General features: G+C 35.6%; 1 protein-coding gene across 1 annotated transcript; it reads left to right on the top strand.

Moving 5' to 3' along the window:
* Window positions 1-910: 910 nt before the first annotated feature.
* LOC136154535 (sodium/hydrogen exchanger 2-like) lies at window positions 911-51,653 on the top strand. The gene is made up of 8 exons (XM_065916786.1): window positions 911-1,166; window positions 4,295-4,758; window positions 5,283-5,533; window positions 25,845-26,062; window positions 30,619-30,815; window positions 41,474-41,563; window positions 48,583-48,653; window positions 51,485-51,653. The coding sequence occupies exons 1-8, from the start codon at window positions 911-913 to the stop codon at window positions 51,651-51,653; spliced, it is 1,716 nt and encodes a 571-aa protein (XP_065772858.1).
* The last annotated feature ends 20,436 nt before the right edge of the window (window positions 51,654-72,089 follow it).

A 72,089-nucleotide genomic window follows, 5' to 3' on the forward strand; every position in this document is an offset into this window, starting at 1 on the left:
TTGACAAAGGAAAACAACAGAAAGGAAGATATCAGGTTTAAAATCATGCTAAATTGGAGGATAATAAAAATGAAAAGGGCACAATGATACAAAAAGAAATGTAACTATTTGGTAAGTCAGTCTCTCTGGTGAAATCTCACTGAGGTTATAAGGAACCGGTACATGTTTTTCATGGTGAAACCTGAGAAAATTGATTAACAAGTAAAATAGGTATAATTTACATGGAGTATAAGTGGGAGCAGAAAGTTTTTGTCTTTCTTCTAGAAGTTCTATTGAAAGATATCCCATTGAAGATAGGAATTATGGTTAAAAAAATAGTACTTGTATCCTACTCTTAAGTACTAGGGCCCTTATTCACACTAAAGAAAAGGTTTTTCTCCTGGAATTTTTAAGAGCAGATGATTTAAGTTTGTCAACCCCTTCACCTCTCTCTGTGGAAACAAAGAGCTCTAAGTTTAGAATTTTGCCCAAGAGGCAGCTTGAATTTGGCATCCTAGTTAAGGTTCTCTTATGCACAGTCCTTGATAGTCTTTGGAGATTTAGGAATTCTTCTTGAACAGTTTTCCATATCCATTATGAATTGGAGTTATCTTATAGTAAGAAAATAGATTCTTAAGTGGCCAGAATCCAGTTCCAGTAGTTTTCTTCCCCTGGAAGTTAGAATTTTTCTATGTCAATCAATGAATTTGTTCCAGTTTCCTCCCTTTGCTGGCTCAGGCTCTAATTTCATTCCAGGGCATCACAGCCCAGCATTTCTCTTCTGGGACTCCAGGGCGCTGCTGAAATTTTCACTGATCATTAAATACTAGCCAGGGAGACTAAGGGTCAAGGACAGCAAACCACATTTGTGAGCAGCTGCAGTTGGAGAGGAGATTAAATACTTAAGCAAGCACAGCTGGAAGAGCTGGTGATGGCTCACAGGCTGGGGCTCCTGTTGCCTCTGCTGCTGGGTCAGCTCTGCTCCCTGCTTCTGGGAACCTCTGGGAATAGCATGCTGCATTATTGGAACCTGAGAGCAGAAAATGGCAGCTGGGGATCCAAAAGAATTCAGGATAATGCTTCAGTGGTGTCTGCTCACACACTGCTCTTCTCTCTGGATTACCAGCATGTGCAGACTCCTTTTGAGATCACACTCTGGATTATGTTAGCCTCTCTGGCAAAGATAGGTAAGTGAGGAATTTCCCGAGGTTTTCCCAGGGAGTTGCCTAATAGGGACAGTGGGGCAGGGAGTGGGCGGGGGGATCTCAGGGCTTTTCCAGATGTTAAGAAAGGGACCCTTTTCCTAATAGACCAGATAAAGGCAAACTGGAATATCTGCCTCCTGTGTTCTGTCAAAGTGATCTTTATCTTCATAGCTCAAACCTTCTTGCAGTGATCATGTTCAAACGTTGGTGGTCTCCCAGTGGGAGGAGGCAGATATAGGCCCAGCAAAGGGACTTAGACTGCAAAGGATCCCAGTTGTTCAAGGGTTGAGCAGACAAAGCATAATTTTAAAAGGGTGAACAGAGTATAGAATGATTCTAACTGATCTGAGTCTTTAGACAGCCTTTTTTCCTTACAGGATTCTTGCTATCGTTGTCAGGTAGTAACAAAGTGGGACAAGTCCGTTTTCTATTTTTTAAAAGATAAGCCTTTATGCCATTACTCAGAATTTAAGAGAAAACACAAACTAAGACCAAATCCAGCAAGAAAAGAACTGTTATGTTTTAACTACTTCAACTTTATGAACACCCTGAATTTCTAGCATTATGATTTTCTTAAAGGGGTTTATTTCATTTTTCCTTTTATGTTCTTTAATAATTTATCAGACCTTTGCCTTGATGGTGTTAAAAGTATTTATGATCAAGTTATCATTTTCGTAGGTTCAGAACATAAGCAATGTCGGCAAAACATCAAAGTCTATAGAATTTTATTTTAAAATGAATTTCTTCTAAAATAAATCATGTTCAGCATTTCAAAGTTTTATTTAAGTGACTTTATATACTAAAGCTTTACCACTCATGAAATATATTATTTAATGATGACACAAAAAATCCATGATTCATAGCATGATAGGTTGTCAGAGCTGGAAAAACCCTTAGTAATCATTCTTATCCAACTCCTTTATTTTGTAGATAGGAAATCTGAGGTCCAGGAAGAGAAGATGCTTTGTGAAGTTCAACAAATCGAAACTAGAATGCTCATTTCATGCCTCCTTGATTAGAAGTACATACTGTCTTGGGTGATAATAAAGAGCATTTGTGTATTCTTTTAAATTATTAAGGTTAATAATAAAGTTATTAGGGTACAGATTCTTTTAAATTATTTTTGTATTATTAGATATGTTGATTGTATAAAATCGTCTAATTAAATGCTAATTTCAAGATTGTAGGGCAAAGGAACTTCCCAGTAGTCTTCCATTCCCATTTGTTAAAGTAGGAATTTATTGAAACAACACTGGCAGATAATTTTTTTCTGTGACCTTGTAAGAGAATGTAAATTTAAAAAGCTAACCAAAAATAAAAAATATATAAAATCAAATAAAAATTTAAAAAGTCTTACTTGTTAGCAATCATTCAACACATTTTTTAAAACACATTTTATGTGTGAAGAATTATACTGGGGCCAGGGGCTACAGTGATGAATAAGGCCCCATCCTTCCCATGAGAAGTTTAAAAATTATTTCAATAACTAGAGAAAATAAGTGATTCTGTAGAGGATAAAGAAGGACACATCATGGTTTAGTGGAAAGATAAGGTTACTATGAGCTATTTAATATTTGTTCAAATTAGGAGCCAGTGCCTGGCACATAGACAATCAATATATATGTGTAAGATAAGTAAAGTACTTCTTTGTCTCATATTTATCATTTCTGATATGAAAATAACAGCATTTACATTGCTATGATGGTATGATGGGCTTCCCTGGTGGCTCAGATGATAAAGAGTCTGCCTGCAATGCAGGAGATCTGGGTTAGATAGATACCTGGGTCAGGAAGATGCCCTGGAGAAGGGAATGGCAATCCATTCCAATATTCTTGCCTGGAGAATTCCATGGACAGAGGAGCTTGATGGGCTACAGTCCATGAGGTCTAAAAGAGTTGGACACGACTGAGTGACTAACACTTTGCTGTTGCTTTGATGAGAGTATCAAATAAAAGCATTTATGTGAAAACACTTTTGAAAAAGACTTTGAAAAGTCCAGCATAGGAACCAACTGGCTTTCTTTTCTGAAATGTGTTTATTATTTATTTGATAAGTATCTGTTGAGCTATTTCTATGTGCTAACAATGTGCTAGGGGTTTATTGTAAAAACTACCCTCAATCCTTGAGAAAATTGTAGTCAAATTAACTAACAAATATATTAGAAAGGGATCTCAGCAGTGTATTGGTGAGGACTGGATTAGACAGGAAGGAATGGATTAGCTCAGGTGATCATTAAAATTCTTTCTATAATAGACAGGATTGATGATAGAGTCATTTTCTGTAGGCTTCATGTAAGCTTGAGCATGATGATGTAGAATATAATGTGGGCAGAGGAAACAGAATACAGGATAAAACAGAGAACTGCTGCCATGTAGGTGGCTAGAGATGGCTGTATTTCCCTCATGGGAAGAAAGAGTCATATCATTCTATGAGAAACAAACTTTATAATTGGGATTGTATTTTGATAATTCAGTAGTATGCATTAATGTAAGCCCATATCTGTCAATCATACTAAGTAACAGTTTGGGATAATTAAATGAACATTGAGCTAAAAGTCAAGATACCTGTCTGGGTCGCCATCCCAGCTCCACCACATACTTACTGTTCAGCCATGAAAAGTAGCTTCACTTCATTGGCCTCAGTTTCTTTATAAATAATTATGATTCCTTATCAATGAAGAATCAGTTATGATTACTAAAGCCCTTTTCAACTCTTATTATTCAAAGCAGACATTTGAATTATGGTTGTCATTTCTATAGTTTTAAGTTTCTGATGTCTTTTACTATGATCATGAGAAAAGCAGAACATTGCAAGCTGATAAATGTGTTGTTTCTATTTTAAAATACATACTCATATTTGAAAATGATTCAGTGGGCATATGAATAAACTTGCTGTTAATTGTGAATATTTTAATTCTATTAGTAAATATTTTCCATTGTAAAGGAAAATGTCTCCACTAGTGCCTCTGCATCTTTATTAAGTCATTATTAAAATGTAAAATGACTGAGAAACTATCTTCCTGAAATCATGAGACTTGACAAGAAGGCTGACATAAAGAGATGATTGATAATAAAGACATTTATTAGTCTATCTTTTTTTCTCTTTTCTAGGATTTCACCTCTATAATAAGATACCCTCAGTTGTACCTGAAAGCTGCCTTTTGATATTTGTAGGTCTCATCATGGGAGGACTAATTTACAGTTTAAATGACAAATCCCCACCAGTCATGAACAGCGATATATTTTTCTTGTATTTACTTCCACCAATAGTCCTTGATGCAGGATATTTTATGCCCAGTCGGCCATTTTTTGAAAACATAGGAACCATTCTGTTGTATGCTGTAGTTGGAACGATTTGGAATGCATTTGGAATAGGCCTTTCCCTCTATGGCATATGTCAGGTGAAGCTCTTCAACCTTGAAGATGTGTCATTGCTCCATAACCTTTGGTTTGGTAGTTTGATTGCTGCGGTAGATCCTGTGGCTGTACTCTCTGTATTTGAAGAAATTCATGTGAATGAAAAGCTTCACATTTTGGTGTTTGGAGAATCCCTCCTTAATGATGCTGTTACTGTTGTAAGTATCCCAGGAATGACTTTTCATGGTAATTAATTAAGTTCCCTTATGCTCACCCTTGAAATTTAAATAATAATTTAATTCTGGTTTAGACCATGATTGAACAATTTAGTCCAAGGAATAAGGTTATGAATTTAGAGAATATGATTTACTCACCATTAATATATTTTCAAAAATAAAAATGCTAACCTTTATCAGTTTGTTAAGAGAAAATTAGGGTATGCCTTCTAAAGGTCACAGTCTTCCTAGTCATGTTACAAGAATATTTTAGCCATGACGGATATATTCACAGCCCATCAGACAGTTTTCAAACAGAATCATGCATAATTTAATACTGACCTGCAGAAATATCTTTTGATATAAGGAAGCTTTCTAGGAACTCATATTGGGAAGGAAATGGGGAGTTGAAGAACTTCAAAGTTGAGAAACTTCAATTTAGAAGGATATATAGGGTATAAGTTGAGACTTTCCTGATTGGTAAATTCACTCTAATCTTTTTTTTCTTTTCCTTTTTTTAAATACAGGTGCTCTATAAGCTGTTCAAATCTTTCTCTGAAATGCCATCTATCAAACCATTGGACATTTTGGCTGGAATAGGAAAGTTTTTTTTGGTTGGAATAGGAGGCATTTTCATTGGGCTCTTGTTTGGCATGATTGCTGCCTTTACCACACGCTTTACCAAGACCATCCGGGTCATTGAACCTCTCTTTGTCTTCTTATATAGTTATCTCTCCTACCTGACAGCTGAAATGTTCCATCTCTCAGGTATTGTGGCGTAAGTATCTGGACACATCTTTGATTTATTGAATTTCTCTTAGGAATTGATTCTTATTTTCCACTAGAAATCTAGGAAATTGCATTTCCTAAATATGGAAGGTGACCCTCCATTTATGTTCTTAAAGGTTTTCCTGTTACCTCTAATAGTCACTTAGTTTTAGGACTGCAAGTGTTATCATTGTCAAGCTCATGGATTCCCTGTAGGGATTAAATGGCTACATCTCAACTACCTTGCCTGTGTTGGGATTGGGGGTCAGTATGACTCTCATTGCATAACAAAAATGCTGAGAATTTGGCATGAGGCTGCCTAGAGCACTCCTCTTTTTACAGGGGAGAATCATTCTCCTAATGGATTAATGTATCTGGACCCAGTAACATTCCAGTGGTAAGTAATTAGATAGCACACTATATAAATAAGCTTGGCATTAGCTCTTATATAGATGGATTTTCTGCCATAACAAACAACTTTATGGCTTGTTTTGTAAACCATATGGCATATGCTATATTTTTCTCTCTATCACTGACGTTTAACCAATGATGACAGTACTTCATATCTAGCTTATAAGGCTAAATGCCCAAATGATAAGTATTAACACCTAAATGCTTTTGTGCTAGGGTTTAGATAGACCACTCCGTTCTATGTTTTTACAATAAATGGAATGAATTAATTTTTTCAAATGACACATGTTTTCTGAAAGCTCAAAGGGAAAAAAAGAAAAGATTTATTTTTAAACACAGATTATTTATTTATTTTAATTGGAGGCTAATTACTTTACAATATTGTGATGGTTTTTAAAATTAAATTCTGTAGGACTAATGCCATTTGACTTTAGGTTACTCTTGGTTCTCAAAGACTTACTGTACATAAGAAATGTCATAAAATGGTGATTGCAGTTAGTCCGTTTTAAATAAAATGTTCTAGGTCGAAAGTAAGGATTCTATTTAGCATCTGTCTGGGTGATTGCATTTTAATTTGTTGAGAGATGTAGTTTGTTTTAAATTGTCTTTGCTTTTTTTGTAGTTTGTGTTTTAAATTGTCCTTGTTTGTATTACTATTAATGAAAGACATGTAGAAAAAAGTCAAAAAAGAAATTTGGTGGGGCAATTTAAATTCTTTTAATCTAAGACATTTTCCAAAGTTTTAATATAGTATCATTTAAGTGACTTCCTTCTTTTGAGCACCCTGCACTTTTAAAGAACTTGACAATGTGGTGAGTATTGCCATAACTGTGTTGAGTACTGAAAGAAAGAAACAGGGAAAACAGTGTTGTCAGAATTACTTGTTTCTTATAAAACTCTCCTGATTCTTAACTTTCTTATAATGTTAATATATTTTATTTTGGATTAAGAATATGAGAATCTTTCAGGGTTATATCTGAAAATCTTGTTTCTTTTGACTTGTTTCTTTTCTTTTGGAAAAAAGACCTTCCTTTATTTTTACACAGGTAGTTTAGCAAAATAATTAAATGATTAATTCAGACCATCTTAGATTAACACTTGATATGCATTTTTGTTATTTTAAAAGGTACTTGTGTAAATATCCTTTAAATACATATGTCTTTATAAACTTTGTGTTATATGCAAAACTTTGTCTTACTTAAAGTGAAATTGTTTTGAATGTAGTTGGAAAAGAAGAGCACAAGTATGATTTAAAGTATTTGAGAAAATGTTTTCGTAAGATATTGTATTAATTGGAAAATTAATTAGGCTGAAAACACTGGATTAAGAAATGGAACTCCAAAATTTAGGTCACATAAGTGACCAAATAATAATGATATTTGAACTTGTAATAAAATGAACAAACTGATAATTCAGCTGTCAAATCATAGATTTTAAATATTAAATACATTTGAAAAATTATTTTTTGTGATGGAAATAGAAAACCTCCTCCAAAACCTTCTGAGTTTCAGTTTCTTTATCTGTTAAAAGTAGATGATAATATCTACATTACAGAATGATTGTAATAAAATGAAATAGCATATTAACTGAATGACTATTTAAATATATAAAAAACAAATTTTAGACATTATGAGGTTATTTATTGATTGAATCACTGTGTTAAGCATGAAACAAAAGTATAATCATAGTCACAATGTCACTTTGGGAAGATTTTCCATTCCTTTCATTTTGTGGCATTATCCAATATGAAAATATAGCACAAAACACTTAACACTCAGTCAATCATTAGTCATTTTTTTTTCATAAATGAGCTGTGTATAAATCAAGTTCTGCCTGAAGGATTACTGATTCTTAGAATGTTCAATATCATCAATTATTTTTTTGTTGTTGTTGCAATGGAAATGAGGACACAATTTTACTGTGAGAAAAGTATTTAAAATCTATTAGAATTGTAAGGTTGAAGACTATTCTTAGCCTTAAAGCATAAAGCATCCAGTCTTAATGATGGGTGCTTTTAACAGTGGTATATTGCATCCATTATAGGACTCATTTCTGTTCCTTTTCAATAATTCATTGTTTTTGAAGTCAATAAGTACACATTTACTGGTATCTTAAAATAGGTTTTGTTATATTATGTGGCCTCCTACTTTAGAAATTTTTCATAAAAGAAAATCTGCTCAACAGAAGTACCAATTGCTATATAAATTTATTTTATAAATTACCAAATTTATTTATAAAAGTGTCAATTTATTTATAAAATATTAAACTTTATTATATCTGTATATATAAATTTATAGAAAATTAAATATAATTTAATTTTATTAAATATAGAAAATCAAATATATGTATATATATTTGTATTATAAGTTAACAGTTGTTAGTGATTCTTTGAGATGAATATTCAAGTCTAGATTTGTATTAGACACTTGATAATATGTTTTTTTAATCACCATTGTATTTTGTTACATTTTTTAAAAACTTGACAAATGTGAGTTTGCTTCTCTGAGCTTAAATTGTTCTGTATTTCATTCAAAAAATTGTTTGCTATTGTTGCCTATCAGCATAGGTGGAGAACAGTGTTTTTTTTATTTTATTTTTTATTAGTTGGAGGCTAATTACTTCACAACATTTCAGTGGGTTTTGTCATACATTGATATGAATCAACCATAGAGTTACACGTATTCCCCATTCCGATTCCCCCTCCCACCTCCCTCTCCATCCGATTCCTCTGGGTCCTCCCAGTGCACCAGGCCCAAGCACTTTTCTCATGCATCTCACCTGGGCTGGTGATCTGTTTCACCATATAGAACAGTGTTTCTTAATTAACTTTGGTTGGGTGAGAGAGCTATGACTGCCTAATATTGTTTTTGAGAATCTCAGAAAATAGTAGGCATTGTTATTTTTAAATTAATCTACAAACTATATTGACATTATTTTAGATGTCAGATTGACATAACTGTTTCGCAGAGGAGACAAATAATTTCTATATACAATTAACGAAGTGCACCATTTGTTGGCCGTGTATATAGTATTGCTTTCCTGGTGGTTCAGATGGCAAAGAATCCACCTGCAATGTGGGAGACCTTGGTTCAATCCCTGGGTTAGGAAGACCCCCTGGAGAAGGGAATGGCTACCCACTCCAATGTTCTGGCCTGGATAATTCTATGGATTTTATAGTCCATGGGGTCACAAATAATAGATAGTATTATAACAAGGTTATAGTGTAGAAAATAGCAGACCAATTAATTTCTCATCTTTCACCCTTATATTGTATAGCTTCCCTGGTGGCCCAGATGGTAAAGCATATTCAAATACAGATTTATGTTCTCTACACAGAATTATTTGTGCAATTAGCTTGTTTGTGATTTCTATTCAGTAGCTTTTACAAAGTTATTTTGCATTCTAATAAAAATTAGTAATTATAGCTAAAATACTCAAAGGGCGTTCTTTTTTGGGGGGAAGGGGCGTTCTTTTTATATACTGTTTTCTTCACCCTGTCATGAAAAAAACAACTTTCTAAATTTTGTAGAAAGAGACACTATAGAACATGAAGATTTAGAAATAAGTTTTTACATAATGACAAATACTATTTTTATGATAATAAAAATACATTAAATTTATTTTCATGCATTTGATATGAACTATAAAGCTAAGGTGTTAGAACTTAGGAATGTTCTAGCTTAAGGCTCCAGTTCTATAGAGTTTGAGCTGTACCAGTTGGTAATTCCATAACTTATTATTTTCACAATATAATAATGCTCTATCAAAGAAAGTGTAATCAATTCCACACAAAAATGTCCTATATAATGAAGCTTATATATTGTATTATAACTTCCCTTCACTTTCAAAACTGTTGGAATCTAATAGAAATTTCTTTTTGTTTGCTCAAATGCTAAAACTCTATGCCTGTGGAGCATAGTTCTCTTTCACTTTTGGAAAGAGTTTATTTTTTTTTTTTCCTAACAAACTGACAACTGATGGATTTTTTCAACTGTGGTCTTCATTATCTATAGATTCCAGATAAGTACTTTCTAATTACTTTCTAGCCTAGTTGGACACTTTAAATACTAAACCTAGATTTAAAGTGAAGTCCTAGCTCAAAATAGGTATATAAATAAAATAAAATATTATAGCTACAGTCCATGTTATATTTTTGTGGTTGATACTATTAGTCGGAGAATATTCTTTAAAGATATCAAATATTAATAGAACCATAGAATTTCTTTAAAATGTCATTTTCTTTCTATTTCTTTTGAAATGTATCAAGCCTATACACCTTTGTCACTTGGAGTAACAGAGAGGATACTTGTACATTTAACCACTGATATTAGAGCAAACAATTGGATTGGGAATCATGAAAATGTTTCTGCTTACCAGTTCTACTGTTTTAATTCAAAATTTCCAAGACTGAAATAGAATAGGTTCTGTTAGCTGTCTTTAGTAAAACTTCTCTGGCCTATCCAGCTTACTCAGTTTTGAAATTTCAATGCCAACAATGTTCTCAGGAAAGAACCAGTGCTTTTGTGCTGAGAATGATATAAGAAGCAAGATCTGTAGAGAGACTTGCACACAGTAGGGACTCAATTGTTTATTTTTGAATGAATACACACATGAACGCATAAATGACTAGGGAAATTTTAGATGAGACATCATGAGACCACTTCTGTCAAAGAAAGTACTTGTATTGATCATGTTTTTATGATTCATAAACAACCTGACCTATAGAGAAATGGACCAAGGAAGTGAGAAAATGGCTTTGAGTATCTCATACTTAAGGAAGAAGGTAAAATTAACTCCCTAAAGATCTGTAACGAGTCTATGACAGACATGATCTTTTATTCTAGAATTTACCTACTAAGAAACTCTTTTACTCATAAAGCAATCAATAGTCAAACCTTTAAAATTCAGAGTTTAGTCTTAAAGACTGAGAAATTTTATTGAGTTCATCAACAAGGCTAATGCTATTAAGAGAGAAAAGACTTGGAAATAATCTATGATTTTTACTTTTACATCTTATTTAGGTGTTAGATTTTTGCCTGTGCATGAATGCAAGAGTTTATGCATTGCTGTGACTTCTGCACAAAGGGACTAAAATAGCCTAAGAGGATGTGTTTTGACATTGTGAAATGCTTCACAGTGATATGAAGTGAAGAGAGAGTGTTAGTCACTTATTCATGTTCGATTTTTGTGACCACCCAGAGACTGGAGGAAGTAACCATTCCTTTCTTCCCTTGAATGGAAGTAGCCATTCAACCCAGGGGGATTTTTAGGGACCTTCCCAAGCCAAGGGTTGAAACTACATCTCTTATGTCTCCTGCTTTGGTAGGAAGGTTCTTTACCTTCTGAGCAACCAATATAGGCCTAAAATATTCAAAGTGTGGTTCATAGATTCTTGTGTGCTGTGCTGTGTTAAGTTGTTTTAGTTGTTCCCAACTCTGACTCTGGGCTTCCTTGATAGCTCAGTTGGTAAAGAATCCACCTGCAATGCAGAAGACCCCGGCTCAATTCCTGGGTTGGGAGATCCCCTGGAAAATTGATAGGCTACCCACTCCAGTTTTCTTGGCCTTCCCTTATTGCTCAGATGGTAAAGAACCCGCCTGCAATGCAGGAGACCTGAGTTCAATCCCTGGGTTGGGAAGATCCCCTGATGAAAGGAAAGGTTTCCCACTCCAGTATTCTGGCCTAGAGAATTCCACAGACTGTATAGCCCATGGGGTCACAAAGAGTCAGACATGACTGAGCGACTTTCACTTTCCCTTTTCTTTGTGACCCTATGGACTGTATGTGACCTTATGGACTGTAACCTGCCAGATTCCTCTGTCCATGGGCTTCTCCTGACAAAGTCAGCAAAGAACTCTATCTCCTCTAGATGTATCACTTTTTCTCTTTAAATCAAACAAATCTAAGTTGAATTGAGAAATGTAAGATGTCAATTAAATGTTTTCCCTTTGATTACATTTTAATAATGATTCTTTAGCCTTAAAGATACACGTGATTAGTCTAATAGGTTTGATTTTAAAGAATTATAAACCTGCATAGCAATCCAGAAAGTCAAAGCAATTAAAAATAATTATTTTGAAAAATCAAATTTTTTATTCTTTGTGACATTTCAGCAATAAATCTCTAAAAATACTAAAGCGCCAACCATGTAAGTCAAGATAAATGAAAGTTACAAAACTACAAATTCTTTTTGAGTGACGCTTTTTATGGAAAATATTTTTTCAGAAAATAAGTACTCATAAACTAATGAGTTCCTCTAGGGAAAAATAACCAAAAAATGTTTTGTATAATCAAGTAAATGTTCCTACTCAATGTATCCACCTCCAACAAATCTCAAGTTGCTCAAATTATACTAATTCCTCAAAGACCTGAATCACTTCTTCATGAAGACTGTATCACTCACAGAAATTTATTTGCAACTTTGTCTTAACTCTAGTCACATCTGTCTTGTGTCATGGCTACTCATTTATTAGATGTTTCTCCCTCATAAATATTAGCTAATATTCATTGAGCACATCCAGTATATCAGACATTATACTGACTGCTTTACATGCATACATTATGCTTATTGCTTTTCTTGTTTAATTCTCATGGCAATTGGATCAGTTAGGCATTTATTTTGCCCATTTTACAGATCAGACAACTCAAGTTTAGAAGGATTAAATAATTGGCCTAGGGTTATGCCCCCTGGCAACTATAAGAGCAGGGATTCACTTACACATCTGTCTGACTGCAGACTCCAATGTCTTAAAAAGTGAAAGTGTTAGTTGCTCAGTCATGTCTGACTCTGCGACCTCATGGACTGTAGCCTCAAAATGGATTAAAGATCTAAATGTAAGACCAGAAACTATAAAACACCCAGAGGAAAACATAGGCAAAACACTCTCTGACATAAATCACAGTAGGATCCTCTATGACCCACCTCCCAAAGTAATGGAAATAAAAGCAAAAATAAAGAAATGGACATAATTAAACTTAAAAGCACAGTGAATGAAACTGTAAACATGATGAAAAGACAGCCTTCAGAATGGGAGAAAATAATAGCAAATGAAGCAACTGGCAAGCAATTAATCTCAAAAATATACAAGTAGCTCATGCAGTTCAATACCAGAAAAATAAACAACCCAATAAAAAAATGGGCCAAAGAACTAAATAGGCATTTCTCCAAAGAAGACATACAAATGGCTAACAAACATGAAATGGTGTTTAACATCACTCATTATCAGAGAAATGAAAATCAAAAACACAATGAGGTATCATCTCATGCCGGTTAGAATGGCTGCTATCAAAGAGTTTACAAACAATAAATGCTGGAGAGGGTGTGGAGAATAGGGTACATTTTTACACTGTTGGTGGGAATGCAAACTTGTATAGCCACTATGGAGAACAGTGTGGAGATACCTTAAAAAACTTGGAACAGAACTGACATATGACCCAGCAATCCCACTGCTGGGCATACACACTGAGGAAACCAGGATTGAAAGAGACAAATGTATCCCAATGTTCATCACAGCACTGTTTACGATACTAAGACATGGAAGCAACCTAGATGTTCATCGGCAGGTGAATGGATAAGAAAGTTGTGGCACATACACACAATGGAATATTACTCAGCTATTAAAAACAACAACAATAACAACAGATTTGAATCAGTTCTAATGATGTGGATGACACTGGGGTCTATTATACAGAGTGAGGTATGTCAGAAAGAAAAACATCAATACAATATATTAGCACATATATATGGGATTTAGAAAGATGGTAATGATGACCCTAAATGTGAGACAGCAAAAGAGACACATATAAAGAACAGACTTTGGAACTCTGTGGGAGAAGGCAAGAGTGGGATGATTTGAGAGAATAGCATTGAAACGTGTATATTGCCATATGTGAAACAGATGACCAGTCCAAGTTTGATGCATGAAACAGGGTACTCAAATCCAGTGCAATGGGACAACCCATAGGAATGTGATGCGGAGGGAGGTGGGAGGGGTTTCAGGATGGGGAACACATGTACACCCAAGACTGATTCACGTCGTTGTATGGCAAAAGTCACTAAAATATTGTAAAATAATTAGCCTCCAATTAAAACAAATAAATTAACAATTTAAAAAATTGTTCTAAATTCCGTATACACATATATACGGAATTTAGATAGATGGTGGCGATAACCCTATATGCAAAACAGAAAAAGAGACACAGAAATACAGAACAGACTTTTGAACTCTGGGGGAGAACGTGAGGGTGGGATGTTTTGAAAGAACAGCATGTATATTATCTATGGTGAAACGGACCACCAGCCCAGGTGGGATACATGAGTCAGGTGCTCGGGCCTGGTGCACTGGGAGGACCCTGAGGAGTCGGGTGGGGAGGGAGGTGGGAGGGGGGATCGGGATGGGGAATACATGTAACTATATGGCTGATTCATGTCAATGTATGACAAAACCCACTGAAATGTTGTAAAGTGATTGGCCTCCAACTAATAAAATAATATTAAAAAAAAAAAAAAAAAAAAAAATTGTTCTATCCAATAAAATCAAAGGAAAAACTTATACCCTCAGCACTACAGGACCTCCAGTTCACAGGAAGTGTAAGTCAGTTTGCTACCACTTATTATTAATAGCTATGTTCTGGATTAAATAGATTTTATGTGATGGTCTGTGAATACAACTGTAATTCATAACATTGATGCTTTCAAATTCTAAATATAGACTTTCAAAATGCATTTCATTCATAAATGAATGTTTGTAGACAGTTTGTATCCTGCTCATATCTAATTCTTTGGAAATGCAAAGTACAACAGAGACCTGTGCATGGTTTTGTGTGACAGATAATCATTATTTACTATTTGTGCTTCTATTCTTTTAGTTTGTGTTTTATTTGTTTTTTGCTTTTTTTTTTTTTTTTTTTAAATTCTTGAGATCAAGTCCCAGAAACAGCAACTATTATTTGATAGATAAATTCTGGAGATTTTGGAATGAAGGGTTTCCAGAATATATTTTAATACATGAAATAGTTATTGTAGAATTAACACATTCATGTTTTTGTGTTTGAAAATATAGCTCACTATTCATTATAATTAAATTACTTTTAGTATGATGAGGGTCATTTGTTTTTTTAAACTGAGGTAAATTTGGAGGTCAGTAGGTAGCATAGGATAGTGATTAAGACCATAGGGTTTGAAATTAAACAGATCTGGGTGAAGTCTCAGCTCTACTATTAATACTTAATAGCTCCGTGAGTGTGTTTTATTAAAAATTAGATGTAAAGGGCTTAACACAGTACCTGGCCCATGACAAGAACTCAGTAAATGGTATATTATATGGTTGTATTCTATTTTCTCTTCATCCTTGAGAATATGTGAGCCTTATACTCTATTAACTGTAATGAGAAGAAATCTTACTCATTTCTGCCTACCGGATTTTCTCTTTATGCCAGGCACACATGGAACTAGTAACTTATAGTGCTGTTGCTAGCTGTGTATGAGTCACACTATGTAACTTTGAAAAGTGGTTTCATTTTTTCTTATAAATTATTCATATTCATTGCAAAATATTCACAAAATTGGCAGAATTAAAAAAAAACTAACCAAATATGTAAAGATAACCATAAGCAATATTTTGGTGGACATTTTCCAGGTTTTTTGTTTTTTTCTTCTTCTATGTATTATGGCATTTAAAAAGCATGGTAGGAAATCCACTATAAAGAAGGGAAAGGGTTAGTTTTAATTATGGAACAGGCTGGTTCTATTTCTTTCAGGGCAATGGGGCCACAACTGTATTCAGGTTGAGTACAACATAATGGTGGTCTTTCACCAGTATAGAGTGGCTTCTCTCTGCAAAGACATATAAAGATCATTTCTTTCTAAGCCATGACAGCTTTCTTTTCTCCATACACTGAAAAACACTGGACTTATTATAACCTGTTATACTAGGCAAATTTTATACTTCACTAGTATGTTTTCTTTTAATTTTACTTAAATTGAATTATTTATGAATTATCTAAGAATTACAACCCAATGCAACTGCTGACATTTGCGGGGGGCATGGTGAAGCAATGGGCTTAAACCCATTGTTATAATATTTTTTTCTCTTCTCAAGTTAAGACGTAACAGCAACCTGACTAAAATTAGATTTGAACAGGACAAAATAATATACATTTTACATTGATTCAAAGTCTAAATCCATTCAAAGATTAAAACTTCACTCGTATAAAGGCACAAAAATTCTCACTTTCGCATTCTTCTCAAGCTTAATGAAATTATTTACATGTAAATCATTAATTGCTACATTTATTGCTTTAATGTATCAGTATAGCAACGATACATTCAGAGATTTATCTGATTTTAGTTATCTACTGATAATACTTGATGCTTGTTTTGTCCACTTTTCAGAGTGAAATGCACTTCTTATTTATTCTTCTTCAAAATTAAAAAACAAAAGAAGTATAACATTAAAACAAACTTTACAGCTAGAAGGAAACTTAAAGATAATTTCATATAACCCCCTCATTTTTCAGCTGAGGAAACTGTTGTCCAGAAAGACCAAGAGATGTGTGTATGATTACATATTTGAATTTTTCACACAGGAGTATAAATAAGTTATCTCAACAAATCAGAGTCTCGTCTACTTTTAAAGAGTTCCTAGAGAAAATGATTCTACACAAAGTTCGGCCAATTTAAAAAAGTTAATTGTGGCAAAAATTACATAACATAAAATTTATCATCTTAACTATTTTAAGTGTACAGTTCAGCAATATTAAATATATTCGCATTCAGCCAGTTTTTCTTTTGCTTTCTTTCTTTCTTTCTTTTTATTTTTTGCTTCAACTTATTTTGTAATCACCTTGAGACCAAAAGCCATACTATTCTATTAAAAGTTTCAGTTGTCATTTTTGTGCTCTTGGAGTGACAACTCTAAGATGTGAAACAATAAATAGTGGATGAAGGCTGGTAATTTTGTAACTGTTACCTAAATATCAAACCATATCAAATAGCATATGAAATTAGTTAAAAGGCAAAAGAGAGATTGCTGTAGGAATAATAGCCGGATCGTTAAAGATCGTTATTTCTTTTGCTTTTTATATACTGGGATGAGACTAAAGAGAAACATAATTTTCACAAGCCATTTGAATTATTTTTTTGTGTGATAAAGTACAATTTTTGCATTTCGTCCTTTCAAAGGAAGATTTAACTTCTAAATATTTTATAAATTTTAACATTATTATGAAACCATCATGAAGATATTCCCCCAAACGTTTTATTATAGAAGCTTATGGAAACAAAGAATTCTTGGTTTTGATTGGTTCTTGATACATGGAGATGCTTTTAGATATAGTTGAATCAGTTAGTATCTCAAACATTTTTCATAAAGGCATACTATAATTTTCTCACTTAGCTTCATTACTGACTACTGCATTGGGGCTGGAGTGGAAACAGTCACATCGAGTGAGGGCTCTCTCAGGTTAAAATGAATTTCAGTCAAACTTTTTTCATTGTCCCTGAGATACACTTAAAAAAAAAAAAAAAAAAAAAAGACGAGTACTTATGAGCTCCTATATTCTCAGTGCTGGAGGGTAGAAAAGGTAGAAGAGGAGGTTGGCTTCATGACTTTATCAGCACTGAAGACCTAGAACCTGTAGCATTCCCTGCCAGCTTCCTTGTTTTGTTTTCCATAATAATTTCTTTTAATCTTTAATGCCATTAGATATTGCAGTTTCTTTTTTTAACCTTTGTATTGTGGTATAGCCAATTAGCAATGTTGTGATAGTTTTAGGTGAACAGTGAAGGGACCTAGCCATGCATCCACATGTATATATTCTCCCCCAAATTCCCCTCCCATCCAAGCTGCCACATAACACTGAGCAGAGTTCCATGTAGATATTGCATAGTTTCTGATTCATATTAACTACTTAAATAGTGAAGACAATTTTTAACCAGTTACTCATTAAATCTTTTGTTATCAAACTGAGGTTCAGCTGCTTGCATCTTGAAAGCCAGTACTGGGGACAAAAGTGTTGGATGGAAAAAGAAAGTTCACTTTATTCAGGAGGCTGGCAACCTGGGGAGAAGGCAGACTTTTCTCCCAGAACCAATTCCAAAGATTCTGTTCTAGTCATCAAAGTTTTTAAAGGGGAAGCTAATCACAGTTAATCATTTCAGGATGGGATGAGAACCTTCATCATCTTTCACTGTGTACAGACTTGCTGACTCTGTGTGATCTTTCTTTAGATGCTATCTCATTCATACAGTAACTGGGGAAAAGATCTACTAATCAGTTAATCATTCTTCATTTTATTTTTCCAGTCTAAGTAAAGAATCAACAAATAAATCAAGGCATTATGTGATCAAAAGATTTGAGAGATATGCTTGGGCCAGAGATTAATGAAGTAGGGGGGCACCTGGTATAAAAGCTAAGTTAAAATATAGCTGCTAAAGTGATGAAACAAAGGAACTCTTTCAAGGAGCTACTTCCTGCAAAAATCTGTTTTTTGCAAAGAGCTGCTTACAATTTGACAGTTAAATTAAGTGCCTAATAACCCAAGTTACAGTGCTAGGTGCTAAATACAAAATTTGTGTACAGAGATAGAACTCCCTTTTAATTATTAGGGCTTGCCAATACTTCAATACTGTATATTATAAGGGTGAAAGCAGATAAGTGATTGAAATTAATAGTTTAATAAGTGATCTATAAATAAAACTGTTCTTTCTTTAAAATCCTTGTCATAGTATTTTTTTGAAGAAAAACTATTGTTAGAAATTTATAAATAAGTGACTGTACTTCAAAAAATACTATTCCTCTCTCTTTTTAAAATATTTTGCTGAAAGAAAATTTTGGAGTTTTAAAATGAAAATAGAAAGAAGTAAAGAGTAAAAAAGGCTGACCAAAAGTCTGTTGGGTGACAGCTGATAGTGAAGGGAAAATAAATCAAAGAAATAGGGATAGGGAACCTTATAAAGTAGATGCAAATTATTGCCAAATTAGCTTTTGAGGAGTAACAAACTACAAGAACACAAATGTAGTTTATGTAGGCAGGCTTCATTTGTTTTGCGTGGAGAACTACAGGAACCGTATCTGATTATTACCGGTAAAGATTTGGCATGGTTCTTTTCTTTTCTTTTCTTTTTATTTTTTCCCAATTATTTTTATTAGTTGGAGGCTAATTACTTTACAATATTGTAGTGGTTTTTGCCATACATTGACATGAATCAGCCATGGATTTACATGGTTCTTTTCTGATACAAGTTTTAGATTGTAGATTCTAGTCCTAGCCATTACATAGAGAGGTGAATAGTTATAACAATTTTATAGCAATTTACTATTGCCCCATATATAGTTTGTTATGTAAAGGGAAATCATAAGGTATGCAGAGTGTAAGAAGTAAAACATACCTGAAATTGTTTGAGTCTAGTGAAGGCATATCTCATTTTATTGTGCTTCACTGTATTGCAGTTTGCAGTTATTGCATATTTTACAAATTGAAGGTTTGTGACAATCCTGCATTGGGCAAGTCTATCGGCACCATTGATCTAATAACATTTGCTCACTTCATGTTTCTGTGTCACATTTTGGTAATTCTTGCAATATTTTGAACTCTCCACTAACAGAAAGATTACAACTCACTGAAGGCTCAGTTGACGGCTAGTAGTTTTAGCAATAACAGCTTTTAAAATTAAGACATGTACAACTGATTTTCAGAAATAATACTGTTGCATATGTACATATGCATATTATAGTACAAAGTAAATATAACTTTTTTTGTGCAGTGGCAAACTACAGTCTGTTGGGTTGCAAAGAGTCAGACATGACTGAGCAACTAACACTTGACTATATGGACATTTGTAGGCAAAGTGATGTCTCTGTTTTTTAACACACTGTCGGTGTGCATAGCTTTTTCCCCAAGCAATAAGTGACTTTTAATTTCATGGCTTCAGTCACTGTCCACAGTGATTTTGGAGCCCAAGAAAATAAAGTATGCCACTGTTTCCATTGTTTCCTCGTCTATTTGTTATGAAGTGATGGGACTGGATGCCATGATCTTTGGTTTTTGAATGTTGAATTTTAAGCCAACTTTTTCAGTCTTTACTATTCTTCAACAGGCTTTTTAATTCCCCTCCATTTTCTGCCATTAGGAAGGTGTCATCTGCATATCTGAGGTTATTTATATTTCTCCTGTAAATCTTGATTCCAACTTGTGCTTCATCCACCTCGGCATTTCTCATGATGTACTCTGCGTATAAGTTAAACAAGCAGGGTGATGATATACAGTCTTGATGTACTCTTCACAATTTAGAACCAGTCTGACATTTGATGTCTTATTCTCACTTTTGCTTCTTGACCTGCATACAGGTTTTGAAGGAGGCAGGTAAGGTGGTCTTGTATTCCCATCTCTTTAAGAATTTCCCACAGTTTGTTGTGATTCACCTAGTCAAAGGCTTTAGTGTACTCAATGAAGCAGAAGTAGATTTTTTTTCTGGAATTATCTTGCTTTATCTATGATCCAATGAATGTTGGCAATTTGATCTCTGGTTCTTCTGTCTTTTCTAAATCCAGCTTGTATATCTGTACATTCTTGGTCCATGTGCTATTGAAGCTTAGCTTGAAGTATTTTGAGCATGGCCTTGCTAGCATATGAAATGAGAGAAATTGTGCAGTAATTTGAATATTCTTTGACATTGATCTTCTATGGGATTGACCATTCCCAATCCTGTGGCCTCTGCTGAGTTTCCCAAATTTTCTGGCATATTGAGTGAAACACTTTCACAGCATCATCTTTTAGGATTTGAAATAGCCCAGCTGAAATTTCATCATTTTCACTAGTTTTGCTCATAGTGATGCTTCCTAAGGCCCACTTGACTTTATACTCCAAGATGTCTGGCACTAGGTGAGTGACCACACCATTGTGGGTTTTCTGAGTCATTAAGATATTTTTTGAGAATTTTTCCTTGTATTCTTGCCCACTCTTCTTAATATCTTCTGCTTCTGTTATGTCTTTACTGTTTCTGTCCTTTATTGTGCCCATTTTTGCATGAAATGTTCCCTTGGTACCTCCAATTTTCTTGAAGAGATCTCTACTTTTCTTCCCTCTATTTATTTGCATTGCTCACTTAAAAAGGCTTTCTTGTCTCTCTTTGCTTTCCTTTGGAAGTCTGCATTCAGATGGGTATATCTTTCCTTTTCTCCTTTGCCTTTCACTTCTCTTCTTTACTCAGCTTTTTGTAAGGCCTCTTCAGACAACCATTTTGCCTTTTTGCATTTATTTTTTTGGGGTATGGTCTTGATCACCACATCCTGTACAATGTCATGGACCTCTGTCCATAGTTCTTCAGGCATTCTGTCTGTCAGATCTAATTCCTTGAATCTGTTTGTCACTTCCACTGTATAACCAGAAGGAATTTTATTTAGTTCATACCTCAATGGCCTAGTCATTTCCTGTACTTTCTTCAATTTTAGTCTGAATTTTGCAATAAAGAGTTCATGCTCTGAGCCGTAGTGAGCTCCCTGTCTTTTTTGGCTGACAGTTTAGAGCTTCTCCATTTTCAGCTGCAAAGAATATAAACAATCTGATTTCAGTATTGACTTTCTGCTGATGTCCATGTGTAGAGTCTTCTCTTGTGTTGTTGGAAGAGAGTGTTTGCTATGACCAGTTCACTTTCTTGTCAAAACTCTGTTAGCCTTTGCCCCGCTTTATTTTGTACTCCAAGGTCAAACTTGCCTGCTACTCCAAGTACCTCTTGACATCCTACTGCTACCTTCCAGTCCCCTATGAAGAAAAGGACATTTTTGTTGTTGTTGTTAGTTCTAGAAAGTCTCCTAGATTTTCATAGAGCCATTCAACTTCAGCTTCTTTGGCATTAGTGGTTGGAGCATAGACTTGGATTACTGTGATACTGAATGGTTTGCCTTTGAAACGAACGGATATCATTCTGTCATTTTTGAGATTGGACCCAAGTACTGCATTTCTGACTCTTTTGTTGACTATGAGAGATACTCCATTTCTTCTAAGGGATTCCTGCCCACAGTAATAGGTATAATGTCATCAGATAAATTCACCCATTCTGGTTCATTTTAATTCACTGAATCCTAAAATGTTGATGTTCACTTTTGCCATCTCCTGTTTGACCACTTCCAATTTACTGTACTTCATGCACCTAAGATCCCAGGTTCCTACGCAATATTGCTCTTTACAGAATTGAACTTTATTTCTATCATCAGTCACATCCACAACTGGGTGTGGTTTTTGCTTTCCTCCATCCCTTCATTCTTTCTGGAGTCATTTTTCCACTCTGCTCCGGTAGCATAGTGAGCACCTACCGACCTAGGGAGTTCATCTCTCAGTGTCATATCTTTTTGCCTTTTCATCCTGTTCATGGGGTCCTCAAGGCAAGAATACTGAAGTGGTTTGCCATTCCCTTCTCCAGGCCATGTTTTGTAAGAACTCTCCACCATGACCTGCCTATCTTGGGTGGCCCTACATGGCATGGCTCATAGTTTCACTGAGTTAGACAAAGCTATAATCAAAGCAATCAGTTTAGTTAGTTTTCTTTGATTGTTTCCATTTTGTCTGTCTTCTGATGGATAAGGATTAAAGACTTGTGGAAGCTTCCTGATGGCAGGGACTAGCTGTGGGGGAATCTGTGTCTGGCTCTGATGGTCAGGGCCATGATTAGTAAATCTTTAATCCAATTTTCTGTTGATGGGTGGGGCTGTGTTCCCTTCCTGTAGTTTGGTCTGAGGCCAAACTATGGTAGGGACAATGGCAGTAATGGTGACATCATTCAAAAGGTATTATGCCAGGACTGTTGTATTCAGTGCCCCTGACCCCATGGCAGGCCTCTGTCGACCCATGCCACTTCTGGAGATTCCTGGACACTCATAAGCAAGCCAAGCTCAGTCTCTTGTGGGGTCACTGCTCCTTTCTCCTGGGTCCTGGTGTGCACAAGGTTTTGTTTGTGCCTTCAAAGGGTCTATTTCCCCAGTCCTCTGGAAGTTTTATAATCAAATCCCACTGGCCTTCAAAGTCAAATTCCCTGGAGCTTCTCAGTCCCTTTGCCAGATCCTCAGGTTGTGAAATCTGTTGTGGGCCCTAGAAATTTCACAGCAGAACTTAACTGGTATGATTGTTTTCCAGTGTGTGGGTTTTCTGCTTGGGAGCTCTATGGCGGGGCTCACACACCATGCCTTTCAGGTCTGCTGTAGCCAGTGTCCCTGTCCCTGTGGCAGGCTACTCATGACCCATGCCTCTGCAAGAGACACTTAAACACTCAAGGGCATGTCTGGATCAGTCTCTTGTGGGGTCCCTGCATCCTGGTGTCCATAAGGTTTTATTTGAGCCTTCTGAGCATCTCTGGTGGGTATGGAGTTTGATTCTAAATGCTATGTCACCCCTCTTACCATCTTGTTGGGGCTTCTTTGCCCTTGGACGTGGAGTATCTTTTTTTTTTTTTTTTTTTGTGGAACCCAACATTTTGTAAATGGTTATTCAGCAGTGAGTTGCAATTTTGGAGTCCTCAATGGAGAAGATTAGCACACATCTTTCTACTCTGTTATTTTGTTTAGCATATTAGAAAGCAAAGATATTGCTTTGCTGACAAAGGTCCATATAGTCAAACTTATGATTTGTCCAGTAGTCAAGTACGAATGTGAGAGTTGGACCATAAAGAAGGTTGAGCACCGAAGAATTGATGCTTTTGAACTGTGGTGTTGGAGAAGACTCTTGAGAGTCCCTTGGACAGCAAGGGGATCAAACCAATCAATCCTAAAGAAAATAAACCCTAAGTATTTATTGGAGGTACTGATGCTGAATCTGAAGCTCCATGACTTTAGCCACCTGATGCAAAGAACTGACTCTTTGGAAAAGACCCTGATGCTGGGAAAGATTAAAGGAAGGAGGATACAGGATGACAGAGGCCGAGAGGGTTGGATGGCATCACTGACTCAATGGGCATGAGCTTGAGCAAACTCCAGGAGATGATGAAGGACAGGGAAGGCTGCTGTGCTGTGGCCCATGGGGTCGCAAAGTCGGACATGACTGAGTGATTGAACAACATGTTAGAAAACAGACTAGAAAGAAAAATACAATTTATCTTTGAAAATAGCTTATATGCAAATTGTATTTCTAACTTAATATATGTACTGTCAGAGTGACATTTTGTTTAAGATCATAAAGTGATTTAGAATAACGACTTGTTTGGGGGGGGATCACACAATTCACCATACCTTTCAGCAAATATTAAGCATTTTATCAACTGTGAATTGCTTTAGATGTGGTCATAGTGCATGTAAGTTGGCAATAATATATTCTGGGTAATATTTTAATTAGTTACCAACCCTAAGATACTCAAAGATGCAAATGAAGAACTCTCTTGTACTGAAAGACACCAGACAGCATGTAGTATTTCAGAAATTTCAGCTCATCCTCTATGTAAATCTTACTCTTTGAGGTTTTCATTATTCCATTTCTCTCAAAGAATCACAAATTGACCCACAAGAATGGATATTTGTCGCTACTGAGCTGCTTCCTTTTCTTTTTTCTTTTTTTTTTTTTTAACAGAATAGGTTGTGAGAATAAAACCTGCATGTAACAAGTTGGAAAACAAGGAATTTATGATACTTATCAAGTAACCAAATGCTATTTTTAGAAAAAAAAATTATTAAACATAGTGAAAGTATTAAGGGAATACATTCTCTTGAGATTAATTAGCACTTGACAGTTCACTTAAAGCTTTTGATTCCCAATTATTTTAGATATTTCAAATATTATCCAGGAATTGCTTTAAAATATAAAAAAATAATTTTTCACTAGCCAAATAAAACTGGTCACTCATGAGACACCTACACATATAGGAACTCAGTTTTTGCCTTCAAAATTTGCACAAAGAAATATAACTGAAAGCAAAATTCTACAAAAGATTGACAGCATATAGTTGTCTATTACATTTTAAAAGGCTGGTAATTTACTAGTTAACCAAGCCTATCTACCTAAAGTAGTTGAGAGTAAAATGAAAATAGAGCAATTAAAAATATATACAATGTTTTTTTCCCCTTCTCTGCTCCCCAGTTGTTAAGAAAATATCTAAATATCTGACCCTTAAATGAATAAGAGTGAGAAGGCAGTCTTGCAGGCAATAAATCATTTTGGAGGATTGAAAGGTGCAATGAAATACTCTAGAGTAAGTCTTGGAAAAGATTATTCAACAGGAATATAACAACATAATCTTAAAAGCATAGTGAATAGAATAAAACAGTAAAACACTCCCTGACTACCAAAAATTGCTTTATTTATAACAGTAGAGCTTTAGAGGCTACAAGTAGGTATTATTTCTCATATTAGCCCTTGCCTCTTAACGTATTTACTGCCAAATAATTATTAGAACCTGTCAGTGAAACCTTATTTAAAGAGGACTGATTAGGCAATCGGCTTCCCTGGTGGCTCAGACTGTTAAGAATTTGCCAGCAATGAGGGAGGCCTGGGTCTGAGCCCTGGGTCAGGAAGATCCCCTGGAGAAGGGAATGGTTACCCACTCCAGTATTCCTGCCTGGAGAATCCCACAGACAGAGGAATCTTGCAGGCTAGGGTCCACGGCGTTGCAAAGAGTTGGACAAAACTGAGTGATTAAACACTGAATGACTGACTGATTAGACAATGCTAAAGATGATAAAGCAGACACATTATTCTCAGCACACAAAAGGACACAGAAGCTGTCATTTATTTTGAAAATTAAGCATTTGATTGTCTTATAAATGTTATTGTATAAATTCTTGGGAAATGGCATGTTTTTTATGTTCTGGAATTAAGTAAAGCATGTAGAGTAACAAAGATCCTAATTTAGTCTTCAACATTTGTGTGATCACTTTCCCTTAAAGTTAAATGCAAATATTTACTCTTACACATTTTTTCCTCTTCTTTAGAGTTATTGCCTGTGCTATGAGCATGAAACGTTATGTGGAAGCTAACATTTCTCAGAAATCCCATACAACTATCAAGTACTTCATGAAGATGTGGAGCAGTGTTAGTGATACTCTTATCTTCATCTTCCTTGGTGTTTCTACCATTGGAAATAACCACGAATGGAATTGGCCTTACATTTGTTTCACTGTCATTTTCTGTCTTACTTGGAGAGCATTAGGTATGGTGAATATTGATTTTTTATATAAAATGTGTCAGCTTGTTTTGAGATTACATTAGAAACAAGAAATTTAAAATTCCAATATGCTTTATTTGCTTTACTTCTCATAAGTAGACTGTTTTCTATTCCTCACTTATGCAGGGATTCCATAATAGCAAGGTTAATAAGCTGGCTCTAAAATCAGATTGAGTTCAAATTCTAGCTTCACTACATAGCCTTTTGACTTTGAAAAAATCATATAATCATGCTAGGAGTAACAGTCCTTAACTGTAAAATGAGAATGGTTAACACTATAAACTTTTGCCAACTATTGTGAGAATTAAATGATATAATGTAATCAAAGAGTTTAGCATACAACCTGGTACATTCATAAATTCTCACTAAACATTAGCCTTTAGTACTATTATTATTGGGCTTCCCAGGTGGCACCAGTGGTAAAGGATCTGCCTTCAATGCAGGAGATGCAAAAGACCTGGGTTTGATCCTTAGGTAGGGAAGATCCCTGGAGTAGGAAATGGCAACCCACTCCAGTGTTCCTGTATGGAAAATTCCATGGATGGAGGAGCCTGGCTGCCTGTAGTCCATGGGGTCACAAGGAATTGGAAGTATCCACACAGGCATAAAAACCCTCTTCTAATCCAGTGTTTACATTAAAAAAAATATATACTCTACTGGTACTGAAGTGAAATACACATGTAACCGTATTTTTCATCCTGAAAACATCACAGCTTCATTGTTACTTAAACTAAGCTGTCTCTTTAATCTTACACGTTGTAGTGTACATAAGAATGCAGTTTATAGTTTATCATATTTTTTGACATTTCTATCTCTATTTTCCACCTCCTCAACACATGAACAGAATCATTGTAGACCTTTCTTTGGAGACTATGAAAATCACCCTAGCAACACTTAGGGACACATTAGGGAATTTGTTTATAATTTTAAGAATGAATAATAAAACTGACTAGGGTATGCTTTATTATCTGCTGAAATATATTTAGGTTGGCATGAACAGTGAAACTATAAGCTAAATGTCATGCAAGTTCACAGAAGGCAATTTCTAATTTATTCTGATCCCACTGGAAAATCTCACTAGAGTTATAAAATATGTTTAATCTAAGTGTTTTTTTAAATAAAATTGAACAAAACATCTACTTTGTGCTCATGTGCTATAAAAAATAGCTGATGGAAACAAAAATTCCAAGAATAACTGAAAATATTTTCCTATAAACTGTTAAGACCTACAGTCTCCCAAAGCAATATAAATAAAAGCAGAAATAAATGAATGGGACTGAATCAAATTTAGAGGCTTTTGCACAGCAAAAGAAACCATGAATAAAAAGACAATCTATGGAATAGGAAAAAATGTTTGCAAACAGTGTGACTGACAAGGGACTAATTTCCAAAATATGCAAATGGTTTATATAACTGAATGACAAAAAACAACTCAATCAAAAAATGGGGAGAAAACCTAAATAGACATTTCTCCAAAGAAGACATACAGATGGACAATAGGCACATGAAAAGATGCTCAACATTGCTAATTATTTTTGTTCAGTCGCTGAGTCGTGTCCAACTCTTTGCCACCCCATGGACTGCAGCACACCAGGTTCCTCTGTTCTCCACCATCTCCCCAAGTTTGCTCAAATTCATGTCCATTGAGTCAGTGGATGCTAATTATTAGAGAAATGCAAATTAAAACTACAATGAGATAGCATTTCACGTTGGTCAAAATGACCATCATTAAAAATCTACAGATAACAAACACTGGAGAGGGGATTGAGAAAAGGGAGCTCTCAATCACTGTTGGTGGGAATGTAAATTGGTACAGTTACAATGGAGAATTATACGGAGTTTCCTCAGAAATCTAAAAACAGAGCTATCATATGATCCAGCAATTCCACTCCTAGGCATATATCTGGAGAAAACCATAATTCAAAAAGGTACATGCACCCCAATGTTCATTGCAACACTATTTATAATAGCCAAGACATAGTAGCAACATAAATATCTCTTGACAGATGGATGGATAAAGAAGATTTGGTACATGTATAAAATGGAATACTGCTCAGCCATTAAAAAAATGAATGCTATTTGCAGTAACATGGATGAACTTAGAGGTTATCATATTGTTTAGTATGTTTATATCATACTAGATTTGTATCATATGATATCACTTATATGTAGAATTTAAAATGTGATACAAATGAACTGATTTATGAAACAGACTCACAGGCATAAAAAAAGATCTATGGTTACCAAAGGGGAAAAGGGAGGGAAGAATAATAAATCATGAGTTTGGGATTAACAGATACAAACTACTAAATATAAAATAGATAAACAACAGCATCCTACTGTATAGTACAGATAATTATATTCAATATCCTATAATAAACCACAATGGAAAAGGATATGAAAAAGAATATATATATGTATATGTGAATCACTTTACTGTCTACTAGAAAATAACACAACACTATAAATCAACTATATTTCAAATGAAAAAAAGAGTAGTAAAATTTTAAGGCCTAATAAGAGCAAACATTAAAGATGAATACCAGGATTTCTATAGATTTGTATATGTGGCTTTTTAAATTAATTTTTTATTGAAGGATAATTGCTTTAAAGAATTTTGCTGTTTTCTGTAATACCTCAACATGAATCAACAGTAGGTATACATATATCCCCTCCCTTTTGAAACTTCGTGTGAAAATTCATGAGATGAAACAAATCCTCTGTGCAATAACACTTTATTTAGAAATTATAATGTGTAGATAATTGCTACATCTGGTATGAGAAGAGAAAAGGAAAAGATCTTTATCATAAATCAATGAAGTATCTGCACTTTTTTAAGCTTGACATCACGATTTAGGTTAATTTTGTGCCTAAATAGACAGGGGAAAGATGAACTGAATTCAGGCCATAGGAGGCCATTCTTTTTTCCCCCTTTGGATTTTAGCTATATTAAATGATGTGTATTTTTTGTAGTTCTGTTAAATTAGAAGATTTTCATTAGAATATTCTCATTCCTTTGGTTTGGGAATGCACATAGGATGAATAATAAAATTATAAAGTTAGCATTCTGACAATGTCAATATGACTGAAGCAATTCACTTCAGTTGTCCAAAATGCAATTTGACTCAAAATATGCTGGATGAATTTCTATTTAATCAAAATGATAACTTGGCCTCAAATATAATGTCACTAGCCTTGAGTTCTGGTAATTATGCAGAGTAAGAGTGATTAGAAATTTTATTACATATATTTAGGCAGCATTGGAACATCTTAAATGTTCAAGTGTAGATAAAGCAGTCATTATTAGAAAAATAATAATATAAGCAGTCATGTGTGGCTTTGGAAGATTTTATCCAAAGTGTTAGGAATTCTTTTCTCTGAATGGGTGGGAATATAGGTGCTATATGCTTCCTTTGCATATTCGTATTTTTCTCTAAAAGCTACCTTTGCTTTTGCAGTAATATGAAAGAAAATTAAAAGAGCTAAAGAGACAGTTTTTAAAAGATAATTAAAAGATCTTAAACTTTCAGTGGATTTAGTTCTCATTCATTTTAATTTAATTATGACTGATCTAATAGTTTTACTATGCTTTCATTTTCTGGCACTGTTTAAAATATATCAATTGAATTAAAATGTTTTTAAAAACAGAAAAATGAACCAAGATTCCTAGTCATATAAAGAGGCTGCAAGGCTACTGCTATGGCTCTCTAAATTGCCAATACCATACTACAATGAAGAGGATATGATATTTTTTCCAAACAAATCAATTTTGGGTAAATTGTCTGCTGGCCAACTTATTTCAGCTCAAATTTTAGTAAGAATCTCCACTTTCAATCCTCTTGGCAAGAATTTTTGCCTTTCTGGTCTTGAAGTAAATTATGTGCTAAGCCCATTCACAATAAGATACTCAAAACATAATCACTAGGAGTAAGATCTGTGGGATAAAGTTTTAACTGGTGCCCTTCAAAATAGTACTGGTACATGAGAAAATATTTCTTTTGTGGTTAAGGCTATTTTTGAGATTACCAATAAATGTGAGAAGTAAAAATCTTTGGTTGAGACTTGAGTCTCAGAACTCTATTCTGGGTGACAGGGGGAAAAATAAAAACAAAAACAGAGGAATATGGAATCCTGGCTCATTAAAGATTAAAACCAACACTTAACATTTAGTTCACTAGTTGGGTCTGCTCACTAGCATTTATAAGACTGAAGAGAAATATTATATATTATATGTTTGTAGAGACTACTTTTGCAGAATGCCCCGGATTAGTCCACATAGACCTAAAGAAGAGAAATGCACTGCTTTCATTCTAAAAAACTGAGAAGAATCAAAGGAAAAACCAAAACACAAACAAAATAAAATGTATCTGTTTAAAGAAAGCTCTCTGAGGAAGTGAACCTTTTAATAGTTTGGTTTGTTTAGGCTTTTAAATTTTTCATCACAAATCCTTAGAATTTCAATCTAGTTTAACACGATTATATTTGTAACATTTCCTTCTGTTGATTAATTACTCAAGCATTTTTCTTATTGAAAAATTTAGGAGTTCTTGTGCTGACTTTCTTCGTGAACAAATGTCATGTGAATACAGTCACCAGAAAGGACCAATTTATTATAGCCTATGGAGGACTGAGGGGAGCGATCTGTTTCTCCCTTGTTTTTCTGCTCCCAGAGTTTTCCAGAAAGAAGCTCTTCATTGCAACCACCACAGTTGTTATCCTCTTTACTGTTATTGTTCAGGTAAACAAAACAAAATATTACAATTTGAAATCTTCCACTTAGATGGATATGAATGGGCCAACATTCTCTTTCTAGGTTTTGAACTGAGTTATATTTAGGAGAGACAATTATAGCGTGTGAAATAGTCTTTACCATAACTTAAACAGAACATTTGCCAAAGCTGAGATATTTCTTTTTAAAGCAATAGGAGAATGGATGAAGGTGTCATTTATTTAAGTAGCTGACACCAATAGTTTTACAACAAGTACTGCATTTTAGCTACTTAAAAAGATAAGGTTGGGGTTGAGTGCAAAGGAGAAAATAAATGAAATACTTTAAGAATTTAATTCTAAAGAAGCTTTTCCCTTGAATTTTCTCTTTATCTTGTCCATATCATTATTTTTCTTTAATCCATAATTTACTGCAGTTTGATTTTATACAGCTGGCCAAAAGAATATTGGAAAAAAGTATCTAAAAACCTATTCAGTAACTTAATGAGATAATATTTCAAATTTTGGCTAAAATGTTCTAACTAGAGTAATGATGGTGGATATGTGTGTGTGTGTGTGTAGTGGGAGAAGACAAGTCAGAAGATGTGAATTTAGCAGGTTTCTCTTTAAAATAATTATTTCTCTAGAATGGGTGAGATAATTCCTTAGGCTTTGAATGTTTTATTTTGTTTGTAAATGACTGACTAAGATTGAACACTTATAAATTTTATTTAAAACTTAATGAATTTTATTAAACCTGTCCCAAGTCAAATTATACTTTTATCTGATTAACTGATTTTCACTTTAATATGTGTCAGGTAGCACAGTGTTACTTCAAAATACAAAGTCATTTTAAAGAATAAACTTACAATTCCTATATGTTTTAGAATTCTTACCTAATATCTCTGATAATTTATCAATAATAGTCATGAAATGAAATGAAATGTTAGTTATTTTGTCATGTTTGGCTCTTTGCAACCCCATGGCCTCGGGCTCACTGGGCTCCTCTGTCTGTGGAAATCTCCAGGCAAGAATACTGGAGTGGGTTTCCATTCCCTTCTCCAGGAGATCTTTCCAACCTAGGGTTTGAACCCCAGTCTCCTGCATTGCAGGCAGACTCTTGACTGTCTGAGTCACCAGGGAAGCTCTCTAATATTCTCCTTTGATTTTACATTTCCTCCAAGTATTCAAATGCATCTTACTCCTAGAGACTTCATCATTTGACATTTACATTTTCCCATCGATTAGTACTATAATCTATTTAAGACCCTAATTGGGGAGTTCAGGTGTTTTGGAGGGATGTTGTTGGATGATTGCAGTTGTAGACAAATTGTACAATGGAGAACTTGTCATGTTATTCTAGTACCATCTAGTGGTGAAAATATTTGCAGAGATTTAATTTTGTTTGAGAATGAAGACCCACTGGGGAGAAAAGAGCAAAACTTCAATATATTTTGCTTCTTAGACATTGACAAAATTGCCATGATACGCTTCAGGTAAATGAGTGCCTGGCCCACCATCAGTATAACATGTCTTTGTATTTTTTCTTCTGTGATATACTGGAGATATTCTGGAGATATTCTGATTTGGCCATTTTGCCCCATTATTCTTGAGGGGAAATGAGTACTAAAGTTGATATCAGAAGACCTGATTGCTAACCACAACTTCATTCCAGATGAGCTTTCTAATCTCAGACATTTAAATGATTACTCAGTTGTTTTTTTTTTTTTTTTTTGTAGGAAGAGGATACATGACTTATCTTTTAGGGTTGTTTTGTTTTAAAGATTAAATAACAATTAAGTTTAAAAGGCTTTGTATTTATAAGATTATATTGTTATTATCACTATGAACACACAAGTTATCTTTACATATTGTGTCAGTTTTTCAGTTCCACTTAACTACAATTTGGATTCTGCCCTCACTGTTCCACCAAAATTATTCTTGCCAAAAGGTCTCTGCTGTCTTCCGAAAGGGTTTCCCTGGTAATTCAGATAATGAAGAATCTGCCTGTAATGCAAGAGACCTCCAAAATCCCAAGTTAGGACAATTCTTTTGTCCTAACATTATAAAACTTGTCAGCAGAGTTTCAAACAGTTTACTACTTCTTTCTTGAAATGCTTTCATTTTTGCTTTTCTTAGCGTCATACCCTCCTAGTGTTTCTGTCTTTCTGGGAATTTGCTGGATGATCCTTTTCTGTTGGATCTCTAAATATGAGAGTTCTTCAGTATTAGGTCATGGACATTCAATTCTCACTATACTTTTTCATTAGATGTTTATATCCATTTTCATGGCTTAAAGTACAATATAAACTCTGATGACTTATAAGTGTTTGTCTCCAGCTCAGCTATCTACTCTGAGGTCTAGATACTTGCATTCAACTATTACATCATACTTCCACTTGGATGTCTCACAAGAAGATCACAGTTGTGAACTTAAAAATAAAAAAGCCTAAAAATTGTGAGTTATGTTTTATTCAGAGAGCTCACTGAGGACTATAGCCTGGGAAACAACCTCTCAGATACCCATGAGAAAGTGTTAAAAAATGGTAAGAGAAGAGCCAAGATATATAGGAGTTTTTGTTGGGAAAAAAAAATGTTTGATGTTGTCAAACATCAAAACATTGCTAATTACAAAAACCAAACATCTCAAGATAATGATTTCAGTGTTTTTCTATAAATGGGAAGATGCAAGAGAATGAGTGCGTTGAAATTATTCCTTAGATATGCATCTTAACTTTCCAGGGGCAGTGTCCTGTTTTTCTCCATTCTGAATTCCTCTAAGGGTATAACTTTGAGGATGGTTGCAATGATTGATGGCAGGAAACATTCATTTTTTAAGGGAATGACAGGTAGTATTTATTTTTTGTCCACACAGCCAATATGTCTACAGAGGATAAATCTGATCCTTATCTGTTTTTCTTCTATCTTAGTAAATGACACTGACATCTACCCATTTACAAAGACATTCTACAGAAATATAGAATACATATTTGATTATTTCCTTTTACTTGTCCCTCACATCCAGCCCTGTGGTTTCTAATTCCAAAATATATCTTTAATACATGTACTTGATTTTAAAATATGTCTAGATATAGAAAGTTGTATTAATAATATATTTTGATTCATGACACCAACACCAATTTGAATCATTGACCCAATGAAGGAAAGAGAAAGTGTTAGTTGCTCAGTCATATCTGACTCTTTGTGACCCCGTGGACTGTAGCCTGCCAGACTCCTATGTCCATGGAATTCTTCAGGCAAGAATACTGGAGTGGGTTGCCATTTCCTTCTTCAGGGGAACTTCCCAATCCACAGATTGAATCAGGGTCTCCTGCATTGCAGGCAGATTCTTTATGGTCTGAGCCACCTGGGAAGCCTGTTGAAAGAGAGTGAATGTGTTAGTCACTCAGTTGTGTCCAACTCTTAGCATTCATTTATTCGTTCATTCAATCACTGAATACTTCTAACAGCTGTGAGACCACTAACCTGATATAGTTAATAATAATCCATGCAATACACTATCCTATTTTCTTTCATCTCTCTCTCTCTCTCTCTCTTTACAGGTGGCTGATATCCTGAATAAATCATTTATTATTCTTTTGTTTTTTAAAAAAATGCTTTTTGAAATCACATATTATACACATAGGCACACACACAAATAATATAATGATCATTTCAAATTATTTTTTAACTTTATAAAAAGTCTCTATATGGGGGTGTGTATATGTATGTTTTGCATGTTCAGTTCAGTTCAGCTTAGTCATGTATGACTCTTTGAAAGCCCACGGACTGTGGCATGCCAGACTTCCCTGTCCATCACCAGCTCCCAGAGCCTATTCAAACTCATGTCCATCATGTTGGTGATGCCATCCAATCATCTCATCCTCTCTCCATCTCATCCAACCATGTTATGCATATAACCTTCTAGAATTTTTTTGTCTATTAACATTTTATTACTAATATTCATTTATATAGTTGTGAGTAGCTGTAGCTCATTAATTTTCAGTGCTCTATAATACTACATTTTATAAATATATACAAATTTATTTATTAAGTGTCCTTTCAGTTGATAAATGTTTTCTTTTTTAATTTTAAAAATGATATTTTCATGAGTATTCTCATATCTATCTTTTTGTGGAATCTCTGTGCTATTCTCTATTACCATTGCGATCATCTTAGTCCAAGTTGCCATCACGTTTCCAGAATTGCCTTAAAATTTTCCATTTTCCTTTCCTCTTTCAATCTATTATCCCCACAGAATCAAAAGCAATGTTTTTAAAACACAAATTGTATTACATACCTTCCAAAATTACTTTATTGGTTCTTTTTAAACTTTTAATAAATTCCAAAACACTTAGCATGACTATAAGCTCTCTCTAACAAATATGGCACATGTCTACCTTTGAGGCCCCATGTTTTGTGGCCATTCTCCATCTTGTTCCCTGTATTTTAAGCCCCCTGAACTGCATAAAACTTGACAAACTTTTTCTCAACTTGAGCTTTTTCCAACATGTCATTCACTCTCCCCAAAACACTATCTCCTAAGTTCCTTGCATGTCCATCTTCCTTTTATCCTTTAATCTTCAACTATGTACAGCCTCCTCAGAGAAGAATTCACAGGCCACTCTATGTAAGTGTGTTTGATTTCATTTCTGGGAGAGAAGAAACTAATTAAATTAAGCCTTGGTTTGATGGTGTGGGGCTTAGTATAAATGTCTCCATTTTGGGCTTATTGTTTTGAACACTTTCATAGAATTTCTAAGGTAAGAGAAACCCAAGTAAGATGGTAGGTGTTGTGAGAGGGCATCAGGGCAGACATGCTAAAACCATAATCACAGAAAACTAGCCAATCTGATCACACGGACCACAGTCTTGTCTAACTCAGTGAAACTAACCCATGCCCTGTGGGGCCACCCAAGATGGACAGGTCATGGTGAAGAGATCTGAAAGAATGTGGTCCACTGGAGAAGGGAATGGCAAACCACTTCAGTATTGTTGCCTTGAGAACCCCATGAATAGTAGGAAAAGGCAAAATGATAGGATACTGAAAAAGGAACTCCCCAGGTCAGTAGGTGACCAACATGCTACTGGAGATCAGTGGAGAAATAACTCCAGAAAGAATGAAAGGATAGAGTCAAAGCAAAAAGAGTACTCAGCTGTGGATGTGACTGGTGATAGAAGCAAGGTCCAATGCTGTAAAGAGGAATATTGTATAGGAACCTGGAATGTCAGGTCCATGAATCAAGGTAAATTGGAAATGGTCAAACAGGAGATGGAAAGAGTGAATGTCAATATTCTAGGAATCAGCGAACTAAAATGGACTGGAATGGGTGAATTTAACTCAGATGACCATTATATCTACTACTGTGGACAGGAATTCCTTAGAAGAAGTGGAGTAGCCATCTTGGTCAACAAAAGAGCCCAAAATGCAGTACTTGGTTGCAATCTCAAATATGACAGAATGATCTTTGTTCATTTCCAAGGCAAACCATTCAATATCAGGGTAATCCAAGCCTATGCCCCAACCAGTAATACTAAAGAAGCTGAAGTTGAACGGTTCTATGAAGGCCTACAAGACCTTTGAGAACTAACACCCCAAAAATATGTCCTTTTCATTACAGGGGACTGGAATGCAAAAGTAGGAAGTCAAAACACCTGGAGTAACAGGCAAATTTGGCCTTGGAGTACGGAATGAAGCAGGACAAAGGGTAATAGAGTTTTGCCAAGAGAATCCACTGGTCATAGCAAACACCCTCTTCCAACAACACAAGAGAACACTCTAGACATGGACATCACCAAATGGTTAACACCAAAATCAGATTGATTATGTTCTTTGCAGCCAAAGATGGAGAAGCTCTATAGAGTCAGCAAAAACAAGACCAGGACCTGACTGTAGCTCTAATCATGAACTCCTTATTGCTAAATTCAGACTGAAATTGAAGAAAGTAGGGAAAACTACTAGACCATTCAGGTATGACCTAAATCAAATCCCTTATGACTACATATGGAAGTGAGAAATAGATTTAAGGGACTAGATCTGATAGACAGAGTGCCTGATGAACTATGGATGGAGGTTCGTGACATTGTACGGGAGACAGGGATCAAGGCCATCCCCACGGAAAAGAAATGCAAAAAGACAAAATGGTTGTCTGAGGAGGCCTTACAAATAGCTGTGAAAAGAGAAGTGAAAAGAAAAGGAGAAAGGGAAATATATTCTCATTTGAATGCAGAGTTCCAAAGAATAGCCAGGAGAGATAAGAAAGCCTTCCTCAGTGATCAATGCAAAGAAATAGAGGAAAGCAACAGAATGGAAAGACTAGAGATCTCTTCAAGAAAACTAAAGATACCAAGGGAACATTTCATGCAAATATGGATTCGATAAAGGACAAAAAAGTTATGGACCTAACAGAAGCAGAAGATTTTAAGAAGAGGTGGCAAGAATACACAGAAGAGCTATACAGAAAATATCTTCATGACCCAGATAATCACAATGGTGTGATCACTCACCTAGAGCCAGACATCCTGGAATGTGAAGTCAAGTGGGCCTCAGGAAGCCTCACTACAAACAAAGCTAGTGGATATGATGAAATTCCAGTTGAGCTATTTCAAATCCTGAAAGATGATGCTGTGAAAGTGCCGTACTCAATATGCCTGCAAATTTGGAAAACTCAGCAGTGGCCACAGGACTGGAAAAGGTCAGTTTTCATTCTGACCAAAAAGAAAGACAATGCCAACTAATGCTCAAACAACTACACAATTGCTCGCATCTCACATGCCAGTAAAGTAATGCTCAAAATTCCCCAAGCCAGGCTTCAGCAATACGTGAACTGTGAACATCCAGATATTCAAACTGGTTTTAGAAAAGGTAGAAGAACCAGAGATCAAATTGCCAACATCCACTGGATCATTGAAAAAGCAAGAGAGTTCCAGAAATACATCTATTTCTGCCTTATTGACTATGCCAAAACCTTTGACTGTGTGGATCACAATAAACTGTGGAAAATTCTTTAAGAGATGGAAATACCAGACCACCTGACCTGCCTCTTGAGAAACCTATATGCAGGTAAAGAAGGAAGAGTTAAAACTGGACATGGAACAACACACTGGTTCCAAATATGAAAAGGAGTACATCAAGGCTGTATATTGTCACCCTAATTGTTTAACTTATATGCAGAGTACATCATGAGAAACACTGGGATGTAAGAAGCATAAGCTGGAATCAAGATTGCCAGGAGAAATATCAATAACCTCATATATGCAGATGACACCACCCTTGTGGCAGAAAGTGAAGAGGAACTAAAAAGCCTCTTGATGATAGTGAAGGAGGAGAGTGAAAAAGTTGGCTTAAAGTTCAACATTCAGAAAACTAAGATCATTGAATCTGGTCCCATCACTTCATGGGAAATAGATGAGGAAACAGTGAAAACAGTGTCAGACTTCATTTTTTTGGGCTCAAAAATCACTGCAGATGGTGATTGTAGTCATGAAATTAAAAGACAGTTACTCCTTGGGAGGAAAGTTATGACTAATCTAGATAGCATATTAAAAAAGCAGAGACATTGCTTTGCTAACAAAGATTCATCTAGTCAAGGGTGTGATTTTTCGAGTGGTCATGTGTAGATGTGAGAGTCGGACTGTGAAGAAAACTGAGCGCTGAAAAATTGATTCTTTTGAACTGTGGTGTTGAAGAAGACTCTTGAGAGTCCCTTGGACTGCAAGGAGATCCAACCAGTCCATCCTAAATGAAATAAGTCCTGGGTGTTCATTAGAAGGACTGATGCTGAAGCTGAAACTCCAATACTTTGGCCACCTCATGCGAAGAGTTGACTCATTGGAAAAAACCCTGATGCTGGGAGGGATTGGGGGCAGGAGGAGAAGGGGATGACAGAGGATGAGATGACTAGATGGCATCACCGATTCGATGGACATGAGTTTGAGTAAACTCCGGGAGTTTGTGATGGACAGGGAGGCCTGGCGTGCTGCGATTCATGGGGTCACAAAGAGTTGGACATGACTGAGCGACTGAGCTGAACTGAACTGATAATACATATCAGTATATCTGTCTTCTTCTTCTTCTTCTTTTTTTTTTTTTTGGTCACTGAGTTATATTCAACTCTTTCCACTCCATGGACTGTAGCTTGCCAGGCTCCTCTGTCAGTGGAATTTCCCAGGCAAGAATACTGGAGTGGGTTGCCATTTCCTTCTCCAAGGGGCTCAGTGGTAAAGAATCCATCAGCCAATGAAGGAGATGTGAGTTTGATTTCTGGGTTGGGAAGATCCTCTGGGGAAGGAAATGGCAACCCTTTCAGCAGTCTTGCCTGCGAAATCCAATGAGCAGAGAAATTTGGTTGGATACTGTCTATGGGGTCACAAAAGAGTTGGACACAACTTAGCAACCAAAATACAACAACTGTAATCTATCTTTTATTCATTCTCTTCTCCACTTGGGTGATGTCTGTCTCCTTGCTAAAGTGAATTCCATGAATGAAGGAAATAAATATGAATTATTCACCCTTATATACTCAGTCTACTAGTGTGGCTCCAATGAAATGAGCAATAAATATCTGAAGTAAGGAAATCAATGAATAAATAGTAAAGAAAAATTAATTTGACATATGAATATACATTATGAACATTTGCAGTAGAGGTTTGAAATCAAGACCATTTTTTAAACCATGATTTTTATTGATTTACTCAAGCTTCATTTGACCATATATTATTTACTACATAGATTTAAACATAAAGAATAAAATTTTGTCTCTCAACTATTCTACATCTTTAAAAGACCAGAGTGTAATAGTACAAAATACATAAAATGGGTTATAAGAGGAGATGTCACCGTGTCAGGTTGGTTTGACACCTTTATTTTAAAAGCATTAATTTTGACCTATTCATGGTAGACTGAAAAGAATGAATTAAGTTAAATTAAGATGGAGAGTCATGTAAAAGGGTTTAAAAATGCAAACATGGAGTCAACCTTTCAAAGACAGGTCATGAGACAGATCATGGTAGGAGGCTTTTTGCCTGTGATAAATACTGTTAATGGATGTAGTTATATCCCATGAAAGCACTGTATGGTGATTTTTTAAATGTCAGAATGAATTTAGTGGAATTGCACAACTGAAATATCATCTAAAAAGCAGGAATTACATACAATTATTTATGAAAACCGTGTGAATACGATGATCATCTGACTTTGGGCAATTCAGATGCATTTATAAAAAATTGCATAGCTCCAAATTGAAGAGGAAGCTTTTGGGGTGGCATGCTCATTTGGCGTGTTAAAGCAGTCAGGGCCACGGTAAGGCATTTTTGTCATTCAGAAGTGCTGAGGAGTTGATAAAGAACTAGGACACCCCTGAGATTCTTTTAAGCTTCAACCTTAACATTAATGAAAATTATTACCTGCTTCTTTCCACATTTTTGAAATAAGGTAAAAATAGAAACCTCATGGGAATGCTTTTACAAAGTATTTGAAAGTGACTAACTAGTGCGGAAGTTCATTTGAAGGCAGTAGATTTTGTTGTTTATTTCAAGCCAGGTTTTTCCATATTCCACTTCATATTTCTTACTTCAGTTCATAACTCTTTCTTAAAGTCTTTGTTTCCAAATGTAGATGCCAGGGAAAATCTCATCTTCTTTTCTTACTTTGCATTCAACCATACTTGGTTTAAAAAGACAAAACAAAACTAAGTAAAGAGAACTCTGAAAAAAGCAACTTGGCTTACAGTAGTCATCCACAGAAGTGCCCTTAACTTCACAGCATAACTGTATCTGTTCCTAACCTCTTCTTTCTTTTTCTTATAACAGAGCTGGGGGTCTCCTATTTCAAGCTATCCTCTGTAATCTATTCCTTTCTTGCCTTGTGTTTTCAATCATTTATTTTCTCTGATATATATTTACACTGTTCTCAACTAGATTCTTCCCATCAACTTTAAACAGGCTCAAGCAATTCCTATTTAAAACACACTACAACTACACTAAAGTAATGTTCTCTCTTGACCACATACAACTTTGTTTCTCCCATCTTTTTTATTAAGGTTATTAATGGTCATTTGTCATTCTCATTTCACTTGAGCTTTCCCAGGGAATCCACGAGTCAAACTCCCACATTCTTGAAATATTCTTTTTTGTGTTTTGTGACAACTGATTTTCTGATTTTCCTCTTACTTCTCTGGTTTCTCTTTCTCTGTTTTTTTTGCAAGCTTATTCTCATTGTATGTTTATTTACTCAGTTATGTCCAACTCTTTGTGACTCCATGGACTATAGCCCACTGGGCTCCTTTGCAATTCTCTTATCCAGGGATGATGAATAATAAAGACAGAAGTATATATATGAGGTATTTGTCAATAATTGAAATGAAAATCTCTTGCAGCATTTTGGCTCTGTGATTTAAGTACTTTCTGATTTTGAAATATAGTGATAGATTTTTTTCAGTATTTTTTTTAATGACCCACATTTTTGTCCACAATATATATTCCTGATTGATCTTTATGAGGGAAAATCACAGCACTTCCCTCTAGTGTTAGACCAATGATCCATCTGAATTTTAAGAAAATGTTCTAAATTTTTTTCATAGGCAGATTAAGACACCTGTGCATATGTACCCACACATAGACACACCAGTGAAATATTCAAGCACTAATTTCATATGAAAGAAATTCAGTTTTTTGTTTTTCATTTTGTAGGGAATGACTATTCGTCCTCTTGTTGACTTATTAGATGTGACAAAAAGAGGAGAGACCTCTCCAACTGTGAGTGAACAAATTCTCATTCGGGTAAGATGTCTATATATCATGTATGCCATCTTGTTGACTGGAACTAACCCTTGCATATTAGATCTTTATCTGTTAGATCTTCTTATACTTGAATTTCTCTAATAAAAGGAGTTGTGATTTTCTGAATAGGTATTTGTTATATTGGGCTTCCTAGGTGGCTCAATGGGTAAAGAATCTGCAATGCAGGAGATGCAGAAGATGTGTGTTCAATCCCTGGGTTTGGAAATTCCCTTGGAGGAGGGCATGACAACCTACTCCAGTATTCTTGCCTGGAGAATTCCATGGAATGAGAAGCCTGGTGGACTGCAGTCCATAGGGTTGCAAGGAGTCAGACACGACTGAGGCGACTGAGCACACATGCATGCAATCATTTGCTATATTGTAACAATCTGTAATTTGAAAATCAATCAATCAGTTCTTTTGGTAAGTGATAAGAACAATGAAAGTCTGAATGTTAGCATTTGCTCTTGAGAGGGTAACAGGTAGGATAGCTACAGATCCCCAAGTAGCAGGAGGAAATAAACTGCAAGTGAAAGTGAAAGTCACTCAGTCATGTCCAATTCTTTGTGACCCCATAACCTATACAGTTCATGAAATTCTCCAGGCCAGAATACTGGAGTGGGTAGCCTGTTCCCTTCTCCAGGAGATCCTCCCAACCAAGGTTTCCCGCATTGCAGGGGGGATTCTTTACCAGCTGAGCCACCAGGGAAGCCCAGTGGCAGATATTTTTTTCCCCTTCTATACACAAAATTAAAAGATGCTTCTTTTAATTCTGTGTTGAAGACACCCGGTTCTGCCTTGAACTAACCAATGTATTTTTCTTATGGAAATGTTTTTCTTAAGCTATGTTAATGAAACTAAGCATCAGCTTTGGAATCTGCCTTTCTTCAAAATGGTTCCGCCTAAGACCTTTTCTTTTCTCAAACCTTGGGCTGATAATGGCTCAACAAACCAGTATTCATGTCACTTGTTTTATGGCCAGGGGATGACATGGTACCATCCTATCTAAACAATGCATATTGTGGGAAAGGGGCCTGGTGAAACTCCCTCAGCCTTGAGGCATCTCTCTTATCTGATTAATAGCTTTCTAACAGCCATAAAACACCTTGCTAAAAACTAGCAATAGGGCACTCTTTCTGTTCCTTTCTGATCTCTATGTCAGAAGCTTTCCCTATCTCTGTTATGCTTTAATAAAACTTTGCTGCACAAATAGCTCCAAGTAGTCAAGCCTCATCTCTGACCTCCAGTAGAAATCCTCTCTTCTGGAGGTCATGAATCCTGATGTAACACAAGGCTTGCAGCAGCAACCTTTCACTTTGTTACTATCCGGTTTCCCACATTATCTTAGGAAAGTCTTTTAACATTTTTGTGCACTTGGTTTCCTAATCAGTAAATTTGAATAGCTGCTTACATGATCTCTGAAGGCCTATCCAGGTTGAATAACCTATGAATTATGATTTTTTTTTGCTGTAAATTATGATTATAAGTGTTTTGGGTTTAACATATTAATTCTTAATACTAGACTAAATTATCCAGTAGCTGGATTGATTTTTTGTTTGGTATTATAAAGCAATTGCTTACAAACTGACCTTGTAATTTTTACGTAGTTGGGAAATTTTTCTTGGACTATTTAAGCCTTTGGTGGAGTTTTTAATATACAACCAAGGATTGAGAAAGTTAAAAATTTCCATATGCAAATTGCAAAATATACTCTTTGACATAGAGTTTCAAAATTACCCAGAGTTTAAACAAAAATGCCTTATTTCTACATTAGAAGTAAGGAGAAGATCAGAGAAATTTAAAGATGTGAACTCTATCACTTGGTTTTGTCTTCCTATAGAAATAGAATTGTTTTTTGCTTATCTTTGGTGGGCTTTTATATAATGTAGCAATAGGAATATTGAAATATAGAGAATGTTAAGAATGCTATCAAGATATTCTTATTTTTAATAATATGGAGACATTTTGGGAATTTTCGTCAAAGGGAAGGGCTGGTTTGTCCACCTTACCTCTAACTTCAATATGGAACAGACCATATTTTTCTGGAATACATTTTCTGCACGTATAATGACTTTTATATGTAAAATACTTGTTTTATTAATAATTATGTGCCTAAGAGGGCTTCCCAGTGGCCCTAGTGGTAAAGAACCCACCTGCCAGTGCAGAAGACATAAGAGATATGGGTTCAATCCCTGGGGTGGAAGATTCCCTGGAGAAGGGAATGACAAGCCACTATAGTATTCTTGCCTGGAGAATCCAATGGACAGAGGAGCCTGATGGGCTATGGTCTATAAGGTTGCAAAGAGTTGGACAAGAATGAAGCGACTTAGCACGCATGCATGTGCCTAAGAACGTGTACAGATAAACATGATTAGCTCAACTGATTACATTCTTCCTTCAAATTTTAATAGCTAATTGCCTAATTTGTAAAATAAGCATATGTTGATAATTTTATTATACTTGAAAGACATTTTTAGGTTATTTTTAGGGAAAATCATATTTTTCCTCTGTTATTCCTACCATATGGATGAGTTTTAATGATTGCATAATATATATTATATTGATAAAGCATAATATAGCCAATTTATAGGACCAAGTCAAATTCTATTTCCTTTTCCAACTTTTTATTTTAAAGATGTCAAGTGTACAGATTTCAAACATAATTCAATGAATACATATATACCCTTTACTTGACTCTCTTGTTACATTTTCCACACGTGTTTTACCATTCTCTATCTATATTGATATATATTATTACTGTCATTTGCTAAATGATTTGAAACTAGGTTGCAGACATCCTGACTATTCACTTCTAAATGCTTCAGTATGTATTAATATTTTTAAGTAAAAGGACATTCTAGTACATAATCACAACTGTTTATCAAATTCAGAAAGTTTAACAATAGTGTTATCTAATTTAGTTATGTATTCAAATTTTTTCCAGATGTCCCAATATTTTATAGTATTTTTCTCCTCATCTAGGATCATGCATTGCATTTATTTATTTTTTTTCATTTATTTTTATTAGTTGGAGGCTAATTACTTTACAATATTGTAGTGGGTTTTGTCATGCATTGACATGAATCAGCCATGGATCTACGTGTATTCCCCATCCCGATCCCCCCTCCCACCTCCCTCTCCAGCCGATCCCTCTGGGTCTTCCCAGTGCACCAGGCCCGAGGACTTGTCTCATGCATCCAACCTGGGCTGGTGATCTGTTTTACCCTTAAGAGTATACTTGTTTCAATGCTATTCTCTCAGAACATCCCACTCTTGCCTTCTCCCACAGAGTCCAAAAGTCTGTTCTGTATGTCTGTGTCTCTTTTTCTGTTTTGCATATAGGGTTATCATTACCATCTTTCTAAGTTCCATATATATGTGTTAGTATGCTGTAATGTTCTTTATCTTTCTGGCTTACTTCACTCTGTACAATGGGTTCCAGTTTCATCCATCTCATTACAACTGATTCAAATGAATTCTTTTTAATGGCTGAGTAATATTCCATGGTGTATATGTACCACAGCTTCCTTATCCATTCGTCTGCTGATGGGCATCTAGGCTGCTTCCATGTCCTGGCTATTATAAACAGTGCTGCGATGAACATTGGGGTGCCCGTGTCTCTTTCAGATCTGGTTTCCTCAGTGTGTATGCCCAGAAGTGGTATTGCTGGGTCATATGGCAGTTCTATTTCCAGTTTTTTAAGAAATCTCCACACTGTTCTCCATAGCGGCTGTACTAGTTTGCATTCCCACCAACAGTGTAAGAGGCTTCCCTTTTCTCTACACCCTCTCCAGCATTTATTGCTTGTAGACTTTTGGATAGCAGCCATTCTGACTGGCGTGTAATGGTACCTCCTTGTGGTTTTGATTTGCATTTCTCTGATAATGAGTGATGTTGAGCATCTTTGCATGTGATTGTTAGGCATCTGTATGTCTTCTTTGGAGAAATGTCTGTTTAGTTCTTTGGCCCATTTTTTGATTGGGTCATTTATTTTTCTGGAATTGAGCTGCAGGAGTTCCTTGTATATTTTTGAGATTAATCATTTGTCTGTTGCTTCATTTGCTATTGTTTTCTCCCAATATGAGGGTTGTCTTTTCAACTTGCTTATAGTTTTCTTTGTTGTGCAAAAGCTTTTAAGTTTCATTAGGTCCCATTTGTTTATTTTTGCTTTTATTTCCAATATTCTGGGAGGTGGGTCATAGAGGATCCTGCTGTGATTTATGTCAGAGAGTGTTTTGCCTATGTTCTCCTTTAGGAGTTTTATAGTTTCTAGTCTTACATTTAGATCTTTAATCCATTTTGAGTTTATTTTTGTGTATGGTGTTAGAAAGTGTTCTAGTTTCATTCTTTTACAAGTGGTTGACCAGTTTTCCCAGCACCACTTGTTAAAGAGGTTGTCTTTTTTCTCTTGTATATCCTTGCCTCCTTTGTTGAAGATAAGGTGACCATAGGTATGTGGATTTATTTCTGGGCTTTCTATTCTGTTCCATTGATCTGTATTTCTGTCTTTGTGCCAGGACCATACTGTCTTGATGAATACGGCTTTGTAGTGTAGTCTGAAGTCAGGCAGGTTGATTCCTTTAGTTCCATTCTTTTTCAAGATTACTTTGGCTATTCGAGGTTTTTTGTTCCATACAAATTGTGAAATTATTTGTTCTAGTTCTGTGAAAAATACCATTGGTAGCTTTATAGGGATTGCATTGAATCTATAGATTGCTTTAGGTAGTATAACCATTTTGACAATAGTGATTCTTCCAATCCATGAACACGGCATGTTTCTCCATCTGTTTGTGTCCTCTTTGATTTCTTTCATCAGTGTTTTATAGTTTTCTATGTATAGGTCTTTTGTTTCTTTAGGTAGATATACTCCTAAGTATTTTATTCTTTTTGTTGCAATGGTGAATGGTATTGTTTCCTTAGTTTCTCTTTCTGTTTTCTCATTGTTAGTGTATAGGAATGCAAGGGATTTATGTGTGTTAATTTTATATCCTGTGAATTTACTATACCCGTTGATTAGCTCTAGTAATTTTCTGGTAGAGTCTTTAGGGTTTTCTATGTAGAGGATCATGTCATCTGCAAACAGCGAGAGTTTCACTTCTTTTCCTATCTGGATTCCTTTTACTTCTTTTTCTGCTCTGATTGCTGTGGTCAACACTTCCAAAACTATGTTGAATAGTAGTGCTGAGAGTGGGCACCCTTGTCTTGTTCCTGATTTTAGGGGAAATGCTTTCAATTTTTCACCATTTAGGGTAATGCTTGCTGTGGGTCTGTCATATATAGCTTTTATTGTGTTGAGGTATGTTCCTTCTATTCCTGCTTTCTGGAGAGTTTTAATCATAATTGGGTGTTGAATTTTGTCAAAGGTTTCTCTACATCTGTTGATATAATCATATGGTTTTTATCTTTCAATTTTTTTAAATGATTAGCAGATTTTTAAAAAATTTTTATTAGTTGGAGGCTAATTACTTCACAACATTGCAGTGGGTTTTGTCATACATTGACTTGAATCAGCCATGAATTTACATGTATTCCCCATCCCGATCCCCCCTCCCACCTCCCTCTCCACCCGATTCCTCTGGGTATTCCCAGTGCACCAGGCCTGAGCACTTGTCTCATGCATCCAACCTGGGCTGGTGATCTGTTTCACTATAGATAATATACATGCTGTTCTTTGGAAACATCCCACCCTCGCCTTCTCCCTCAGAGTCCAAAAGTCTGTTCTGTACATCTGTGTCTCTTTTTCTGTTTTGCATATAGGGTTATCATTACCATCTTTCAATTTTTTAATGTGGTGTATTACATTGATTGTTTTGCACATATTAAAGAATCCTTGCATTCCTGGGGTAAAGCCCACTTGGTCATGATGTATAATTTTTTTTTAATATGTTGTTGGATTCTGTTTGCTAGAATTTTGTTAAGCATTTTTGCATCTATGTTCATCAGTGATATTGGCCTGTAGTTTTCTTTTTTTGTGGCATCTTTGTCTGGTTTTGGAATTAAGGTGATGGTGGCCTCATAGAATGAGTTTGGAAGTTTACCTTCTTCTGCAATTTTCTGTAAGAGTTTGAGTAAGATAGGTTTTAACTCTTCTCTAAATTTTTGGTCACGCATTGCTTTTATTTGTCATATCCTTTCAGTTACTTTTAATCTAACACTGTTTTTCAACTTTTTGTTACTTTTCATGGCACTGCCATTTTTGAAAAGTTCATAAATATATTTTGTATCAGTATAATATTACTCAAATTGGGTTTATTATTTCTTTTTAAATCTATTCAGTTTATTTTTTGTGATGTTATGTCCAATTAAACTTTTAATCTTAGCATTTAAAATCCTTTGTTAACTGCTTTCTTTTCCCACCCTTGATCTACATCTATCCAACCTTCTTTTTTCATAAATCTCTTATAAAGTTCCTTATTTTCTCCCATATATGTTACTCATGATGTTCCTATTACAAGAATGATTTATTTTTTCTTTATATAACCCAATTTTTTCTAGGGCAAGCTCACATTGCACATTTTCATATAAGCCTTCTCTAAATACACCTTTTTCTATTTTTTTTTCCTAAATATTCCTTTTCTTGCTGCATTTATACATGTACACATGCCAAGTTTAAACTGAATTATCATGGTATGTGCTTTGATCTTGTCTCTCCAGTTCGGTTCTATATCTTTCAGAAGCAAGAATTATGCTTTTTGCATCTTTTATTTCTTTCACTTTACCAGGCCTAGACTTTGGTAATTGAATGAATTTATCATATGATACTGATTAATATGTGCATTTTCAATTTTAAATGGAGACTCTGTAATGCTTATGCTAGAATTATTACAAACCTTCTCATTTATAAATATAGATGCTCCTTTTCATGCTTACCCTGAAAAGAGTTTAGGATTAAAAAAAAAAACAAGCGACTCAGATGAAATCAACAATTTTGAAGATGGTTTTAGGAGATCCTTAAGCATTAACTAATCAAGTTCCTCATGTATACTATATATTTAGACATATGTTTTGTTTTATTTCAGTTCTTTGATCATTTGCTGGCTGGCATAGAAGATATATCAGGACACTGGGGACAATATTACTGGAAAGACAAGTGAGGATTTGCCAAAAATATGCTTATATACATGCATAGAAAAATGGAAATGAGCCTGTGTATCTTTCCGTATGTTTCTGTTAGGAATAGTTGAGATTTACTCATTCACATGTTTAAAAAATGATGACAGCTAAAGAAACAAAGATCTTTCTTTCTCTTATCATGAAGGATATGACCAACCCTAAGTACGGACCTTAAAACTAAATAGTGTGTCATAAAATTCTCAGACCTTCCTGGGGTGGGGGTGGGGAGCTATTATGCACAGTTCCAGAGAAAGTGATTTTACTTCAAATCATGTTACTATCCTAAACAAAGCTCTAATATTTAGTCACTTAAAACGTATCCAAACTTTTTTATATCTCAGTTTACAATTCTAACTACTCAGCTTCCTTCCACATGTCTTTCTGTTCTCTCTGCCATATACCATACTGTAGTCATGTCTTTACTAACACATTAAGTTCATCACATTGTTACCTTAAAGCCTTTGTGTAATGTTCCTGTTGCCTGAAATTCCCTTTTACTTGATTTTTGCATGCCTAGTACCTTCATGTCATTTAAGCCTTGGCTAAAATTTCATTTCCTCAAAGAGTTATTCCTTTAATATTCATTCTGTATTATATCAGTGTACTGTAATTATCTGATATTTTAATGTTTTATTTATTAAATGATATTTTATTTAATTTAAAAAATATAATTCATATAAAATATATCATTCTTAAAAGTTTCTCTCCAACTAAAATATAAGTGGCAAAAGGACAGAGACCTTGTTTGCATTGTTAAGTTATGTAACTATAGCACTTAAAAAAATTCCTTCTACATAATAGGTGTGCATGTGTGCATGCTAAGTCACTTTATTCCTATCCAACTCTTTGCGACCCTATGGACTGTAGCCCGACAGGCTCCTCTGTCCACGGGATTCTTCAGGAAAGAATACTGGAGTGGGTTGCTGTGCCCTCCTCCAGGGTATCTTACTGACCCACCGGTTGAGCCCATGTCTTTTATGTCTCCTTCATGGCAGGCGGGTTCTTTACTTCTAGCGCCACCTGGGAAACCCTACATAATAGGTACCTGATAAATATTTTTAAATAAAGAAGTGAATGACTGAGTGAATTATAAAAGGGATATTTTAATGCTGATATTAAATCTAGTCTGAGATTTTAAATCCAAATATTTAAACTATTCTAAATTAAGACCTATTCATAAGTACCCTGGTAGCAACACATATTAAAATTTGCTGCTTCAGCCTAGATTCCTTGCAGGAGCTGTGTAAAAAAAACAAATACTGCTTTAACAGCAAACACTTGGCACAAGCAGTAGGGTCGATACTTTATCAATATCCTTTTATGCCACATTACAGGAGAGATGGCTTCTATGGTGAAGTTAAGATCAGAGAACCAAGAGAAATTTTACTAGTGTTCATCCTCAAAGAAAGTTAATTTTAAACTCTGATAAGGAAATATTCATTTATCCTTCTTGTAAATGCAAAGGATCTAACAAAAATCATTTTTTTCCATGTTTGATTTGGATGCATGCTTTTGATCATAGAGAAGGGATGTAAACCATGATAAACCATGATTGGGACATGTTTGTGTGTGTTAGTCCCTCAGTCGTGTCTGACTCCTTGTGACCCAATGGACTGTAGCCCACCAGGCTCCTCTGTTCATGGGAATTCTCCAGGCAAGAATACTAGAGTGGATTGCCATTCCCTTTTCCAGGGTATCTTCCTGACCCAGGGATCAAATATGGATCTCCTGCACTGGAGGTAGATTCTTTACCATATGAGCCACCAGGAAAGCCCCTACACTTACTGTCTTGCCCTTTCTAATAATGCAAACAGCCTAGCACAATTTTTTTTTTACAATAAACAATTTGAGCTAATTACCTGGCTCTCTGTTTAAGTATGTTCCATGTGGTTTTATGTAGTGACTTTTGTTGGTAGAAGAGCTACACACACACTTCGAAGACTTTATACTTACACAGATTTAGGTCATCTCCTTTCCTTCTCCCTTTGCTCTCACCTGTTGTATACAAATAACTTCTTCCTCTAAAGTAGAATCTCTACCATGCCCCATAAATTTCTGGGTCCAATTTTTTCATTGGCAAAAATTGCTATTTAACATTGTAAAGTTTTGTTTTTCTGATATTGACTCTCTTTCTGAGCAAATTTCATGTTGACGGCTTGAGCCTAGAGTCAAGGTGGCTTTAAACTCCTGGAGCATCAGAAAGTGACTTTAAAGTATGTAAACATTTAAAAAAGAAATAGACCTCAGGGAACTATTCAAGATTGTGGTGAACTTTTTTTAATGTGAACTTATTGCCTATAAATCTATATTTAACTGGTATTTTCACTCAAGTGTTGTGAAACTGTAGTTTCACATGGTTTATTTTTCATTTTGTGAGTTTTACTGTGTGAGTTTAAATTCAGGTTCCTTAAGCAAATAATTAACAATGGTGTTCCAGTCCTTTTCCCATTCATTGAAATAAACTATTTCAGTGGCCTTCTCTGAAATATAGACCCTGTATAGCCAGTATTTCTGTCTTTGGTGTAAATATTTTTTCTTTATAAGTCTGTATTTCCCTTGGCTTGATTGATGATAGTGGGATAACCCTAAAGCTGCAATTTCCTAATAAAGACATTTGAAATTAAAATTTCTTATGTTTTTTTTTTTTCTTCTCTTTACACATTAGAATAAATTTTCCATTTAAACAAGTTACATATGAAATAGGCAGTGGGTGAACCAGTTCTGGGACCTTCTAACTATAGCATAAAAATTCCTGAAATAAATGGCACTAATTTCCTGGAATTTTTATTTTATTTACTTCTTGAACAGATTGGAGTATTTGAACAGCAAGTATCTGCAGAAGATTTTGCTCAGAGAATATGATCAGTCCAGATCAAGCATTGTGCTTCTTTATGAAAAGCTTGAAAGAAAACATGCCATTGAGCTAGCAGAAGCAGGCCAGTTAATACACACACCATCTAGTACATCTTTGCTGTAAGTGTGTGCATGTGTGTGTTTATGCATGTATGCAGTGTATGCATGTATTTATGCATGTGTGTGTCTATGTTTTCATTGGTTTAGTGAAATATCACACAAAAATTGCAGAATTATTTAAAGTTCTATCCCTTTAAAGTGCAATCATCTTTCCTTGAATCCCTTCCTGGGAAAATATGAAGAACTCAGTAAAACTGAGGATGTTTGAGTAACACAGGCTGCATTGTTTAGCAAACAGTGGTGAACAAATCTTAATGGAATAAATTGTCTATGAAACTTCAGCTTCTAAGAGTTTAGAAATGTTGTCTCTTTTTAAGAAATATATGTTTGCATTTTTATTTCATTTAAAGACTCATGTTGGATTTGCATATAGGGTTATCATTACCATCTTTCTAAATTCCATATATATGTGTTAGTATACTGTAATGGTCTTTATCTTTCTGGCTTACTTCACTCTGTATAATGGGCTCCAGTTTCATCCATCTCATTCACCAGCCCAGGTTGGGTGCATGAGACAAATGCTCAGGTCTGGTGCACTGGGAAGACCCAGAGGGATCAGGTAGAGAGGGAGGTGGGAAGGGGGATCGGGATGGGGAATACATGTAAATCCATGGCTGATTCATGTCAGTGTATGACAAAAACCACTACAATATTGTAAAGTAATTAACCTCCAACTAATAAAAATAAATGAAAAAAAAATAAACACTCATGTTGGGTAAAATAATTTACCATTAGCTTTTGTTGATTAAGGACTGAACTGAGTGTTAAAAGGTATTTAGTTTTTCTTTTTTATTTTGCTGAAGAGAACAAATGGAGAGAAATATAATTTGGAGATTTCTTTGCTGTAGGTCTTTAGGTAATTGTTTAGAGAGAATAGATAGATCTTGAAAAGGGAAAATAAAACAAAGGGAAAGAAATAAGGAAAGAAAATTATGTTACTATGAATAATTATTAACTGTATTTGGTGCTGAGTAGGAATTGATGCTTTCCTGCATCACGAAATTTTGAGGAGGGGGGAGGTTCTTTTATTAATTCTTTATAGATTGTTAAGACCTTTCAAGAATAATTTGTTTTAACAGGTATGAGGCAACTGTAGTTGTATATTTAGTCTAGGACAAAATAATTAACTACCTTACCCTAAGGCCCATCATTCTTAATCAGCAAGTGCAGATTTGACAGGAATGCACTTCACCAGTGGATAGATCATTTCTCTGTTTTACATTCGGAAGTTGAGGCCTTGATGTTTAGCCATTGTTTAATAGTAATTGGCTAGAACATTATTATAGCCCTTAGATATAAATGGTGTGTACTGACATGGAACTATATCCAGGACATAATATTGATTAGAATCAGAATACTGAAAAATGAAAGTGTAGCATGATCATTTTAATAGAAAATATAATTTATTTACCTGTATCTGTATGTGTGCATAAAAATTCTGAAAATGTGTACACCAAGAGTTAATTGTCATTTTCTCTAGGTAATGAGATTGCTTGATTTTTGTGTTATTCTTTATATTGTTGTATATTTTTGGTTATGTATACATTAATTTTAGGGAAAAACCTTAAATCCATTGAGAAAAGGAAATCGTCAAAATCAAAAGCAAAACAAAACTTAAGAAAAAAAAAAAAAAAAGATCCTAAACTCCACAGTGTAAGAATGGGAGTCCTCTGGGTTCCAAACAGTTGACCAAAAGTAAGCGATGTTTTTCTTAACAATAAGTTAGGAAATAAACACTGGAATACTATTTTTTGATATAGTACAAAAATAACTTTTGTTTTCAGAGATTATTAATTAGAATACAACATTTTTTTTTCATTGTTGAGTTTATGACTTGCCTTTTTAAAGTAAACTGCACCAGATGGCCTACTGAAGTATTTTCTGCTATAAAGTATTGCCGCTATTGTCTCAGTTGAATCTTCTGTATTAAGTAGAGGTGGCTGGCTATGGGGAGGGGAAGGTAGATGGGTAACAATTTTTACGCCATAGACTCTTGAATAGATCAGGCTTTGGACATATTTAGGAATATTAATATTTTTCTTTTAAGCCAGGTACAAATAACCAAAACACAATTAAGAGCTAAATAAATTTGATGTATTTGAATAGTATGCATAGCAATTCTGATTAATTCAGGACTCTAAGTGTAAATTCTATTTTATGTAAATCACACAAATAGGCTCACATCATTGTCTGAAATGACCTCAGAAATACTGACATTTCCCTTTGAAATATTAATATAAATCTGGCATTAATATTAGGATAAGATGTATGCAAACCTTTTAGTAATTTATAAGCCTTTACTAAAGATAATATTTTCCTGAATTTGAATGGAGACTAAAGCTTCAATTGCACAATTGTTATAAAAATATTGTAAGTTTGTTTATATAGGAGAAGGCAATTCTTGTTAGATGGTTCAGTTCAGTTCAGTTCAGTCGCTCAGTTGTGTCTGACTCTTTGTGACCCCATGAATCGCAGCGTGCCAGGCCTCCCTGTCCATCACAAACTCCCAGACTTTACTCAAAGTCATGTCCATCAAGTCGGTGATGCCATCCAGCCATCTCATCCTCTGTCATCCCCTTCTCCTACCCCTAATCCGTCCCAGCATCAGGGTCTTTTCCAATGAGTCAGCTCTTCTCATGAGGTCGCCAAAGTATTGGCATTTCAGCTTTAGCATCAGTCCTTCCAATGAACACCCAGGACTGATCTCCTTTAGGATGGACTGGTTGGATCTCCTTGCAGTCCAAGGGACTCTTAAGAGTCTCCTCCAACACCACAGTTCAAAAGCATCAATTTTTCCACGCTCAGCTTTCTTCACAGTCCAACTCTCACATCCATATATGACTACTGGAAAAACAACAGCTTTGACTAGACAAACCTCTGTCAGCAAAGTAACATCTCTGACATTTAATACACTAAGTTTGTCATAGATTTTCTTCCAAGGAACAATCTTCTTTTAATTTCATGACTGCAGTCACAATGTGCAGTAATTATGGAGCCCAAGAAAATAAAGTCTGTCACTGTTTCCATTGTTTCCCCATCTATTTGCCAGGAAGTGATGGGATTAATTGCCATGATTTTAGTTTTTTGAATGTTGAGTTTTACACCAGCATTTTAACTCTCCTCTTTCACCTTCATCAAGAGTCTCTTAAGCTTAAGAATGGTGTCATCTGCATATCTGAGGCTATTTATATTCCTCCCAGTGATCTTGATTCTAGCTTGTGCTTCATCCAAGCCTGGCATTTCACATGATATATTCTTCATGTAAGTTAAATAAGCAAGGTGACAATAGACATCTTGGTGTACTCCTTTCCCAATTTGGAACCAGTCTGGTGCCCCATGTCCGGTTCTAACCATTGATCCTTGACCTCCATATAGATTTCCCATGAGACAGGTAAAGTGGTCTGCTATTTCCATCTCTTTAAAAATTTTCCACAGTTTGTGTCGATCCATACAATGAAAAGATTTGGCATAGTCAATAAAGCAGAAATATATGTTTTTCTGGAATTTTCTTGCTTTTTCTATGATTCATTGAATGTTGGCACTTTGGTCTCTGATTCCTCTGCCTTTCCTAAATCCAGCTTGAACATCTGGAAGTTTTTGATTCATGTACTGTTGAAGACTAACTTGGAGAATTTTGAGTATTGTTTTGCTAACTTGTGAGATGAGCACAATTGTGTGGTACCTTGAACAATCTTTGCCATTGCCTTTCTTTGGGATTGGAATGAAAACTGACGTTTTCCAGTCCTGTGGCCACTGCTGGGTTTTCCAAATGTGCTGGCATATTGAGTGCAGCAGTATAACGGCATCATCTTTTAGTATTTGAAATAGTTCAACTGGAATTCCATCACCTCCACTAGTTTTGTTCATAGTGATGCTTCCTGAGGCCCACTTGACTTCGCACTCCAGGATGCCTGGCTCTAGGTGAGTGATTGCACCATTGTGGTTATCTGTGTCATTAAGAACTTTTTTGTGTAGCTTTTTTCTGTGTATTCTTGCCATCTGTTCTTAATATCTCTTCATTTCTGCCATAAAGTTGGTGTCATCTGCATATCTGAGGTTAGAATATAATCAATAAGAATTCGGTATTAGCCATCTGGTGATGTCCAGGTCTTCTCGTGTGTTGTTAGAAGAGAGTATTTGCTATGACCAGTGTGTTCTCTTGGCAAAACCCTGTTAGCCTTTGATCTGCTTCACTTTGTATTCCAGGCCAAACTTTCCTGTTACTCCAGGTATCTCTTGACGTCCTACTTTTGCATTCCAGTCCACTATGATGAAAAGGACACTTTTTTTTTTTTTTTTTTTGGTGGTAGTTCTAGAAGATCTTAAAGGTCATCATAGGACTGTTCAGCTTTTTTGGCATTAGTGGCTGGGGCATAGTCTTGAGTTATGGTGATATTGAATGGTTTGCCTGGAAATTAACAAAGATCATTCTGTCGTTCTTCTTCTTCCTTTTTTTTTTTTTTTTTTTTTTTTAACTTTACAACATGGTATTGGTTTTGCCATACTTTGACTTGAGATTGCACCCAAGTACTACATCTCAGAATCTTTTGTTGACTATGAAGGCTACTCCATTTCCTCTAAGAAATTCTTGCCCATAGTAGTAGGTATAATGGTCATCTGAATTAAATTTGCCCATTCTGGATCATTTTAGTTCATTGATTCCTAAAATATCAATGTTCACTCTTGCCATCTCTTGTTTGACCACTTCCAATTTATCTTTATTCATGAGCTAACATTCCAGGTTCCTATGCAATATTGTTCTTTAAACATAGAACTTTACTTCCATCACCAGTCACCTCCACAACTGGGATGGCTTTTGTTTTGGCTCCATCTTTTCATTCTTTCTGGAGTTATTTCCACTCTTCAGTTCAGTTCAGTCACTCAGTAGTGTCTGACTCTTTGCAACCCCAAGGACTGCATCATGCCAGGCTTTCTTGTCGATTGCCAACTCCCAGAGCTTGCTCAAACTCATGTCCATTGAGTCGGTGATACCATCCAACCATTTCATCCTCTGTTGTCCCCTTCACCCCACCTTCAATCTTTCCCAGCATCAGGGTCTTTTCCAACGAGTCAGTTCTTCATATCAGGTGGCCAAAGTACTGAAGTTTCAGCTTCAACATCAGTCCTTCCAATGAATATTCAGGATTGATTTCCTTTAAGATTGACTGGTTTGATCTCCTTGTAGTTCAAGGAACTCTCAAGAGTCTTCTCCAACACCACAGTTCAAAAGCATCAATTTTTCATTGTTTAGCTTTCTTTATAGTCCTGCTCTCCTTTCCATACATGCCTACTTGAAAAACCAAAGCTTTCCAGTAGTAAATCGGTCACCTACCCACTAGTGCCATATCTTTTTGACTTTTCATACTGTTCATGGGGTTCCCAAGGCAAGAATATTGAAGTGGTTTGCCATTCCCTTCTCCAGTGGACCACATTTTGTCAGAATTATCCACCATGACCTGTGCGTCTTGGGTGGGTCTACATGACATGGCTCATATTTCATTGAGTTAGACAAGGCTGTGATCCATATGATCACTTTGGTTATTTTTCTGTGATTGTGATTTTCATTCTATCTGCCCTCTGATGGATAAAGATAAGAGGCTTGTAGAAGCTTCCTGATGGGATGGACTGATGTGGGGAAATCTGGGTCTTGTTCTGATGGGCGAGGCCATGCTCAGTAAATCTTTAATCCAATTTTCTGTTGATGGACAGGTCTGTGTTCCCTCCTATTCTTTGGCCTGAGGCCAAACTATGGTAGGGGTAATAGTGACCTCCTTCAAAGAACTTATGCCAGCACTGTTGTATTCAGTGCCCCTGACCCCACAGCAGGCCTCTGTTGACCCATGCCACTGCTGGAGACTCCTGCACACTCACAGGCAAGCCACGCTCAGTCTCTGAGGTCACTGCTCCTTTCTCCTGGGCCCTGGTGTGAGCAAGGTTTTGTTTGTGTCCTCCAAGAGTCTGTTTTCCCAGTTCTGTAGAAGTTCTGTAATCAGATTCCACTGGCCTCCAAAGACAAATTCCCTGGGACTTCTCACCACTTTGTCAGATCCCCAGGTTGGGAAATCTGTCGTGGGTCCTGGTACTTTTATAACAGTGAGAGAACTTCTTTAGTATAATTGTTTCCAGTTTGTGGACCATCTGCTCAATGGCTGTATGGTGAGGCTAATGGTGACCTTGTCCAGAGGACTTATGCTATATACCATGCCTCCCAGGCCTGATGCAGCCAGAGACACTGTCCCTGTGACAGGACACTGCTGACCCATGCCCCTGCGGGAGACACTGAAACACTCAAAGGCAGGTCTGGCTCAGTCTCTGTGGGGTCTCTAGTTCCTGGTGTACACAAGGTTTTGTTTGTGCCCTCCAAGTGTTTCTGACAAATATGGGGTTCTATTCTAAATGCAATTCTGCCCCTTCTACAGTCTTGATAGGGCTTCTCCTTTGCTCTTGGACATGGGGGTACCTTTTTTTGGTGCGGTCCAACAATCTCCTGTCCATAATTGTTCAGCAGTGATTCTGGAGTTCTCACAGGAGAAGATGAGTGCATGTCCCTCTACACCATCATGGGTACCTAAAATAGACAAATTCATAAACAGAAAGTAGAATGGTGGTTTTCAGAGCTAGAGAAAGGTGAGAATCAGGAGTTATTGTTTAATGGGTACAGAATGTCAGCTGGGAAAGATGAAAAAGTTCTAATGATAAATGGTGGTGATTGTTGTAAGAGCTGTGAATATATATAATGCTACTGAACTACTTAAAATGGAAATAAAAGAAAAGCCTCAAAAGCCATTTGAAATGCTACCATGAAACAGCATAATTCTGATAGCTAGCCTCAGTTATCATAATTAAATTGATCTGCAGTTTTCCTTGAATAATGAGTGAATAAGTACTTTAACTTAAGGTTCAGCAGATATTCAATCTATATCTTTATTAAAGCCGTTTTGAAGAAACATTGTCAATGATTTATACATACTTTTTTGGTTGTGTATAGAGTGAACACGGGTACAGATTATAAAAAATTTAGTACTCACAAACAGAACTGTCCTTTGAAATATTTTTAGCCTGATATTAAGATAAACTGACTTAGAAGTATGAAATCCCTGAATGTCTGAATTAGCTACCCTTAAGGTTCATATTTCTTCTTTTCATTGAGTCTCACTCTCCATCCCAGCCTCATTAGTCTTTCAAACAATCTTTATAATGCATATATTGATATTTTAGCTTTGATGAATGCATTTATGAAAATAGTATATTTATGTGGTGAATGCCTGTAATGAATCCAGGTACATTTTTTTTCAGCCGCCATCATGGAACAGCCAAGTCAGTCCCATTCCCAGCACATCAGGATCAAGACACTATGGATAATATTCAAGACCTATTGGCTACAAACCTTTATAGGATCAGGAGAGTGGTAAGATTATTATTCATTACATACTACTTTATTCATCAAACAAATGGAATAAATCTATATACACTTCTTTTTATAATTCCAAATGAACTTTTCCCCCATATATGTCACAGAAATATTAGTAGGGTAAATGAAATGACAAATCAGTGTTTAAGTCACTCAAACTTGTTACTCATAGGAAAGTCTTATAACATTTTCTATTTAATTGTCAGTTTTTTTAAGGAAACTCCATACTGCTTCCATAGTGGCTGTATCAACTTACAGTACCATCAGCAGTGCAAGAGGTTTCCTTTTCTCCACACCGACTCCATCACTTGTTGTTTGTGGATTTTTTTGAGGATGGCCATTCAGACCAGTGTGAAGTGATACTTCTTTGTAATTTTGACTTGTATTTCTCTAATAATGAGTGATATTGAGCATCTCTTCATGTGTTTGTTAGCCATCTGTATGTCTTCTTTGGAGAAATCTGTTTAAGACTTTTGCCCACTTTTTGATTGAGTTGTTTGTTTTTCTGGTATTCAGTTGTATGAGCTGCTCGTATATTTTGTAAACTAATCTTTCATCAGTTGTTTCATTTGCTATTATTTTCTCCCATTCTGAGGGCTGTCATTTCACCTTGTTTATAGTTTCCTTTACTGTGCAAAGCTTTTAAATTTAATTAGGCCCCACTTATTTATTTTTGTTTTTATTTCCATTTCTATAGGAGTTGGGTCATAAAAGATCTTGCTATGATTTACGTCATACAGTGTTCTGCCTATATTTTCTTTTAAGAGTTTATAGTTTCTGGTCTTATATTTAGATATTTAATTCACTTTGAGTTTATCCTTGAGTATGGTGTAAGAAAGTGTTCTAATTTCATTCTTTTACACATAGTTATCCAGTTCTCCCAGAACCACTTATTGAAAGTAAAGAAGTGTTAGTTGCTCATTTGTGTCTGACTCTTTGCGATCCCATGAACTGTAGTCCACCAGATTCCTCTATCCATGGAATTCTCCAAGCAAGAATACTGGAGTGGTTTGCCATAACTTATCTGATTTCAGACAACACTACAGTGTTACAGTCATTAAGACACTGGCACAAATACAGAACTATAGACTAATGGAACAATATGGAAAACCCAGAGACAAACCAGACACTTATGGGCATGTTATCTTTGTATATTCTTGCATCGTTTGTCAAAGATAAAGTTCCCACAGGTGTGTGGGCTTATCTCTGGGTTTTCTACCTTGCTCCATGGATCTATACTTATGTTTTTGTGCCAGTACCATACTGTCTTGATGACTGTTGCTTTGTAGTATAGTCTGAAGTCAACTAAGTTGATTCCTCCAGCTCCATTCTACTTTCTCAAGGTATTCGTGGTCTTTTGTGTTTCCATTCAAACTGTGATTTTTTTTTTTTTTTGTTCTAGTTCTGTGAAAAATGCCATTGGTAATTTGATAGGGTTTGCATTGAATCTGTAGATTGTATTTGGTAATATAGTCATTTTCACATCCATTTCACAGTCATTTCACATAATACAGTCATTTCAGAGTCATCCACATTTCACATGGATCCTTCCAACCCAGGAGCATTGAATATCCCTCCATCTGTTTATGTTGTCTTTGATTTCTTTGATCAGTATCTTATAGTTTTCTGTACGCAACTCTTTTGTCTCCTTAGGTGGGTTTATTCCTAGGTATTATTTTATTCTTTTTTGTTGCAATGGTATATTTATACCTTAATATCCTTTCATTTTGCTGAAATATGAAAATTTCTGCCAGTGTCCACACCTGATCAGGCAACTCATCCAGCTAACTCACTCAGTGCTGAAGTCCTGCCTTCACTCCCTGATTGACAGCAGAATCCTGCCATCAACTCTGACATACCATGGGACACTACTAGGAGTCAATATTTGACCACAGATGTTCATTTCATTTTGAAGTACTCATTTCAATTTGAAGAACTATTCATTTCCACTTGAATAACTCCTTCTTGCACTTCTTGTAGAGCAGGTCCGATGGTGACAAACTCCAATTTTTGCTTATTTTAGAAAGATATTTATCTCTCCTATTTTTGAAGAATGGTTTTGTCATTTACAGTATACTTATTTTGTGGTTATTTTTCTTTCATTACTTTTATTGATTATTCCACTTTCTCCTGGTCTGCAAGATTTTTGCAGAGAAAAATGTATATATTCTATTAGTGGCTTTCCTAAATTTGTGATGAGTCATTTTTCTCATGTTACTTAAAAAATTCTATTTGTCTCTGACTTTTGACAATTTAATAATAATGTATCTTATATAGACCTCTTCAGGTTTAACATATTTGGGGGTTCATCTGAATATGATGTCCATTTTTCTCTCAAAGTTTATATATTTTGGTCATCATTTTATCTTACAATAGCTTATTTTAATAAGCTTTTATACTTTTTTCTTTTTTACTTCTGGTACTCCTATTGTGCACATATTGATTTACTTGATGGTTTCAGAAAGTCTCATAGGCTTTCTTCATTTTTTTTCCTCTTGTTCCTCTGATTATGTAATCTGAAATGAATTGGCTTCAAGTTCAAGAATTGTTTATTTGCTTGAATGAAATTTATATATGAACCATGGTACTGAAACTTTCTATTCAGTAATTATTCACCTCTTGGATTTCTGTATCCACCTCCTCCCAGCCGTGGTTTCTTTTCTTTACATAAAATTTAATTTTGAACTGTTCATGCATTGTTTTTCCTGTGTTCTTTTAGTTCACTGAACTTTTTAAAGATTATTATTTTGAAATATTTGTCAGGTAGTTCTTTGACCTCCATTTTTGTAGGGTTATTTCTTGAAGACTTATTAGCTTCCTTTGGTAATATCATGCTTCCTTGATTCTTTGTGATCCTTGAGTTTCCTTTTGCACATTTGAAGATATGATCACCTCTTCTAGCCTTACAGGCTGACTTCAGGAGAACAAGACAGTCATTAATCAGCAGAGACTTGTATTCTGGGAGTGTAAACTGACTATGACCATAAACAGGCAGTGACTTATTCCAGGGTCTGCTAGTAGCAGAGAATTGCTGTCAGTTTCTGTGGCTCTGATGGGCCTGTTGCTAGAATCTATGCTCAAATGTTCACTCCTAACAGTGGTATGTCAGAGTTGTTGGCAGGATTCTACTATCAGTCGGGGCTGAAGGCAGGACTTCAAGGAATGGATAGGCATTGTGGATAGGCAGAGCCTACTGGCTTGGCTCTGTACCCAAGAGGGGCTAGTTGGGCTCTAGAGTTGCATTGGGTCAACTGGCAGACTCTGGGCTTTGCTGATGCCACACTTAGGGCTCCCTGGTCAGTCAGGGGTGGTTGGCTTAGTTCCAAATTTGGGTGTAGCAGACTGGATTGACTGCAGTTTCATGGGTCAGCCTATAGGAACCTCTGTTGGATAAGGCTGCAGGTGGTACTCCAGTGTTGGGCTAAGCTACTGGAAACCTCCTCTTTTGGGTAGGTCTGGGTGGCACTGTTCTGTGGTTAGATGAGTTTGCTGTTAGGGGCTGTCATCTTGCCATATAGCTGTCAGAGACTACAGAATGACTTTTCAGATCTGTGCATGTTTCCTGATGAGATTCCCCTGCACTTGTTACTTTTTTTCTAGGTGTCTTTAAGTAGTCTCCATGTACTAATTCCTCCAGTGTTCTGCATGAACAGAAATGGGCCTCTGAGGCATTTCTCTCAAAGTTAGCAAAGTTCAAAGTCCACTTCAGTTTCTCTTTCCCTCACTGGAAAAATTACAAACATTATATATCCTTAGAAATGTGCTATGCTGATTTTGGGGAAGAGCAATATGAAAAAAAGTAAAACATCTAAAAATGTAAAGTTTTTTTCCTTACCCTCTTTGGATGCATTTTTCTCATTTTTTGGTGCTTTATTATAGTGTTGTAGCCTCTCCTCTGGAATTTGGAATTCTCTCAAAGGTATTCTCCTCTGTGGTTAACTAACAATTACTGTTTCTATAGAGGTCAAAGACTAGGGATGTCCTTTTCTCCCGTATTTGCTGGCATCACTCAAGGATGGAATGTTTTATCATTGTAAAATGACCTACCTTATTGCAGGCTTCCTCTCCCTGCATCAGGGCATGAGAGCTCTCCAAAGGCAATTAGCTGAGGCAATTTCAAGCATTATCTCCTTAGTTGCCCATTTTTCTGGCTTCACTTTCTTCCATAGCTTGATTTAGTGTTTTGCTCATCTTTTTTTTTTTTTTTTTTTTTTTCCTCCTATTTGTTGATTTTCAATCTCTAAGTCATGTCCAACTCTTTGGAAACCCCTGAACTGCAGCACACCAGACTTTTCAGTACTTCACTGTCTTTAAGAGTTTGCTCAAACTCATGTCCATTGAGTCAATGATACTATTGAACCATCTCACCCTCTGCCACCCCCTTCTTTTACCTTCAATGTTTCTCAGCATCAGGGTCTTTTCCATTGAGTCAGCTCTTCCAGTCAGGTAGTCAAAGTTTTGGAGCTTCAACTTCAGCATCAGTCCTTCCAATGAATATTCAGGGTTGATTTCCTTTATGATTGACTGGTTTGATCTTGCAGTTCAAGGGACTCTCAAGAGTTTTCTTCAGCACCATAATTCAAAAGCATCTATTCTTCAACAGTCACCCTTCATTATTAGTCACCCTAAATCTCGCATCTGTACATGACAGCTTAAAAACCATAGCTTTAACTATAGGAACCTTTGTCGGGAAAATGATATCTCTGTTTTTAATATGCTGTCTAGTTTGTCATAGCTTTACTTCTTTTAATTTCATGGCTGCAGTCACCATTTGCAGTGATTTTAGAGCCAAAGAAAATAAAATCTGTCACTGCTTCCACTTTTACTCCTATTTTTCAGGAAGTGATGGGACCAGATGGTGTGATCTTAGGTTTTTGAATGTTGAGTTTTAAGCCAGGTTTTTCACTCTCCTCTTTCACCCTCATCAAGAGGCTTTTTAGTTTCCTCTTCATTTTTTGCCATAAGGGTGGTGTCATCTGTGTATCTGAGGTTGTTGATGTTTATCCCACTTATCTTGATTCCAAATTGTGATTCATTCAGCCCAGCATTTCACATGATATAATCTGCATGAAAGTGAAAGTTTTAGTCACTCAGTAGTGTCTACCCCCCAGGGATGGCGGAGCCTGGTGGGCTGCCGTCTATGGGGTCACATAGAGTCAGACATGACTGAAGCAACTTAGCAGCAGCAACAGCATTGTCTAACTCTTTGTGACCCCATGAACTATAGCCTGCAAGGGTACTCTGTCCATGAGATTCTCCAGGCAAGAATACTGGAGTGGGTTGCCATTTTCTTCTCCAGAGGATCTTCCTGACCCAAGGATCAAACTAGGGTGTCCTGCATCTCAGGTGGATTCGTTACCCATTGAACCACCATGGAAACCCTGTCCTTCTGTACTCTGTGCAGTATTGTCACACTCCTTTCACAATTTGAAACCAGTCTGTTTTTCCATGTCTGGTTCTCATTTTTGCTTCTTGGACTTCATACAGGTTTCTCAGGAAGTAGGTAAGGTGGTCTGGTATTCCCTTCTCTTCACAAATTTTCCACAGTTTTTTTTTTTTTTCGATTGACAGAGTCAAAGACTTTAGCATAGTCCATAAAACAGAAGTAGATACTCTTCTGGAATCTCTTGCTTTCTCTATGATCCAATGAGTGTTGGCAATTTGATCTCTGGTTCCTCTGCCTTTTCTAAAGCCAACTTGTACATATTGGTTCTTGGTTCACATACTTCTGAAGCCTAGCTTGAAGGATTTTGAGCATAAACTTACCACCATGTGAAACAAGTGCAGTTGTATGGTAGCCTAAACATTATTTGACCTTACCCTTCTTTGGGATTGGAATGAAAACTGACCTTTTCTGGTCCTGTGGCTACTGATGAGTTTTCCAAATGTTCTGGCATATTGAGTGCAGCACTTTCACAGCATTGTCTTTTAGGATTTGAAATATTTTAGCTGGAATTCCATAACCTCCATTAGCTTTGTTTATAGTATTACTTCCTCAGGCCACTTGACTTCACAATCCAGGATGTTTGGTGCTAGGTGAATGACCACACCATAGTGGTTATCTGGGTCATCGACCCCTTGTTTGTATAGTTTTGTGTATTCTTGCCATCTCTTAATCTCTTCTGCTTCTGTTTCTGCTATAGTTTTATCTATTGCTTTACTTCAGGAGACAGGATAAATATGATCTCTGTTTCTCTGTCTTGGTTGGAACTCAGTTTTGTTTTCAATTTTTTTTCCTTTTTATTTTTTTAAAAAAATACGTAAAATATTTTTTAGTTCAACTGTTCAATGTATAGTGCAGGATACATTCAGATAAGTCTAGACTTCATTGCTATTTTCTCCTACACTGTTTTTTCCTTCCATCTAGAAGCAATGGATTTTTAATTAGAGGTAGTTTGTATTCATTTTTTTCCTTTTGAAAAAGTAAAAAAAAAAATTTTCTAATGGTGATCTAATTCTGTCACCAAAATTGGGATATATACTCAGTTTCAAAAGTATCATCAAAATCTCTAAAATGTGATATGATTATAAAATAAACATTGTTTGTTGTTGTTGTTGTTCAGTTACTCAGTTGTGTCCAACTCTGTGATGCCATGGACTGCAGCACACCAGGCTTCCCTGTCCTCTATTTCCCAGAGTTGGTTCAAAGTCATGTCCATTGAGTCAACGATGCCATCCAAACATCTCATACTCTATCAACTCCTTCTCCTACAAACCTGTCTTTCCCAGAATCAGGGTCTTTTCCAATGAGTTGGTTCCTCACATCAAGGGGCCAAAGTATTGGAGTTTCACCTTCAGCATCAGTCTTTCCAATGAATATTCAAGACTGATTTCCTTTAGGATGTACTATTTTAATCTTCTTGCCTGTCCAAGGGACATTCAAGTGTCTTCTCCAGCACCATAGCTTGAAAGTATCAATTCATCAGTCCTCATGCATCTTTATGGTCCAACTCTCACATCCATACCTGACTACTGGAAAAACTACAGCTTTGACTATATGAACTTTTGTTGGCAAAGTGATGTCTCTGCTTTCTAATACACTGTCTAGGTTTATTACAGCTTTTCTTCCAAGGAACAAGTGCTTTTTGTTTTTGTTTTTGTTTTTGTTTTTTTAAATCTCATGGCTGTAATTGTCATCTGCAGTGATTTTGGAGCCAAAGAAAATAAAATCTTTCACTGTTTCTATTGTTTCTCCAACTATTTGCTGTGAAGAGATGGGAATGGATGCCATGATCTTAGTTTTTTGAATGTTGAGTTTTAAGCCAGCTTTTTCACTCTCATCTTTCACCTTCATCAAGAAGTTGATGAAAAATTTAAATATAATCTAAATGAGGTTAAATGTAATATTTTGTTCTGTTACAATTTTACAGTCTCTTTAGCTGCAGAAATTTTGAATATGTTTAGATGATAAATATGTCTCAAATCTTTAGCTTAATGCAGGATTATAAAAAAATAAAAATAAATTTCATATATTCTTGAACTTCTTTGATAAACTCTAATATATTTTGCACAATAACAATTATGTTAATTTTACTAATATATATATTGAGTTTATTCATTAATGTTCATATTTGTGATGCTTCAATTATGAAACTTCTGTGTTGTGTATTTTGACCAGGCTCCAACATATAACAGGTATACCCTTCCAGGAGAAAGAGGAACAACAGAACAAGTAAAGGAAATCCTCATTCGCAGACACAAGAGCCTGCAACAAAGTCTTTCTCAAAGTGACTCTGATCAGTCTCAAAAAGAGGTATATTTAATGTTGTTTTCTCTTTATTCTAGTTCTTCTGTTGTAATTAATTCTTATCTGGAAGCTTTTCTTCCCCGTACTAGAAACAGGATTACATGAAATTTTCTTTACTTTTTTAATCAGTTTCTTAGTAGGCAGGCCTTACCAGGGGAAGTGGAAAGTTGAATTTACACTTGTCACAAATTATTATTGATACCGTAGTGGAAGACCTCAGTTTAAAGACTAGAATTATAAACGACTATATAGCAGTGCCTTGGGAACTGTGTACCAAATAAACTATTCATTAATACTCTTGGCTTAGGGCTATATTTTCTATCACCTGCTAGCTACCATACTGATTTAGGGTGGACATGAGGGAGGAATATAGGTAGAAAGGGAGCCCTGAATTCCCTTAGGCAATGTTAGTGGCAAAATATGGAGGTTAAGTCAAAAGCTTGGATTTTCTTTTTTTTTTTTTGCTTTTGCTTTTCTTTCCTTTTCTTTCTTTCTTTCTTTTTTTTAAATAGGCCCTTTGCAGAGCTGGCTTCCAGCTCACTGTTGCTTTCTTTCTTTTTTTTTTTCTTTCTTTTTCTTTCTTTTTTTTCCCTTTCTTTTTCGTTTTTTTTTTTCTTTTTCTTTTTTTTTCATTTATTTTTATTAGTTGGAGGCTAATTACTTTACAATATTGTAGTGGCTTTTGCCATAAAATGACATGAATCAGACATGGATTTACATGTGTTCCCCATCCCGATCCCCCCTCCCTCCTCCCTCCCCATCCCATCCCTCTGGGTCTTCCCAGTGCACCAGCCCTGAGCACTTGTCTCATGCATCCAACCTGGGCTGGTGATCTGTTTCAACTTTGATAGTGTACTTGTTTCAAAACTATTCTTTCAGAACATCCCACTCTTGATTTCTCCCACAGAGTCCAAAAATCTGTTCTGTACATCTGTGTCTCTCTTTCTGTTTTGCATAAAAGGTTATCATTACCATCTTTTTAAATTCCATATATATATATATATATATATGTGTGTGTGTGTGTGTGTGTGTGTGTGTGTGTGTGTGTTAGTATACTGCATTGGTCTTTATCTTTCTGGCTTACTTCACTCTGTGTGATGGGCTCCAGTTTCATCCATCTCATTAGAATGATTCAAATAAATTCATTTTAATGGCTGAGTAATATTCCATAGTGTATATGTACCATAGCTTCCTTATCCATTCGTCTGCTAATGGGCATCTAGGTTGCTTCCATGTCCTGGCTATTATAAACAGTGCTGCGATGAACATTGGGGTGCATGTGTCTCTTTCAGATCTGGTTTCCTCGGTGTGTATGCCCAGAAGTGGTATTGCTGGGTCATATGGCAGTTCTATTTCCAGTTTTTTAAGAAATCTCCACACTGTTCTCCATAGTGGCTGTACTAGTTTGCACTCCCACCAACAGTGTAAGAGGGTTCCCCTTTCTCCACACCCTCTCCAGCATTTATTGCTTGTAGACTTTTGGATAGCAGCCATCCTGACTGGTGTGTAATGGTACCTCATTGTGGTTTTGGTTTGCATTTCTCTGATAATGAGTGATGTTGAGCATCTTTGCATGTGATTGTTAGGCATCTGTATGTCTTCTTTGGAGAAATGTCTGTTTAGTTCTTTGACCCATTTTTTGATTGGGTCATTTATTTTTCTGGAATTGAGCTGCAGGAGTTGCTTGTATATTTTTGAGATTAATCCTTTGTCTGTTTCTTCATTTGCTATTATTTTCTCCCATTCTGAAGGCTCTCTTTTCACCTTGAGTATAATTTCCTCTGTTGTGCAAAAGCTTTTAAGTTTCATTAGGTCCCATTTGTTTATTTTTGCTTTTGTTTCCAATATTCCTGGAGGTGGGTCTTAGAGGATCTTGCTGTGATTTATGTCGGAGAGTGTTTTGCCTATGTTCTCCTCTAGGAGTTTTATAGTTTCTGGTCTTACATTTAGATCTTTAATCCATTTTGAGTTTATTTTTGTGTATGGTGTTAGAAAGTGCTCTAGTTTCATTCTTTAACAAGTGGTTGACCAGTTTTCCCAGCACCACTTGTTAAAGAATAGTCTTTTTTCCATTGTATATCCTTGCCTCCTTTGTCAAAGATAAGGTGTCCATAGGTACGTGGATTTATCTCTGGGCTTTCTATTTTGTTCCATTGATGTATATATTTCTGACTTTTTGCCAGTACTATACTGTTTTGATGGCTGTGGCTTTGTAGTAGAGCCTGAAGTCAGGCATGTTGATTCCTCCAGTTCCATTCTTCTTTCTCAAGATTGCTTTGGCTATTCGAGGATTTTCTGTATTTATATACAGAATGTGAAATTATTCGTTCTAACCCTGTGAAGAATACCGTTGGTAGCTTCATAGGGATTACATTGAATCTAAAGATTGTTTTGGGTAGTATACTCATTTTCACAGTATTGATTCTTCCAATCCATGAACATGGCATATTTCTCCATCTATTTGTGTCCTCTTTGATTTCTTTCAGCAGTTTTTTATAGCTTTTTATGTATAGGTCTTTTGTTTCTTTAGGTAGATATACTCCTAAGTGTCTTATTCTTTTTGTTGCACTGGTGAATGGTATTGTTTCCTTAATTTCTCTTTCTGTTTCTCCTTGTTAGCGTATACGAATTCAAGGAATCTCTATGTGTTAATTTTGTATCCTGCAACATTACTGTATTCATTGTTTAGATTTAGTAATTTTCTGGTAGAGTCTTTAGGGTTTTCTATGTAGAGTATCATGTCATCTGCAAACAGTGAGAGTTTCACTTCTTCTTTTCTTATCTGGATTTCTTTTATTTTATTTATTTATTTTTTTCTGCGCTGATTGCTGTGGCCAACATTTCCAAAATTATGTTGAATAGTAGTGGTGAGAGTGGACCCCATTGTTTTGTTCCAGACTTTGAGGTATATGCTTTCATTGCTTTTATTTTTTATTTTTTATTTATTTTTATTTATTTTTTATTTTTCAGTGGGTTTTGTCATACATTGATATGAATCAGCCGTAGAGTTACACATATTCCCCATCCCGGTCCCCCATCCCACCTCCCTCTCCACCCGATTCCTCTGGGTCTTCCCAGCCCACCAGGCCCAAGCACTTGACATTTTTCACCATTGAGGATAATGTCTACTGTGAGTTTGCCATATATAGCTTTTATTATGTTGAGGTATGTTCCTTCTATTCCTGCTTTCTGGAGAGTTTTTATCATAAATGGATGTTGAATTTTGTCAAAGGCTTTTTCTGTGTCTATTGAGATCATCATATGGTTTTTATCTTTCAATTTGTTAATGTGGTGTATTACATTGTTTTATTTGTGAGTATTAAAGAATCCTTGAATTCCTGGGATAAAGCCCACTTGGTCATGATGCATGATCTTTTTAATATGTTGTTCGATTCTGTTTGCTAGAATTTTGTTAAAGATTTTTGCATCTATGTTCATCAGTGATATTGACCTGTAGTTTTCTTTTTTTTTTGTGGCATCTTTGTCTGGTATTGGAATTAGGGTGATGGTGGCCTCATAGAATGAGTTTGGAAGTTTGTCTTCTCTGCAATTTTCTGGAAGAGTTTGAGTAAGATAGGTGTTACCTCTCCTCTGAATTTTTGGTAGAATTCAGCTGTGAAGCCATCTGGTCCTGGGCTTTTGTTTGCTGGAAGATTTCTGATTATAGTTTTGATTTCTGTGCTTTTGATGGGTCTGTTAAGATCTTTTATTTCTTTCTGGTTCAGTTTTCAAAAGTTTTATTTTCTAAGAATTTGCCATTTCTTCTAAGCTGTTCATTTTATTGGTATATAGCTGTTGGTAGTAGTCTCTTATGATCCTTTGTATTTCAGTGTTGTCTGCTGTGTTCTCTCCATTTTCATTTCTAATTTTGTTGATTTGGTTCTTCTCCCTTTGTTTCTTGATGAGTCTGGCTAACGGTTTGTCAGTTTGATTTACCTTTTCAAAAAATCAGCTTTTAGCTTTGTTGATTTTTGCTATGGTCTCTTTAGTTTCTTTTGCATTTATTTCTGCCCTAATTTTTAAGAGTTCCTTCCTTCTACTACCCCTGGAGTTCTTCATTTCTTCCTTCTCCAGTTGCTTTAGGTTTAGAGTTAGGTTATTTATTTGACTTTTATCTTGTTTCTTGAGGTAAGCCTATATTGCTATGATCCTTCCCCTTAGCACTGATTTTTCAGTGTCCCATAGGTTTGGGTTGTTTTCATTCATTTCTATGCCTATTTTTATTTCTTTTTAAATTTCTTCTATGATTTGTTGGTTATTCAGAAGCGTGTTATTTAGCCTCCATATGTTGGAATTTTTAATAGTTTGTTTGTTTGTTTTGTTTTCCTGTAATTGAGATCTCATCTTACTGCATTGTGGTCAGAAAAGATGCTTGGAATGATTTAAAATATTTTGAATTTACCAGGGCTAGACTTATGGCCCAGGATGTGATCTATTCTGGAGAAGGTTCCATGTGAATTTGAGAAAAAGGTGAAATTGATTGTTTTGGGGTGAAATGTCCAATAGATATCAATTAGGTCTAGCTGGACCATTGTGTCATTTAAACTCTGTGTTTCCTTGTTAATTTTCTGCTTAGTTGATCGATTAATACATGTGAGTGTGATATTAAAGTCTCCCACTATTATTGTGTTATTGTTAATTTCCCCTTTCATTCTTGTTACCATTTGCCTTACATATTGCAGTGCTCCTATGTTGGGTGCATATATTTATTTATAATTGTTATATCTTCTTCTTGGATTGATCCTCTGACCATTATGTAGTGTCCTTCTTTGTCTCTTTTCACAGCCTTTATTTTAAAGGCTATTTTATCTGATATGAGTATTGCAACTCCTGATTTCTTTTGGTCTCCATTTGCATGAAATATTTATTTCCAGCCCTTCAACTTTAGTCTGTATGTGTCCCTTGTTTTGAGGTGGGTCCCTTGTAGACAGCATATATAGGTATCTTGCTTTTGTATCCATTCGTCCAGTCTTTGCCTTTTGGTTGGGGCATTCAACCCATTTACATTTAAGGTAATTATTGATATGTATGGCCCCGTTGCCATTTGCTTTGTTGTTTTGGGTTTGTGTTTATACAACCTTTCTGTGTTTCCTGTCTAGAGAAGATCCTTTAGCATTTGTTGAAGAGCTGGTTTGGTGGTGCTGAATTCTCTCAGCCTTTGCTTGTCTGTAAAGCTTTTGAATTCTCCTGCATATCTGAATGAGATACTTGTTCAGTACAGTAATCTGGTTTGTAGGTCATTCTCTTTCATTACTTTAAGTATGTCCTGCCATTCCCTTCTG

This window comes from Muntiacus reevesi, chromosome X (assembly GCF_963930625.1).
Source record: "Muntiacus reevesi chromosome X, mMunRee1.1, whole genome shotgun sequence".
Taxonomy (NCBI): Eukaryota; Metazoa; Chordata; class Mammalia; order Artiodactyla; family Cervidae; genus Muntiacus; species Muntiacus reevesi.

Bases quoted from the DNA above. Each gene is read 5' to 3' on its own strand.
- LOC136154535 (XM_065916786.1), top strand. From the start codon at position 911: ATGGCTCACAGGCTGGGGCTCCTGTTGCCTCTGCTGCTGGGTCAGCTC. The intron at 1,167-4,294 runs GTAAGTGAGGAA...TCTCTTTTCTAG, and splicing joins AGCCTCTCTGGCAAAGATAG to GATTTCACCTCTATAATAAG. The intron at 41,564-48,582 runs GTAAGATGTCTA...GTTTTATTTCAG, and splicing joins GTGAACAAATTCTCATTCGG to TTCTTTGATCATTTGCTGGC.